Source organism: Chenopodium album, chromosome 19 (assembly GCF_948465745.1).
Source record: "Chenopodium album chromosome 19, dcCheAlbu1.1, whole genome shotgun sequence".
Classification (NCBI taxonomy): domain Eukaryota; kingdom Viridiplantae; phylum Streptophyta; class Magnoliopsida; order Caryophyllales; family Amaranthaceae; genus Chenopodium; species Chenopodium album.
The window spans coordinates 35012877-35076150 of record NC_137852.1 but is presented as its reverse complement, the minus strand read 5'-3'; the positions used below and the strand labels follow the sequence as shown (position 1 = coordinate 35076150).

Below are 63274 nucleotides of genomic sequence, written 5' to 3'. Positions count from 1 at the left end.
TCTCTCTCATCAGAGAACTCCTAATCTCGAAATCCGAAAAGATACCCACCTAAATTTCCGCACTTCTTTATTCTCTTTCAAGTTTCTAACTTGATCTTCGGAGGCGGAGCTCCAAAAATCAGAGTTTTCGTGTTTTTGCAGGTGCAGCTCGAGCCGGATCAGACTTAGTGATGTAACTCTCCCGAGGGAGAAAAACACGCATTCTTGTAGGTTTGCAGAATATGCACATAAACAGACACCTCTAGTTTATCTGATTCTAATCAATATGCATAATTTGATCAACTAGTTGACGAATTTGTCACAAACCACCTACTAACTATGATGCTTTGTCAACCACAACTACAATTCGTGACTGAAATAGAAAGTGTCCAAGAGCTGTGAGGGGATACAGTAGGAGATCGAGACAGGGAAAAGGGGCATATGCAATTATATAACGACTATTTTGCGAATTATCCAGTGTACAACAACAAACAATTTCGGCGTACATTTCGAATGCAATGACCTTTGTTTTATCGGATTATGAACAAGGTGGTTAGGGAGGATCAATTCTTCCAGCAGCATAGCAATGCAGTTAGAAGGCTTGGGTTATCACTGTTATAGAAATTCACCGCTGCGATAGGAATATTGGTGTATGGTACCGCTACGGATGATGTGGATGAATACCTACGCCTTGGTCAAACAACCGCTAAGAAGGCTTTGCAACATTTTTTTCAAGGGGTTATAACACATTTTGAAGCTAATTACCTAAGAAGTCCCATAGATGAAGATTTAAGGAGAATCTTGCATCAAAATAAAATGTGTGGTTTTCCTGACATGATAGGTAGTATTAACTGTATGCATTGGGAGTGGAAAAATTGTCCTTTGGTTTGAAAAGCACAATACGCAGGCCGAAGTAAGAATGCAACCCTCATTTTGGAAACTGTTGCAGATCAAGATTTATGGATTTGGCATACATTCTTTGGAATCCCTGGATCTTGGTACTTAATGATGCTCTGTAAGGTTGGGTTTCTCCAATTAATTTTTCAGTGTACAACCATGAATACCACTTGGGCTATTACTTAGCAGACGGCATTTAATCAAGATAGGCTACCTTCATTCAAGGTATAACACTTCCTCAACTTCGCAAGGACAAATTATTTGTTGATAAACAAGTTGCAGCTCGAAAGGACGTTGAATGAGCTTTCAAAGTTTTACAAGCAAGGTTTACCATACTACGAAAACCCTCACTTACGTTTGACGAAGACCTTTTGTGTGACATAATGAAAGCTTGTATTATTATGCATAACATGATTGTTGAAGATGAACGACTAAATTTCACTTGAGCCGAATTTTTGAGAAGGTACTACGAAGAAAATCAGCCACAAAGTTCAAGACCAAGTACAAGTGCCACAGTGAACAATAACAAGCCTTTTTAATTCAATATTGGCCGACCTCCTAACTTTGAATTTGACACGTATGTTCAGAGAAGAACTTCCCTACGTGATAGAGAAACTCATACTTCTTTAAAGCGGATTTAGTAGAGCACATTTGGAAAAAATATGGTTATAATAATCTAATGATGAGTAAACAATTAGAATGTCATTAAGCTTTATTTGGGTTATGTCGCTGATTAATATAGTTTTTTAAATAAGAAAATATAGTCGTACGATAAAAATTAAAACATAATTTATTTGTAAGACTATAATTTTATGTAGTAGTATAATATCTATCTTTCTTATTTTTTAAAAAAAATTTTAAAAATAAATGAGTGTTTTCCTACATGGTTCATTGATAGGTTAGTTTTTCGTTATAATTTTACTAATTATTATTTACGTAATTAGTTTAATATAATTAGATTGAAATTGTTCAAAAATGTAATATATTTTTTTTACAACGGAAACAAACAAACAAACTAAAAAGAATAACAAAGTAATTCTCTACGGCGAGCCGCCCCGGCTAGAGAATAGGCCTCCTCAACGGTAGTCCTAGGAACCTTCCTAATGTCAAGTTGTAAACGAAGCCACAATGTCTCGGAGCTCCTGAAGAGTCCAAAGGACAGAAATATCAGCATTCCCTTGACCCTGATGAAGATAAGGAATTCTCGAGCAGTCAGTGAAAAGCAGGATGTGAGTAAAACCACGCAAACAAGCCTGCTAGAGACCAAAAAGACAGGCCAAAAGTTCATAATGAAGAGCCGAGCTGGCAATACAGGCTTTGGCACCACCATCGAAAGAGACTAGCGAGTCAGAGTTACAAAAACACCAACCAGTTCCAGCAGTATGAGTATTCAAATCCCAAGCACCATCAAAGAGCATAGAAGTGTCACAAATAATAGTCAACGCACCACGCAGGGCTAAGGTAGTAGGGAAGGATGAAAAACCTGGGGGTCTATCCACAGGACTAACCAACAAAGACCGGGCATCCTGGCTCCTAAGACACCAGTCAGAGGCCAAATCAAAAATGAAATTGGGAGAATAAACCGCCGATCGAAAACGAACATTGTTCCTTGACAACCAAATCGCCCAGCAAAGCGCAAAGAAATAGTCCAGACTATGCCAATCCTTAGAGGACCTAAAACTCGATATAGCACCAGCAAACCAGTCACGAAAAGGCATATCACAATCAGACATAGGCACAGGTCCCCAATCAATAGAGTACTAGTCAACGAACAATCACGAAATAAGTGTTCCACCGATTCAGCGGAAGAATGACAGATTCTACAGGTCAAATCCACATGAATACCTTTCCGTGAAAGCAAATTCATCGTGGGAAGAGCATTATGAATGATCTTTCAAGCTAGCATCTTCCATTTTGGAAGAACAGGTAAGCCCCATAGCTGTTTCCACCAACCAAGAGAAAGCAGGGGAGCAGGTAAGTTCAACTGCTGAGACAAAACATGAAAATAGGCCGATTTGGTAGAGAATACTCCATCTCTAGTATACTTCCAATAGATAAAATCATCCACATTCCGCATAGGACGATCTAAGGCAAGAATATAATTAGCAACAGACTGAGGAGAAGAGATCTAACCAAAGAAGGATTCCAAGCCGTGGAATTATGGAGAAACAACTCCGACACAAATGAAGGGCGAGTATCAATCGGAGCTGATTTCTTAAATTCTATCTTAATCGTAGGAGTCCAACAATCCTCTAAGATGCTAACATTAGTCCCAGAACCAATCTTCCAAGCAGTACCAGTAGAAAGCGCCAACCCGCCCTCTAAAAGACCCCGACTTCCCCAAAAAGGCCGATTACAGGAAATAGCAGGCATGTGCTAAAGAAGAGTAGGATACTTGGCCTTAAAGGCCCGGGAAGCCAAGAGTTGAGGATTCTGCCTCAACCTCCAAGCTTGTTTAGCAAGCAGGGCCACATTAAAAGACTGGAGATGGCGAATTCCCAAACCCACAAACCCTTCGGGAGGTGAACAGCAGCAGCAGGCGCCATGGCAAGTCCTTTGGCGGTATCCCTAGATTTCCACCAAAAACGTAAAAGAAGGGAATTCACTCTATCACAAATTGTCGAAGGCACCTTGAACACAAAAAGCACATGGTTGTAAGAAGCTATTAAAATCGAATTTATAATTACCGGTTTTGCAACAGCCGAAAGCCGAAGCGAAGAGAAGGCCGACAGACGCCGTACCAAATCATCAATCATAAACTGGAAATCCTTGCATTTACTCCGACCCATATCCACTGGAAGACCCAAGTAATCACCTATGTTATGACGGGAAGTCAATCTGAGACTTTTCGATAAGTAATCTCGAAAATCATCAGGAGTGTTGGAACTAAATATAACAAAGGATTTCTGGAGATTAATCATTTGACCAGAAACCGAACAAAACTCATTAATCACTGCCAGCACCTGATCACAGGCAGCAGGAGGAATTGCCGAAGAATAGCAACGCATCATGTGCAAAAAAGAGATGCGAAATGGAAGGAGCTCTACGTGAAATACGAAGTCCCTGAATTAACTCTCTCTGTTAATCCCGACGAAGCATCAAGGAGAAAACCTCCATACATAGAACAAAGAGATAAGGAGAAAGAGGGTCCCCTTGACGTATACCACATCTAGAAAGGAAGGATTTGGAAGGAGAACCATTAAACATGATTTGATACGAAACCGTAGATACACATTGTTGATGATAAGGACCCAATAAGCCGGGAAACCAAACCTGCGAAGAACCTCCCATAGAAAATCCCAGTTAACCCTGTCATAAGCCTTATTCATATCAAGCTTTAAAGTAGCAGAACAGACTTTAGATGTTGTGGTAGACATGTAAGAAAGTAACTCATGGGCCAACAATCCATTGTCCGCCATTAAACGACCCGGAAAAAAGGCATTTTGAGTATTAGAAATCAAGGAAGGTAAAACTCAATGTAGCCGATGAGTAATGCACTTAGCAATGCATTTATATAACACATTACATAAACCTATCGGCCGAAACTGAGTAGGAGTTTCAGGATGATCAACTTTTGGGAGCAGCACTAGAAAAGTACGGTTCCATTCCTTTAATAGATAGCCATGAGCAAAGAAAATTTGGATTGCTTCAATAACTTGTGGTGCCCACCACTACCCAGTGAAGTTTGAAGAAAGCTGACGTGAAACCATCAGCACCAGGAGATTTGTCGCTACCAATATGGAACATAGCTTCCTTAATTTCCGAAACTGAAAAAGGAGTCATAAGATACTGAAAATTCTATTCCGAAAGTGTAGGAATCTACAAATCATCCCATTGATAAGGACTTGGGGAAGGAGAAGAACCCTGGCAATTATAAAGCGTAGCAAAATGTTTTTCAAGTAGAGAAGAAATTCCCTCTTGATCAGAAACCCAAACATCATTGTCATCTTTCAAACTCATAATTTAATTCCTTCGGAACTTGAACTGAACGAAACAAGAGACTAGAATGAGACTCACCTAAAGCATCCCACCGAACTTTACAACGTTGTTTCCAAAAGAGAAAAGTTGTCTGAGCCCGAGATATCTTTTCATCACGTAAAATAAGGAGGTCAAAACGATTCTGAGCATTCTGAAGATGTTGATATCCCGAAGTCACAGAGCCTTGTAAGTCAATACCCCATCTACGCTTATTAGAAACACACCAAGAGAGCATATGCTTTTTCACCTCATCTAATTTCCTGGAAACAAAAAATATGCATGAACCTGGCTGAAATTTCTGCCAGTGAGCCCCAATAAAGTCCGAGACTTCTTTTAACCCCAAACACTAGTTTTCAATCTTATAAGGACTTTTGCGACTGCAAAAGGGCCTTAATTCTCGTAAAATAATGGCAGCATGATCCGAAAAGAGAACTTGTTGATGGATAATAGAAGCTTCTGGATATAAATCAAACCAAGATGAAGTAGCATACCCCTTATCCAGTCTTTCATATGTCGGATTTTGAATTTGGCCATTAGTCCAGGTAAAATAAAGACCCGAGAAAGGAATGTCTATTAACTCATTCTGTAATTTCCATTCCATAAAATGGTGGCGACCAGGAATTACATACGATCCCCCAATTTTATCATCAACATATTCAACCTGATTAAAATCCCCTAAAAGCACGGCATTTTGGAACTGAATATAATATATTGGTGATTTCTTCCCAAACTAAATGTCTATCTGAAATATGAGGCGAACCATACACAAACAGGATATATTATATTGCTTAACTCGGAACTTCAACTTTACAAAAGATTACATGAGCGGAAATAGAGATAGGAGTAACTACAAGTGGAGCAAACCAAAAAACTACCAAGCCTCCACTAAGGCCTAAAGCATCACTACCACAAAACCCATCAAACCTAACTGAATTTAACTTTTGAACAACCACATTAACAGACACTAGAGTTTCCATAAGAAACATTATATCTACATCAAAAGAGCGGACTAGAGAAACCACATACGGAACTTATGGGGAGTCCGCCGAACCTAGGCCCCTACAGTTCCAAGCACCGATGTTCCAAGCCCCTTGAAGGTGAGCCACCGAACCTTGATCAGAAGCAGAAGAAGAGGCTGAGTCTGAAAATATATCGCCCATAGTACCCTTACGATGCTTGATTTATCGAAGGCAAGCAAAACAACCCGGAGATGAAATGGCAGGAGGAGTATCCGGCTCTGAAAGTGATGCAGTACGCATGGAGGGACACGAATTCTTCACCCAATTCCAAAGTTTTCCCTTACCCTTGACCACTTTAAGACGAAGAGGAGCCGGAATCTAGGTCGACTCGACCTCGGGAGAAGTCGAACTGTCTCTGATAATAATAATCGGCCTTACCGGAGATGGTTGAGGGGACTAATCCATTGGCACCGCTCCTTCAGATTTTGTCGGGGAATTGATCGCTGAGTCAACCGCCGTGACATCTGGAGAGTAATTGATTGATGGTGGGGATTGAGAAAACTCAAAATCCCCAGATGGAGAATCGGGTTGATAACCCGAATTACCAGAAACATGGGTTGGAAACGAAGCAGCCAAGGACGGAGATGGTGAGCCCAGCTGAATTCAAGAGTTAGACAGAGAGGCCTGTTGTTCACCTAACCAGTTGCTTAGCCTAGCCCCAAAAGGATCAGGGTAAGCCGGCCCAGTCGGCCCCAAAGGAGGAGGCGAAAATATTGGAATTGGATCCAAATTAGAATGGCCTCGGTCTTGAAACATTATACCACGATAGTTTGGATCTGGTCTAGGCCCAAGTTGTTGAAGATCAAACCTTGAAGCTTCTCGATATGAGTCAGGCCCATTTAAAAGAGATTGAATTGATTCATTTGGAGGCGGATCCGGGGCCGATTCATACCAAAATTCTGCTGTGCTTGAGGACCATGGAATATGTGATGAGGTAGCATAACATTGGCACGTGAAGGAAAAGGGGGATGATTAAAATTACCTTCAGAATTATCACTTTACGCACGTGCCCCTTGTTCCCAATTATCCAGGAAGTGTCAACCATGACGAGGATTGTTTGCATGTGAAACACGTGTAGCATAAGAAGTAGGAGGTGATTGTGCATCATCAATCTTGAAATCTTCCCGGATGCACCAATTGATGCCCAAATCCCTTCGCCAAACTTCATCCTTGGTGTTTCTGAAGCCACTATCCGGTGGTCCGGGGAACAGGCCTGGAATTATAGATTGTGGAGGCGGCCGTGGTGGAGAAGCAACTGAACCCACTGAAAAATTGTTAATAATATCACTCAATTCATCCCAATCTGAAGGGTGAGAGTCCGCGGGATATTCAAAAGGATCATTCTCATCATTATCACTAAACCATAACTCCGTGGTCCAATTAGCCGGAGTTGGAGCAATACCCCGAATCGCATTGGTGTATAGTGATGTATTCGTTGGACCAAATAGAACACGTGCGCCGCTTTCATGTAGCTTACGAAAGCGGCGCTCCAAGAGGAACTTACTCAATTCATATGATTTGGGGCATGTTTCCCGACCGTGCCCGACAAATCCGCACTTTTTACAAAAGCGGAATATTCCCTCATATTTAAATCTGATCCAAGTAACACGATTGCCATAGGTTGGGAAGAAACAACCCGCAATCAATGGTAAAGACAAATCAACCAATGTTTTAACGCGAGGTCTAGGGATAGGAAATTGACAGTTATGATCTTCCTCCATAAGCAAGTCACCTACATGATTGAGCACCGAAGACGGCACCTGTGGGACAGAATAACGGATTGGCAGACCCTGAACTTGAACCCACATCGAAGCAAGATTGCGGTTCATGTTTTCCGGAATTTCATGACCTCGAAGACGTTGTATCCTTTGAAGTGAACCCAGCCGCGTTAGCATCATATGGATTTGAACAGACAAACACGAATTCGTTACCATAAGGATAAACCTTAACTAGACCTCTGAAATGCCAGAACCTTAAGACTAACCGTTGAACCAGAGCAACAGAGAATTTGCGGGCATCCCAAAACTTGCCTATAACAGTACACTCCCAGTCATAGTCACCTTCTTCAAAAGAAGGAGGGGGAAATTCATAAGTTCCTATTATGTGAGGATACACAAAAGTATGAGGAAAGATACGGTTAGACATGACTAAAGAACAGAGCAAGAAATTGAACTTAGGAAAAGTAGAGCAAGATAATTGACTTAGGAAGAACAACGAGTGAACTAGGAAAAAAGAGATCGAGAGTTTCTCTCACTAGAGAATTTTTTTTTTTAAATTGTTTCAAAAATGTAATTTACATTAGTGTAACTTCATTAAACAAATAATAATAATAAATATGAATATAGTGATGTGTATAGAGAGAGATATGTTGGTGTGGTATTGAAAAAAATGGGAGAGAGAATGGTGAGGAAATTTTTCTGATTATTAGTGGGATAAAAATATGGAAAATTTGTAAATTACCACCCAAAAAGAGGTCCAGTTTTGAAATTACCACCCATAAAAAATTTTATTTTAAATAACCACCCATTAAATTAATACAAAATCTTTCAGATTACCACACATTTTGATTTTCCGGTGTAAAATCCGTTTGCTCTATTTCTATATCTAAAAATCATACAAATTATAAGCCAATCTAATTTGATGTAACTGAATGAACCCTTGGTTGTCTCAATTCAAAGCATTGGCAATTATATTAACAATTGTTCTCTTAAAAAAATTTAAATCAACAAATTGTTTCAGACATATCAAGGTAATAACTATTTGACTAATTAGCAGTAACTAAAAATATAATAAGATCCAGAGAGGTTCACATTCTAGAGATTGACAGTTATGTACTTAAATTAATTAGCTGCACATTCTACAGAATTTGTACTCTATAAACAAAATTTTTACCTAATCTTACAAATGCGCATTCTTTCAGGTTTGCAGAATATGCACTTAAACAGACACCTCCAGTATTTTAGGTCTCAGTTTTTGTGCTGCACCCAGGAAATTAGCCAGCTCCGCCTATATCACACCGGCTTTTATCAAGTACTCGTATTGTGCACATTGACATATAATCCATCTGACTCTGAAGCTGATATGCAAGAGTATCAGCATCCAAAAACTAACATATACATAACTACAGAAATGCATATAACCTCAGGCACTTACCTCCAGATGCTTCAGTATAATGTACTTACCTACAAAGTATTGGATTTGAATCAAAGATACAGTTTCCTTATCATCTCTCTCCACTGCTTGACTCAGAGCATCATGGAACCTTATAACTCAGTCAATCTGATGTAACTAGACGAAAATTTTTGATGGCTATCAAACGCTTCTGAATTTGTTTAAGCAACAAGTGAAATGTGTAAAAAAAAACTCTTGGAACTCATTATCAATATTCAATACCATGAATCCACGATTAAAGTTGAGAAAAAGGGGCAAGTGAATTGGAACTCATTATCAATACCATGAACCCGTGATTACAAGTAAGGAAAAGGTTGGAGCGCAAAAAAAATAGATCAAGAGAGCTTCACATTTTAGAGATTGACAAGTTGTCATCAAATACTCCACACATTGACAACTTGACATGTACAATTGTACAATTCATCTGCAACTGATAGTTGATACTTGATACTAACCTAGGTGCATAGTACCTTAAGCATATCTAACTCGTTCAATTTCAAATGTAATACAAAGTACTCTGAATTGAATTGGATTGAATCGAATTAAAGATAGTAAGATACGATTTCATTGACATCTCTCCGTTGCTTAATTTAGAGCATCACAGAATCTTATACTTCATAGCTCTCAAACAATTAAACTCTGATGTAAATAAATGAAAATTTTTCGCTTTCAGACCCTAATGAATCTGTTTATGCAGTAGATAAAATTATACAAAAGTACTCTTGGAACTCATCATCAAATCATAGTCATGCTCAATTCCAAATTCAAATCAGTAAATCAACTCAGCAACCAAACCAAATGTTACAAGCAATCATATCAACTGTAACCATAATCTCACGATTAAAGCACTGACAAATTAATTGATGAATTACTTCAGATTTCACCAAAAATTCTAAATATATAAAAACAATAGTGACAAAAACACATCAATTGGAAAAAAAACTGTAAGAAACTAAAACCGTAATTTCATTCATTATCCCAGAAATAGAGACAATACCATCAAAACATTTACATCAACATTAAATCCTAATTATCATCAATTTAACTCTTAAACTAATCTCTAATCCCCCAAATTCAACCAAACCCAAACCCTAACCCTAACCACCGAAACCGTAGAGAGTACGACCCTGCCTCTTAAGAGCATAAACAACATCCATAGCAGTAACAGTCTTCCTTCTGGCATGCTCAGTGTAAGTAACAGCATCACGAATCACATTCTCTAGAAAGATCTTAAGAACACCACGAGTTTCCTCATAAATAAGCCCACTAATACGCTTCACACCACCTCTTCGAGCCAATCGACGAATGGCGGGCTTAGTGATACCCTGAATGTTATCACGAAGCACCTTTCTGTGACGCTTTGCACCGCCCTTTCCTAGCCCTTTGCCCCCCTTTCCTCGGCCTGACATTGTTGAGCTTCGAAAAGCTTGAAGGTGAAGAAGATGAAAGAGATTGAAGGTTTCAGAGGAGAGAGAAAATGATGGGAGAAGTTGGTGATGATATAGAGAAATGAAGTAGGAATTTATAGGGAGAGAGAAAGAGGGGGGATTTATTTGGACGGTTTGATTTGAGTTGTGATGGACGGGTGAAGATTGTGATCCGTGTGTGTTGTGGAAGGAAGATTTTGACCGTAGATTTTTTATAATCAATGGTTGGGAGTATATGGTGTTTTAGGTGTTGGATTGGAGTTTTCCTCCCAAAAATTTCATCTTACCGCTGTTTTTATTTTACCAATTTCATGCTACCGCTGTTTTAATTCTACTCATTATAGCTAAAGGTGATCAATGGGCGGGCTAGGCCAAAAAATTTTACCCATTTTTCGGGCCGGGTCGGGTCAAGTTACGGGCCAAAAAATGTGTGCCCAAACCCGCCCAAATTATTAGGGTCATGCAGGCTTTTCGGGCTGGGCAAAAAAAAACCAACTAAAAATGCATAAAATCCATTTCCCAAACCCGTCCAAGTTTTTTAAAAAAATCGGGCCGGGGCGGGCCCGAAAAACCGCCCAATATTGGGTCGGGCTGGGCTCATTATGATCAGCTCTAGTTATAGCTAAGCAAAACTATCTGAAAATCTGAATATTTCTCTTAGGTCTTGTTTGCTTAACCTTATTTTTACTAAACTGAAATTATTTTTACTAAATTTAAATTGTTTTTGTTAAACTTAAATTATTTATATTGCTTTTTCAAAAAAAAATATTTATACTGAACTGAAAATATTTATACTAATTTTTCTATTATATTTCTTTTTTAAATTTACCAAATTTTATTGAAATGAACTTATTTTTGCTATATTAAAATTATATTTACTATTTTATTTTTTTTTGTTAAGTGAAGAGAATGGGACCTTAATGTAAATACAAGTAAAGTTCTCAATTACCTCCCATTTTCTAATCCAAATTCAATAATATCAATAATTATAATGACATAATTAATTTCATTACACCAATTAAATTTATCATCACCAAATAAATTATCTGCAGTTATCAGTTGACACAATTTCCATTCTTTATGGACCTTAATTTATTACACTACATTAGCCTACATATATACCATATTAATTGAACAGAAATGTAGACTATTTCACTAAGAAACTGTCATCAAATTGAGCAACAAACACCCACAAATACCAAGCATAAAAATTCCCAATAAAAAACGATTTAACATTAACCCAAAAGACAAAAAACACTGTTAAACATTAACTCAAAAACAAAAACCCAGATAATCAAATGTTGGATGCAACCTTGAACACAAATATAATTGAAAAGAATAGTTTGAGTTATCTGTAATGTTTCACATCATCACATTCAAAATCAGGATGTTTAAATCTAACAAGGGTGCCATTTATCAGTTACTTTAATTTTGATAGTATTTGTTGAAATAACCTTGGTAATTTGTTGTGTTTTTGAATTACCCAGGTAAAAAATTTCTGCATTGCCTGCATTGTACCTTCGCAAATTTGACCAAATTTGTCAAATTTGTGAATATATGCAGCTAGGGTTATGGTGAGAAAACGATGGAGAGAAAAAAGCTAGAGCAAAAGTTTACACAATTGGAACAATATAATTCAATGTGTTATCGCCATTTTTTTGCGCCAAAAATCGTCACATGTTGAGGTTGAGGACTCCATTTGAGGTAATGCACAACAAAAACCTCAATGTTGTAGGGGTTTCTTTTTTGAGAAATCGATTTTTATTTTTCACCTTACAAATAAATGAGATGTCCTTCTCCCCTTCCTTTTGCTTTTTTTTTTTTTTATTTTTTTTTATTTTTTTGCGTTGCCTTTTGTGGATTGACTATTTTACCCTTATTAAAAGTTAAAATCTTAGAATTTCTCATATAATTACATTGATCGCCTCGAGACTAGTAATTGCTTATCGTATGTTATCCAACCCAACCCACGAACCAGTTAAGGGGGCGTTTGGTTCGCAGAGTGGTATAGGTTTGGAATCAGGAATAGGGTTAAGGTGGTATCGGGCTGGAACTTGATACTTAATACCATGTGTTTGGTTAAATTCTGGAATGAAATACCATATAAGGGAATGGAATGAGCCAAACCCATCTCCCTCCAAGGATTCTTAACCCCATACCTCATGGGTTTGAGGCATGGGTTTAAAAATCATATTTTTGACAACCAAACATATGGTATGAGTTTTAGTCATTCTAAACTCATACGTTATAACTATAATCCGCGAACCAAACGCCCCCCTTAATCCGACCCAAACCCAACCATCCTGCCCTTGCAGCCTCTTGGGGGAAAATTCTACGGAGTAGATATACACACAACAGAAAAGCACGTGTAGTAGGACGATAAATACTTAAATAGCGATGAAGTGAATCAAGTGAAGGCGAAAAGTGAGGCAGCAAAAGAATAACGAAATGTCGACCGTTAAAATAACACCAGTCGCGTATTCTCTCTCATCATCAACCTTCAAACGTCAGATAATCTCAAACCCCCATTTTCATCCCCAAAATCGCACCATTTTTACTCAAAATTTCAGGCATTCTACCAGAAGATCTCTTATTTTATCAATGGCTTCTTCGGATCCTCTCCAAATCTGTGTCAAGGAATCTATCACCACTCCCAACAAGCTTGGCGATTGTACTTTTCTCGCTCTCTTACTAATTTTATTGTTTTACTATATAATTTGATTGTTGTATTGCTGAATTTCTTTTTAATGTTTATAATTTTGTTTTTGAAGCATAATTTGGTAATATGGGTACTCTTTTTTTGAATTAAATGTTTTTTGGGGTTTTTTTGGATAAAAATCAGGGTAATTGAGGAAAATGTGATTGTTTGAGGTTTTCTGGTTGAATTTTAAAGTTGAATTTATTGGTTATTAGATTAGAGGATAAAAGGTAAACTGTCTTGTAGTAGGAATTTGGGCTCATAAATAGTCAGCAAACTCCATAAAACAGCTACGCATTATTTGAATTAGTATCGTGACAACTATTTTCTGTCCCGGAGGATATTAGAATATTGTAGTACTTCACTAATGATAGATGGCCACTTCTGAGGGTAATAAATGCAGAAATTTTGGACTTCTATCAATTCAATGTGCAATAATAGATTTTTTATTTTATTTTCCTAGTTTTCATGCTGTATATACCATTTTATTGGAAGATTTGATAATTATCACCAACTATTGTTGCCAAAATTGAAAATGCCACCTCAAGTTTTTGTTTTTTATTTTACCATCTAGTTTTTTAAAAAGGTTTTCAAATTCCCACTTTTTTGCCGCATGACGTCATCATGGGACCCACACTTTCGTTTTCGAATTCCTTTTTTTTAATATGACTTGACATATAATATATTAAGCTAGTCTCAGCGTTGGTTATATGGCTGGTTTGATTATCCACTATTTGTTTAATTTAAGGTTTTATATCTACTTGATTGAACTACAAAGTACATTGTTAAGCTATGTTTGGTTATGAGGTTATTGACATATAAGTGAGAATGGAGTGTAAATTATCCAGTCATTATGCTTGGAGTACAATAACGGAGTAGAAGAGAATTAGATGACTTAGAAGAACAAATGGATATCCCAATGTACTTGTCCCATATCTATGTGAATAAAATTTTATGCAAGTGAATGTAGAGAGAAAATACGGACGGGAGAGTGTAGAACCTAACTCAAGAGATAATGTAGAGAGTAAAATTCCTAATTGAGAAACAGGGTAAGTATAATGGGGCTGAGGTATACAATTCAAACAATTTCCTTCATTTTGAAGTATGTTAAACATTATTTAAGAATAATAAATATGATGTTTAGAACTAGCTGCATGAGGGAGGAAAAAGGACTTGAACTTTCTTTTACTTCATTTAGAGTGCTTGTCATCACCAAAAATAATCGAGGTCAATTAGGGGTAAACAGACTTACATTTTAAACTGTTCTCGTATGTTGCTTTGGTTCTTAATTTTTTACTCAACACTTCAATTTTCATGATATAAACTTTATTTGTTTAGGTCGCATGTTTTTAGGATAAAGTGTAAAAAGAAGAGGGTGGGGGAGGGGGGGGGGGAATTTTGTTAAAAATGTTCACAAACAGACTTGATGTCATAATTATAACAAGACCTAGAATTTACGTTTTCAAAAAAATTCAGAAACATGTTTCATGAATTCCCTTCCCGTGATCAAGTTTAGGATATAATCCATGTCTAAAATTTCAGGCTTTGACGTGCAACACATTTTTTTTGTTTTTACAAATGGCTATTTCTCAGAAATTTTGATGCACTGCTGATAAATATATTCAGCATTGGATTTTTCGGAGTATATGCAAGACAGCTCTCACAAAATTTAAGCTACAATATCAATCATTTTATTTTTCCATTGTAATGCCAGGTCCATTTTGCCAAAGAGTGTTGCTAACTTTGGAAGAAAAGCATCTCCCATATGACATGAAGCTGGTTGACTTAGCTAACAAGCCAGAGTGGTGAATTATTTGCAGCTTCTTCTAGTCATTTTAATTTCTTTTTTCCCTAAAATTTGCAATTTAATAGTTAGTTTTTGAATCATTTTGCTGTCAGGTTTACCAAAATAAATCCAGAGGGTAAAGTACCTGTGGTGAAATTCGATGAAAAATGGGTTGCAGATTCAGATGTCATCACAAAGTCCATAGAAGAGAAATACCCAAATCCACCTTTGGCAACACCTCCCGAGAAGAGTTCAGTGTATGTTCCCCAACCCATTGTTTATGGGTTTTGATTTCGGACATATGCAGTTGATCTTGTTTCAGAAAAAATCTACACAGTATTCAATATTTAACTTTGATCCTATCCCCAAAGAGAGATTTTGCCTTGTAATTGCAATATGTAAGTACGAGAGCTAAGAATTAATGAAAAGTAAGAGATTGAATTGTTACACTAGCACACCACCCTTTTTTTTGGCTTTCCTCCTCTTGTTTCCATTATGTTATTAAGAGGAAGCAATGTCAAAATTGTAATGCCAGCATGGTCACGGATAAGTGAATGTAGCATATTGCTGGTGTTACATTTATATTTTCTGACACGAGTGGATATTCTGTCTTGATTTCTTGAACTTTGTAGATTGTACAAATTAGTATTCTCTTATGGGAAGGAGCAACCTTTTTCTTGTTTGTTCTGTTTTGATGTGAGATTCTGAACAATTTTAATGAGTATAAGAGCTGGAGTCTTGTAGATCTGAGATTTTGCTTATTTATGATATTCAATGAAATTGATAGGCGTAATCAGCTTAGTAGTGGATTTCAATGGCAACTTCGTCAACATAAAAACCTATTGCAAATGCTGCAATGTGATGTTCTGTCCACATTACGTATTGAATATCACTCTACAATAAGTTGAAACATTTATTTGTTTACAATGTGGTGTAGCCATGTATTTAAGTGCCTCTTTCGCTTCAATGAATGAAAGAATAATAGAATAGCATACAATCTTCATAGACAATATATTTGTTAGTCATTCCTTGATATTGAGGTATGAGGTTTATACTTAGCTGAATGACAAATTAAACATCGCGTTCATGTGATTGAATTTTTTAACTGTGTGAAATTGTACCCTTGCTAACTTGGTTTCCTGTATCAATATCGGGCTTCCTGGCAGTGCCATAGTAAAAAAATTACTGTTTACTACTTTACTGTTTGCATTCCTGCACCACTCTTTATTTGGTTGTGTTTTAAGAGATGAGGTTCAGTGCAGAGGCTGTTTAACTTTAAAAGTTCTGATATATGATCTAATTTACACTATTGGCTATGTAGCTAAATTCTTCATAGTATGTCAGTGTCTCAAACTCTGGCTGTTTTTTTGTGCAGTGGTTCAAAGATTTTTCCTGCGTTTGTTGGCTTCCTCAAAAGCAAGGACCCCAGCGATGGAAAAGAGCAGGAATTACTGAATGAGCTCAGTTCCTTCAATGATTACCTGAAAGAAAATGTGAGATCCTTCTTCCCTGGCACAACCTTCCACCCCCACCCCCCCTTCTCCCCACAAACCCAATATGTGCAACTATCTAGTATTAAAATGTAACAAGACTAAATCTATGCATGGTATTAAATCATAACCTGATCTCCTTTCTCATGTTTACCTCTCTCATTTGTAGTTTAAGTTGGTTGAGATTGCTAAGTATATGTACTTATGTAGGCCTTGTTCTTTTGAGCTGATGTGGTCTGCTCTACTGCTTAGTATTAATAGTTTGGTCTACTCTACTGAAATTTGCTTCACTTTGCTCAGAAGCTCAAAAGAAGATCCTAGACATGAATGTGCTGGTGATAGGCGATCACAACAATCTTAAAAAGAAAAACCTAACTTGGTCCATTTAGCTATGTAGTATGGGTAAAGGTTATTCAATAGGGAACCTATTTGCAAGCACTTTTGTCTCAATGGTAAGATAAGTTCAGTTTAGAATTAGAGAATAATGCTCTTTAAGTCTTTAGTTCTTTACTAACATGTAAGTACAAAATTCTATGCTACTTAAAAGTATTAAAAGTCTTAAAATGAACTAGTAAAGCAATTAAACTAAGATAAATAGGATCTTCAAGGTAGGATGAAACTCATTATTGGAATATATATATATATATATATATATATATATATATATATATATATATATATAGGGGAGGGATCCGGTGAGAATAGGTTCATATGTGAGAAAACATATTTATATGAGAACTGATTTTAAATTTAGAACATGTGAGTAAAAATTTAGAACATATGAGTAAGAATTTAGAACATATGATAAAAATTCAGAATACATGATTTAAAATTTCAGAACACATGACTTAAAATTTTGAACACATGAGTAATAATTTAGAACTTCTACGTGAGTAATAATTTAGAACATTTGATTTTGGATTTACATTGCGTGATTAAAAATTTGAAAAGCCTGAGTTGAAATTTAGATAATTTGAATAAATTTTAGAACATCTGATATAAGATTTTGAACATGTGAATAAAAATTAAGAACACCAGATTTCAAACTTAAAACATATGAGTAACATTTAGAACATGTGAGTAAAAGTTTGGAACATACTAGTAATACTTTAGAACATATGATTAAAAAATTTAGAACATACGAAGTATAAAGTTAAAATTTAGAACAAATAATTTAAGATTTAGAACATGTGAGTAATGATTTAAAACATTTGATTTAATTCATTTAAGATTTAGAACACTTATATTAAAATTTAGAACATCTGGTTTAAAATTTAGAACATACGAGTAAAAATTTAGAACATGAGAGTGTTCTCACATATGAAAGATTTCTCACATAAAGAGGAATTCTCATATGAGCCTTACCCTATATATATATATATATATATATATATATATATATATATATATATATATATATATATATATATATATATATATATATATATTTTTCCCTAAGTAGTTTCTTTCACTCCATGCAAAAAGGTAGCCAAGGAAGTATGTCTCTCAACCATTATCATTTAATGTATACCACCAGGTTCATTTGGTTCATTTAGTATCGCTACAGTTTTCTGTTTTTCAAAATCATTTGATAAATGCCAAATCTATAGTAATATATAAAGTGAAAGGGGGTTTTGGGTGATAAATTTTACTTTCCCAAAATACCCCTCTCATCTTTTATTTTTAATTTTTTTAAAAATAAATTACCATCTTTACAAAAATAAAAAATTGTAACTACCATCTTAGTTAAAAAAAAAGCTTCCATCTTTTCTCTTTTAATTTTTTTTATAAGGGAAGTCAAATTTTATTATTACATGACATCATCACATATTTTTATTTTATTATTTTTTTTATCAACTATTCTTAAACCTACAAATACTTTTTTTAATAGGATAATTAAAGAGATACTATTGTGGAAAAAAAAAACAAAGAATCGAGCTTGATAAGTTAATTATATTGCACACGTACGCACGCACGCATTGTGTGCTTCTCTTAGCTTGTAATGAATAAAAAAATTGGTCAAATAATTAAAATCATGATAATTTTGAAAACTAACGTGGCAACACCTTTTTCTTGTTTTTTGTTTTTGATCTTTCGTCTTTTAAAAAAATTGAAAACAAAAATGATGCCAAACAAGCCAACAAAGTACCCCAAATTAATCCACTAACCTATATTTACATGATTGGTTTTTACCATAGCCCTTTAGTCTTAGACTATTCACCACTCATGATTTACAGCAAAACTAAAGCAAAGCATTTTATTTAGATTGAATTAAGTAGGGATTAAGCAAGAGATCAGCTAAAGCATGAAGCCAAATGATGAGAAAGAGCAAGTAAAATTCTCAAGAAGCTTCAAATGATGTAGTTGAATCTTCCTAAATAAGTTTTAAATCTAAGTTCTAAAACTATATTTTCTTTATTTACTTTCTCACACTAGTTAACTTAAGGAATCCTTAACTTTTGGTTAAGTTCTCTAAATTTACAGCTTAGTCTCTTCAATTATGGGGAACAGAAGAACATCCCCTATATATAAGGATAGTGAAATGAAAAAAAAATAAATAAATAACAATCCTATAGAAGTTCCTGTTAGTTATTCTTTGAACAGGGGTCTGGTTTCAGCAGATATAAGGGTCCAGTCATCTTTTTGCTTCCACTGCTTATTTAAGGTGTGTTCTTTCTTAAAAAAAAAAATAGTTTCAGGTGTAATAACTTTAGATAAGTTTCAATTAGGTCTAATTAATTCCAATAAATTTTATAAGTTCAAATCTGGTCTTATAAGTTTCAATCAGGTCAAATTTATCCCCACTCACCCAAAAACCCACCCCAACTACTAATTAGCTACCCCGCCCCTTGAAATCCACCCTGCCTTGTTGAATCCACCCCCAGCCACTTGAAAACCCACCCTCACCCTAGAAAAACAAGATCCAAGAGAGTGCAAATAACAAGTTAATTGGGTGCATATAAGAAAAAGAAGTTAATGCTTGAAATGATAATCAACGTCGGAAAAGTACACGAAGGTTTTTTATGACAAAAAAAAAAAAAAATTGATGCAAATTGGTCGTATTTGTTTGTCAAATAATTTAAAGGATTTTTCTGGCAAATTTTTCTAATTATTATTTAATATTAATAGATGAATCGTATAAAAAATATATTACTTCTAGCTAATTTGTTTATAGTTATTGATTTGTACTTTGTAGTTTTAGTAATGACTTAACAAGTTCAAGTCCAATCATGTGAAGAGAACCCACCCTTGAAAAAGTTCTGTCCATTCCAAAAATGAATGTCGTGTCTGGCAAAGCAAGGTTCTACTCCTGTGCAGATGACTGGCACCCAATGGGTTTAAACATTGTCTCATCTTCAACATTTTAGCTTCATGCTTCCCCCTTACAAGCTCGTGCGCCTGATAGTCAGTTATTTAAGTCTCATGATTGAATAGAGTTGCTTTAGGAGGCGTACTTTGAATGCCTATATAGTAGAGCAATGCAAAGAACTACAGAAGAGTTGAAAAACATTTAAGATTGCCAAAATAAACCTTAACTGAACTCAAGGGGAATAGGAAATAAATCAGAATTGAACTCTTAAGGGGAAAAGCAAAGAATCAACTTAAATCGCAAGGTCTAAGGTGAGTTTAATCTCTTATCGTGATTGATGACCTTGGTTGGGGTTAAAAACCAAATTTCCTAGACTGAACTATACAGTGGGTTTTGTCAGCACATGAAATGATTGTAATTAATACAATTGCTAGGTGGTGTTGCTTTCTTTCTCCTTTTGAGTGAATAATTTCATGTAATACTATCTAATGTAGTCTAGTTTAGTGACTTAAAAGAGACATACAAATGATACAAGGCTTTTTGCTGGAGCTTGTCCATGTTGGCACTCATTCTTTTTTTTTTTTTTTTTTTGAAAGCATGTTGGCACTCATTCTGATGAAGGCAGGTATCGTATGCAATTGTATAGGAAATTATCAACTCAATTATATATTCTGATGTCTTTAAGTTCATAAATTTGGACAGCAATCTGCTTGCCTGCTCTGTTTGCTGACTCCCTGATTCCACCTTTCTTCACTTGATATGAGCCTTGTAATTAGAAGCAGCAGCTCAACTTTGACAATTATGTGGTTTTTTTTTTTTTTTTTTTTTTTTTTTTTTTTTTTGTGTGTGTGTGTGTGTGTGTGTGTGTGTGTGTGTGTAGCATCTGTGTCAACCAATTACAAACAACCTAATCTTTACATATGTTGATACCTGTAGGGGCCTTTTATTAACGGGGAGAAGATCTCTGCAGCGGACCTATCTCTCGGACCAAAGCTTTACCATATGGAGATTGCATTGGGAAATTACAAGAATTGGTCTGTTCCAGAGTCACTTCCTTATGTGAAGTCTTACATGAAGGTATCTCTTATCTGTTTACTCTTTCACCTCCTAATGGCATAGAAGATAACTGCAAAAGAATTCTGCCCGTTTATGAGGGGAATGGAAACTGCATATAAGTCAAAACTATTTATTCTTTATTTGTTTTATTTATTTCTTTGAAATATGAGGATTGAATATACAGAAATTTCACCAAATACCACTGAGTTTAAGCTTAATTCACCGTATACCACTAAAAACTTTGTAATACACCATGTACCACTGAGTTTAACATAAATGTCACAACATGCCTTTAATGACTAACGCCGTTAACTCCGTTAGTCATTAAGGTTAATTGTGCCACGTGGCTGTCATTTATTGGCTCTTATTAATATTATTTAATTAATTACTTAAATAAAAAATTAAAAAACTTTTAAAATAAATAAATAAATAAACCACCACCAACCTAGCCACCGCAGCCCCTTAGCCCAGCCAACAGCCTTGCCCCCACCGGCGCTACCATGTCTACACCGGCGCCACCTCCCCATCGGCAACCACTATAACTCACGACGATCCACCTGAACTCGCCCATCCTTTTCCCCTAAACCACCATCCTCTCAAGTCTCACCCTAAAACTTGAAAAACCCTCTCTCCGACGACCAAACCCACTTATCGGCGCCCAAACCAACCTTCCCCGCGCCGGCGAACCTTAGTCACCTCTCAATCTTCGAACTCCACCCCTTTCCCCCTTCTGAACCACAATTCCAAAACCCTATAACCCCAAAATCAAAATCAAGGGTTTCGATTTTGAGTTTTGGGATTTTGGGTTGGTTGTTTGCAGCTAAATTAAACGGCGGTGACGTGAGGGAGGTGGGTCTGGGCCGTCGGCATTAGGTTTCGACATGGTGGTTTTTGGCTTAGGTGGAAGGGCTACGGGGGAAGGCATTTTAGGTGGGGAAGGAGGGAGAATTTGGGTTGGGTATGGTGGATCAAGGGAGAGATCCGTGCACCAACGTAAAGCTGGGTGAAAGTTGGCGACGACCCGGTGGTGATTCAAGGTTGGGAGCGGGCGGCGAGGGGCTGGCCGGGCTGCTAGGTGGCGATTGTGGGGAGGGGATATGGCTGACAGTTGGTGGTGGTTTTTTTTTTTTAATTATTTAATTGATTAATTATTTAATTAAATAGTTTAAAGAATAGCCAATTAGAGGCTGCCACGTGTCACATTTAACTCTTCATGACTAACGGGGTTAAGAAAAAGGGCATGTTGTGACATTTATGTTAAACTCAGTGGTACATGGTGTATTACAAAGTTTTTGGTGGTATACGGTGAATTAAGCTTAAACTCAGTGGTATTTGGTGAAATTTCCGTTGAATATAGAACATCAGTCAAATTTAAAGTGAAGGGTCTTCATCAACTAGAATAAACTTGTTCAACCACATTCGATCTTATTAATCTTGCCATTGCCTTACTTGAAGAAACAAGTTGGAGCCTCCTTGTGCTTTGAAATTAGAACCAAGTTTCCGCCTAACAAACTAATAACTAGTTAACTACTTGTCCCATGTATACTTGTTTTTTCTTGAACATGTAGGCTGCAATGAGAATAACTTAAAACACTTTTCTATGATGTGACAAGTGCTGAGACTGCTGACTATCAACTTGTAAAGTCAAAGCTGTTGCAGTGATCCATTTCTTACGATATAACCATCCCTGAATACCCTTGAATTTTTAATGGAGACCACATAGTCTGTTAAACTTGGACTCGAGGGAACTACACCTTATACAATTAAAAATCACTACAGGCCCCATCTTTAGTTGTTCATTCCAATCGTGACCATTCCTTTTTCATCCTTCAAAATAGTATATTCCCATGTACAGTTGTACTCCTTTTCTTTTTGTTGTACAACTAAGGAAATTTTTATAGTCAATCATAGACTTAGATTCACTAGTAGATGTTGATATCCTTATATAATCCTCACTCTTGTCTTTTACCCACATCTTATTCATCTCAAGTTCATAGTTAATATCTAATATGGAGTATCAAATTATTCACTTGTTTTAATTACTCATGCTATGGATGTGGCCCATGTTGGTGCATCAACTCCGTTCTTGTGGGCTTTTGAGGAGCGAGAGAAATTGTTGGAATTCTATGAAAGAGTCCCAGTATCCATATTAACATCATCAATGATTTAAGTGGAGGAACTAGAAATTGAAGATTGTGACTCCCTTTTTAACATATAGAGCATTCTCTTCTGTGTCTAATTTTTCTATATATTCTTTCAACTTCAGCTCCAACAATCTGACAAGGTTCTAAAGCTTTGACTGAACTAAAGATCTTTGGAAAGTTTTGCCATTAATCGTCCATCCTTGAAAATTATGGTTGCAAAGAGAGTTTTTTTTTTTTGTCTTTTTACCATGACTTTCAAGCTTTAACATATTGCCACTTATTGAACACTAGAGATAATAGAATTAAAGGACTTCATCTCATCCTCTTCATCTTGTGGCATTGGCAGGTCAAGAACAATTGTCTCCAAAACTTTCTTGCTGACCATATTCACGGTTTTTCTTGCCCCCCTTAACTTGAGGCCTTCCTTGTCCTCCCACTTTAACATACTGATTAATCCCTAAATTGATAATCTGTTTGGTTATCCAAAGGATTCTGCCGTAGCAATAGCTGTGTAATATAACCCAAACATACATGAACACACAAAAAGGAACCAACACAGTGATAATTAAGAGTACATGAACCATAGTCCTTGCTTGAATTTTGAGGCCTTCCTTGTCCTCCCACTTAAACGTTAGCTTCAGCAATAGATGTTTTAAATTACCAGAACATACAAGCAACCAAAGTGCAGAAAGTCGAAATGATTTTAAGATATAGCAAAGTTACAGTATAATACTTGATTGAACAAACCTACTACCTTGTGCAATCGAAGTGAATGATAGTCTTCTACGTGTGTGCAGAATATATTTGCCAGGGATTCATTTGTGAAAACCATTGCATCACCAGAGGATGTCATTGCTGGCTGGGCAAAGCACATAAGCTGAAGCTGTCCAAGATTTACGGTCACTGGTTTCTTGTGCAGAAGATGAGCCTTGGTGTGAATTGTAGTGTCTCGATCAATAAGTGATTTTGGCAGCCTGTAATCGCTTGAATGTAAATTATCTGAAGTATAGTGAAGACTATTTCAACTTTTCTATGAAAAGCGTTTTAACTTCTTGGTCTGAATATAATGGATGGGAAGAAATCAATGCTCACGGATACGAATCCTTGAGAGGGAAAATGGAGGAAGGGAAGGGAAAAGAAAGGGAGGGGGAGGTGAGCTCCATATTCCCTCCAAATCTCTCCAATATTGGAGAGATTATGCTAATTAAAGAGGGGGGAAAATGGATCCCTCCCTCTCCTTCTCCTTCCTTCTCCCAATCTTTTACCCAAACAAGAGAATTTGTCCCCCTCTATTTCTCCTCTTCTTTTCCTTCCATTTCTTCCTATCCAAACAAAGTATGAATGATTTTTTCCATGTTAAAAATCAGGGTACAATTTTTCCAGGTGGTGCAGGTGAGCTATGGCAACCCAAATATCCTGCCTCGTGTTCTCTTGGACTCAATAGGTACAATTTTGTAGGTACACTTCTAAGATAACATTACATTGGTCACATGGCGCTACTGCTACCCTTTTTTTTTTTTTTTAATATTTGTTTAATTGGTTACAAATTTTTTCATAAATCTCTTAAATAATCTAGAGACGGTTGCTCTTTTGGTTTGACCTTTTATTTAAAATGTATTGTTACTGACATTAATGAGAGAATATATTTCCTCAAAAACTAATAAACAAATATCTTTAGCGTATAAATATATTACTTGTAGAAGATATCATAGTTCAAACTTTATATTCATAAAATTATCTCAAACTTTTCTAATGATTTAGATTGATTTCTTTATTGACCATCATAAATTTATAATTATCTCAAACTTTTCTATTGAGTTAGATTGATATTTTTATTGACCATGATTATCATTTGTATTGTGCATATATATTATTATTTCACGTAAATGATAAGTATAAATTGACAAAAAAAAAAAAAAAAAAATTACTATATGAATAGTACAGGAAAAAAATCATTAACAACTAAAAAGCAACAGACTTAATAAACATATACTCTTAAATCATACTAATCTAGGAGAAAAAATTTTCTACCATTTTCTTTGTCATTTCAACCATCGTCGATGTTGATTGTACTAAACTTGTTTCATTACTTTCAACAAAAGACACCTGCTCTTCCATCTGTTGTAACCTTTCCTTCAGTTCGCAGCATTCCCTCTTACTAACAGTCTGTTGTTCCTCCAACTCTACTACCCTTTCCATGATTTTCGAGGTTTTTAATAACTCGAAAACAGTAGAAGAAAGTTGACGTTGAACCATCTGTAGTTCCATCTCCAAATATTTATTATCTTTCTTGGAAGAAATAAGTTGATTTCGAAGATCATTTACCTCTTCTTTATACGACTCAAGCTCGATCTTTTTATCATTCTTGACTTCCTCTATCTGTGCCTGTTTTTTCAATAAATCAGCGACGGCTGAATTCGGTGTTGTCACTCCAAATAGCGACCAGTCAAAGATATCATTATTAATCAGTCGATAATATTTTTTCAACTTGTGTGAATAGAAGTAGCATGCTCCATTACAGTTAACAAAAAGAGTTCCTTCACCTCCCCTCAAAATGAGAGAGTTATGAAGCTTTTCTCGATTCGATTCGTTTATTTCAGTTCCATATACGAATAACTTATCTTTCCTAAGGTCTATGTCGCCGAGGTATCTGTCATTAGACTCTCCATCGATGCGAGTCCTTCTGAAAATATAGGACCCTTCATAGATTACGCCTGATAGAAAGGTATCAGGAGTTTCGTCAAGCCTGTACGTGCTCATTCTGTGTTTAATAGCTAATTCTAATAGAGTTATGCAATAGAGAATGTTGAAAAGCTATTATAATTAATGAAAGGACAACCATTTATAGTGTTAAAAAGGAATATTAATAAAATCAGTAAGATAAACATGAAATTATAAAGATATTAAAAAGATTCAATCAATCAATCAATCAATCAATCAAAGCCTTAATCCCAAAAGTGGGGTCGGCTAACATGAACCAAATTTGATTATTCCGTGTAGTCATCAACATAAATCTTTCTCCTCCATCCCTTACGATCCAAAACTTCATCCTCACGTAAATCCATGCACTTCATATCCTTCCTCACTCCTTCCAACCAAGTCATCTTTGGTCTCCCTCTTCCTCGTTTAATCCCTCCATGGTCCCACTCTTCCACTCTTCGCACCGGTGCACCCTCGGGTCTCCGTCTTACATGTCCAAACCAACGCAGACGATTTTCCCTTAATTTATCTACAATGCCCGCCACACCTACTTTCTTGCGAATAACCTCACAAATGATAAAATCAAATCAAACAAATTGATAATAAGATATGATATATTAATTAATAATAATACATTAATATGTACCAAAAGATATTCTATGTCTATTGATATTTGGCTCTAATATATTACGAGTATTTATCTAGGCTTCAACTAATTAGGATCGAAATAAGCTTCATATTAATATACATATATACACATGTTCGTAGATTTATTGTCTCCATTTCATAATGTTAGTCTCATTTACGTTTATCAAAGAAATCATGCAAATCTTGGATTTCAAATATCTTTAATCTTACACCAGCAAAAAAATATAAAAATTGGATAATAATAACGTAATCATCGAGATGAAAAAACTAGATCTTAGGTGACAATGTTTGTTGTTATATATACAGAAATTTCGAAGTTCTCTCTTATTAATAATAGTAAAAAAATTTCTAATTTTAATATAACTAACATTATGAAACAAAGAGAATATTATTTACCGAGACCAAAAGTTATACTTTCTTGAAAGTTCGAGCTAAGTAAAATTTTTAAATAATTGATATTTGAAAAATCATATCATATCTGCCAAATATAAGTATTTAATCATTTGAATAATTAATTGTTTTTGGATTTCTAAATTAATAATATAGGTTTAATTATCTTTTAAAGGTCGGTCCATATTTTAGTACACTAACTATCTCAAGAGAAATATCTAATATACATTATGTATTTAACTAAATTTGATATTATATAAAATATTTATTTATTCAACTATTTTATTATTATTTTCGTTTTTATTTAAAAAAATAAATAAAATAAAGTAAAATTGTGAAACGTGAGCTGATGGTTTTACTTCTAGGAAATCTACGACTACAAAGAAGAAGAATAACAAAGATATAATTGCTTTTCAATATGGAGTTTGCGATAAGGAAGGTTTCAGGGCAACAAAAAAACCTATTGCTCAACAAACCGTTGATGAGGAAGGAAAAGTTCGTATTACTAGGAAACGTTTAGTCACTCGTGTAGGATGCAATGCTCACATATGTATGAGATATGATGCTGGAAAGTATGTTGTTAGTCATTTCAAAGAAGAACATAATCATTGTTTATATACTCCAAGTTGTGCAAAATTTCAAAAGGATAATAGGAATATGTATATTATGCATAAAAAATTGATTGTTTATAATTCAAAGGTAATTTATTTTTATGTGTCAAATATTGTTTTAATTGTTATGATTTATTATGTTCTAAAGTTGATCCTTAATCGTAGTATTTTTTTTTTTTTGTACACGGGTAAATGTTGGTCCCGTAAGGTCTTATATTATGATGAAAGAATTAGCTGGATCACATGATAATGTTGGTGCATCTAAACAAGATTTCAAAAACTTTTATAGAGATTTGAAGGCTTATATTGCCGGATCAGATGCCCAAATGTTTGTGGATAACTTTCAAAATAAGAAATTGCTTTGGAGTGCATTTTTTTTTATACTATGATGTTGATGAAGAAGATAGACTTTGTAGAGCTTTATGGGCTGATCCTATTTGTCGAAAAAATTATGCACTTTTTGGCGATATGGTTTCCTTTGATACCACATTCCAAACAAACAGGTGATGTTCTAAATGTAGAATTTTTTATGTTCTTATATTACTATCTATCATGTTTTGATGTTCTAAACATATATTCCTTATGTTCTAAATATATTGATGTTCTGAACATATATATATGCCTTATGTTCTAAATATACTGATGTTTTGAACATATATGCCTTATGTTCTACAATATATATATTATGTTTTTATGTAATAAACATTATGCTTTTGTGTTTTACACTTTATGCCTTGTTTTCTAAACTAATATCCATCATGTTCTAAACATTATGTCTATAGTTTATTGTTTAAGTTTTAGATAATTCATTATGTTTTTAAACAAGTATAATATTGACAAGTCTAATAATTAAAATAAATTATTGTGCTCTATGTTTATTTTTAATGTTCTAAAGTATACCTTTATGTTCCACAATTTACCTTTATGTTCTAAAGTTTACCCTTATGTTCTAATATTTTCTGCATATATAATTTGTGTATGTAACAGATATAATATGATCTTTGGTCCATTTACTGGAGTTGATCATCATAAGAAATGTGTTACTTTTGCGGCTTCTTTTGTAGCTCATGAAGATATATCATCTTTTGAATGGGTTTTCAAAACTTTTCTTAAAGCAATGGGAAATAATGAGCCTGTGTGTTTGATTACCGATCAAGATCCTGCAATGAAAGTTTCTGTTCGTAATGTTTTTCAAACTACAGAACATAGGTTTAGTATGTGGCATATTATGAAAAAGGTGCCTGAAAAAGTAGGTCGGGCAATTACCCAAGAAACTAATTTTTTGAAAAAACTTTGTGCATGTGTTTGACATTTAGAGATTGAGCCGGCAGAATTTGAAGAAAAGTGGAACAAAGTTATTTCAGAATTCAATTTGAACAATCATGGATGGTTGGCAAATATGTACGACATACGTGATATGTGGATTCCAGCGTATTTCAGAGATTTAATTTTAGGTGGCATCATGAGGACCACATCTAGATCAGAAAGTGAAAATAACTTTTTCACTATGTTCACAAATCCCCATCTCACTTTGATTGAGTTCTACATGAGGTAATATGTAAATGTCTAAATATGTTCTAAAGTTAATCTTTTATGTTCAAAAGTTTTTCTTCAATGCTCTAAAGTTTTCTATTTATGTTTTATAGTTTTATTTTTATTTTATAACTCTCTTTTATGTTCTAAATTTTTTCTTACATGTTGAAAATTTTTAGTTTAATGTTTTAATAGTATTTAGATCATAATAATTATTTCATGTGTATTATTTTAATATGTTCTAATGTAGTTCACTTTATGTTCTAAAGTTATCTTCTATTTTCTAAAGTTAATTTATATTTTCTATAGGTTTGAATATGCATTGGATGCTCAAAGGCACACTCAAAATAAAATGGATAATGATTCGAAGAATAAGCGTCCAGAGTGTAAGACGCCAATTCCTTTAGAAAAAGATGCTTCCGAGTTGTTTACAACAACAATTTTCTATGATTTTCAATATGAGCTTGAAATTGGATGTTTTAATTGTGGTGTTGAGGAGATGAAGAAGGACAATGAGATTTACATTTTCAAATTAAGGGAAGGATCTAGGAGGAGGACTTTTGATGTTGTTTTTGATCCAACTACCTTAGATACCAAGTGTTTTTGTAAAAAATTTGAACGTGATGGTGTGCCTTGTAGGCATATGATTTGGGTGTGGAAGGCAAGGATGTTAGAGAAAATTCCCAAGACCTATGTTCTAAATAGATGGTGTACAATGGCTTATAAGAAGCCCATTTTTTATTTAGAGGGTAATGTGTTGGAGGAATGTCTTAATGCAGTAGATAAGAAGATGCTATTAAATGATTTGTGGACTGAAATTCATGCTTGTGTGAGTTTAGTGCAAAACAATGAAGATGAACTAAGTGATCTTGTCAAAAAACTTCGAGCCATGAAAATAGATTTGGAACATAAGAAAACCACAAATGGAAGCAACAATCTTTCTAGCAAAGTTAAAGACATTGAAATGCTTATTGGAGCTAGTTTACCTTCTGAAGTTTTGATCAAACCTCCTAAAATTTTAAAAAAACAAAGGTACGGGGGTTCATGTTCCAAATCAGGTTAATGTTCCAAATGATATCAATGTTCCAAATGATACACATGTTCCAAATGATACCAATTTTCCAAATGATACCCATGTTCCAAATGATACCCATGTTCCAAATAGTGACAAGAGAATGAAGAGTGACATAGAAAAAGCTGTTGAACAAAGTCAAAAGAAGAAAAGATTATGTAGAGCATGTGGAGAGCTTGGTCATCATGATAGTCGTAATTGTCCAGGGAAAGTCAAGTGATATGTAAGTAAACATTTTTAATTTTCTTATGTTTTAATTATTGATAAATTAAAATTATTATATGTTCTAAAATTCATCAAATATGTTCTAACATGTTTCATATATTTTAATGTGTTTATGTTCTAATTTTTTTTAAATTTTTTTTTTCACAGGTTGATGAATATGCTATAAGTACAACCACCTCAGACACTTTATTTATAGAAATAATCACATTTACTTGTACATGAAAAAAATTTTGTGTAATTTTTTTATATATTTATTTTGTATTCTTTTCAATTTATTAACATAATATCATATTATTTTTTTGTCCAATTATTCTTTAAAAATTGTATGCCGCAATCCATAGATTGATCCACAAACCACCAATTTGAACCCACTGATTTCAACCCACCAACCTACCATTGACGAACACCGCAATGTGAACATATCACCTACGAGGCTACAACTTAAAATCATGACGAATTAACATTCCACACCGAAAGAACGAAATTCACCATGAGAATGAATTGGATGAGTAAAAAAGAACAATTTTTTGCGAGTTGAATTAATTTTTTTTTTTGGCGAATTGTACTACCTCCGGTCCACTTTAGTAGCAACTTTGGGAGGATTTGCGAAGGCCGAGGAAAAATTTCTTAAGCATGTTTAATGAAAGATAAGGGTATAAAATTAAGTATTAATCAAGGAATAAAAAAAAACAAATTCAACCCAATTAATCAACCACCACAATCCAGCCATGACTACCAACCCACCACCACCAACCCAGTTACGACCACCAAACCACCGACCCCAGAAACCCAACGACCCCAACCCACCAATTCCACCAGCCACGACCACCAGAAACTAGGGGTGAAAGTTCGGTTTTCGGTTTGGTTTATTGCCCAAACCGAAACCGAACCACTATAATTCGGTTTTTGAATTTTGCAAACCACACCGCACCATATTATTCTTGAAACCAAACCAAACCAAACCATATTAATTTCGGTTTTCAAAACAAAAACCGAACCACACCGTTTTTACCCATCTAAGGCATCGTAGCATAAAATATTGCACATGAACCAAACCAAACCGAATCAAACCAAACCAAACACAAACCATATCATATAAACAAATCTGTAATTGTATCATATAATAAGCAAACATTAAACATAAATAAGATCTAACTTCAAGTTACAAGGCCTATAAATTTGCTAATATATTAAATACTTCGGCAATGTAAAAAAATAATAAAAAAAAAGTTTAACAACAATCTGTAAACAACAAAGTTGTATCGTAGGCGAGCAAGCAGTTAGCAGCAGCAACAAATTTGGTGAGCAGCAGCAGCAATACATCAACAACCTACAATATGTAAATTGAACATTTAAATAGAATATAAGCAATTGAATTAGTAAAATTTCAAGCAATTAAACATTTGAATTTAGCGAAGATCGGTAAAGATTAATTGCAACATCCAACAGGATGCATACCTTTGGGCTTTTGATTTGAGAGGACGGACGACGGTGGACGGTGGACGGTGGACGGTGGACAGTGGACGGTGGACAGTGAAGGAGTGAGAGTGAGTATTGAATTGAGAGAGTGAGAGAGGCGGAGAGGAGTGACAGATTAGGGTTTGTTTTTGTTTTACTTTATATACTTAGGTAAAAACAGAATTGGGCTAGCTTATGTTTGGGGTATGGGCCGAAATTTCGGTTTGGATTTCGGTTTTTCGGTTTTTCAAAACTTGAAACCGAAACCAAACCGAAAACCGAAATCTTCTTTTTTTTGAAACCAAACCAAACCATATTAGAAAAAAAACCGCACCGTATTTCTAATTCGGTTTGGTTTGTGGTTCGGTTCGGTTTTAAACCGAATTTGTTTCACCCCTACCAGAAACCCACCGACCCTCGAAACCAATGACCCTAGAAACCCAATTACCCTCGAAACCACCGACACCGAAACCACCAACCCAACACACCGGAACCACCAAAACCAAAACACCAACCCCGAAACCCACCGATTTGAAACCCATCAGTTTTGTAATTAGGGTGTTTAAAAAAAAGTAAGGTTAAAATGGTAATTTTATCACTAAAAAGTTACTAAAAAAGGAAAGAAATGGGAAAGTTGCAAGTAATGTGGACCAGCCCAAAAATGAAATAGTTGCAACTAAAGTGGACCGGAGGTAGTATAATGTATTTATATATATATATATATATATATATATATATATATATATATATATATATATATATATATATATATATATATATATATATATATATATATCAAAAAAAAAAAGTTGGTGAGAACGACAACTAATTGAAGCTTAGAGTGGAAATATCTTTGTGTCGTTTTTGGAGGAGTTTGTGTCTTTAGTGTGACCTCATTCCTTTCCTCTTCCTTCTTCATTGTACAAAAGAAAAACTTCAACTTATTCCAAATTAGAAATACTTTAGAACATTATAAAAATAATGTTTCAAATTAGGTTAATGTTTCAAATGATATTAATATTCCTAATGATACCCATGTTCAAAATAGTCATCTCCATATTTGTACAAAAAATGTACTATATATTGTTTTAAATATATGTCTAAAGATATAAACTTAAGATTTACATAATCATATATCAATTTTTGTTCAACTTTGACCACTTTCTAACCATCTTCATCACTCTTTTCCGTTTTTCATTTACTTCTGATGTTATAATCTTCCCACAATACTCCACTCGTAACCTTTTCATTTGCTCAAACTGCAAACAAAAAAGTACAAAGGCATTAAACTTAAAATACACATGTAATTCAGAATATAATAAAAAATATTTTAGAACATTTCCATGTAATTTAGAACATAATCAGATTAACTTTAGAACATAGACATCTAACTTATAACATAATCAGAATTACTTTAGAACATAATCAAGTAATTTAGAACTAAATTCAAAAAAAAAAACATCACAATTAACAAATTCACATAATTAATTTAGAACATAACAAAACAAAATTTAGAACATTAAAACAATTTTTGACATTATAAAAAATTACAAATATACAAATTAATATTATAAATATCCAATATACATATAAGAAAAAAAAATTTAAATAAGTTGAAATTACCAACTATTGGCGAGGGCGACAACAAATTGAAGTTTGGAGGAGAAATATCTTTGCATGTCTTTTTTGGAGGAATTGGTGTCTTTGGTGTGTCCTCATTCCTTTTCTCTTTCTTCTTCGTTGTACGCAAGAAAATTTTAAGCTTATTCTTTTGTCTAAACATAATCAAAATTACTTTATAACATGGACAAGTAATTTAGAACATAATCAGAAATAATTTAGAACATAATCTTAAATAGTTTAGAACATAATCAGAAATACTTTAAAACATTATAAAAATAAAAATAATTAATATAAGTTAAACATCAAAACCTTCATAACCAAATAATTATGTATTTGTTATTCTATTCCTAGTTCTTAACCAAAGTTGTAAAAAACACATCAAACCACACCAAACAAACTTGTAACACACAAACAAATATATATAACTAGAACACACAAACCATTAATTCTATATTAAAGTTTTACTAAATTATCCAACATATGTTCTAAACCAAAACCATTGTTTAAATATTCCTATTACTAAGTTACATTGATTACCCTTCCTTTGCTTCAACTTTCTTGTTCATCATTTTTTCCTCTTTTTCTTTTTCTTTGGGTTCATCTTGCTTCTCCTCTTGTTTTTTTTCTTGCTTCTCATCTTGTTGTTCTTCTTTCTTCTCTTCTTTTTGTTCTTCTTTCTTCTTTTCTTGTTCTTCTTGGTTTTTCTCCTTCTCTTCTTGTTGCTTCTCTTTGTGATCACTTTCGGGGTTTAGAAAATCACAATTAAGAACATCTTCAACCATTTGATAATCTAGAGCAACTGTGAATGAAAAAGAATATAAGAAATACATGAAACATAAGAACTTTGAAAAATAAGTATAAAATACTTTATAACTAAGACATGTAATTTAAATAAATGACAATTTACCAATTTGTGGAGAGGGCAACAAGCTATTCTCTTCATTCTCCTTGCTTTTTTCTTCTTTGTTGTTCTCTTCTTTTTCTCCTTCATTTGATGTTAAGTCTTCAAAATAATTATAAAACACAATATTAGAACATGATAATATCATAAGGATTTGATTTGGAACATAAACATAAACTTTAGAACATAAAGTATAAACTTTAGAACATATAGCATAAACTTTAGAACATATAACGTAAACTTTAGAACATATAGCTTAAACTTTAGAACATAATCATATACGAATATTCTATTCATTCTTTTTAGTACTTTTTCTTATCCAAATCAATATATTCAAAGAACATTAATAAGAAATGAGCTTGAAAATAATGTGAAATTACCAACAATAGGTGAGGAGATACTATCATCTTTCTTGTCATTGCTTTTCCTTTCATTGTTGTTCTTTTCTCTTTCTCCTTCATTTGATGTCAAATCTTCATTATAATTATAAGACACAATTTTAGAACATAACTATATAATATAGATTTGATTTGGAACATAAACACTTGATCTAAGAACATCATTTAGAACATACGTATAATTTAGAAATTAAGCATATAATTGCCATGTCCCAATGTCTTTTCATCATTGAATTTCTTCTATGCTATGTTCATCAACATATCCAATTCTTCTATGAATGCCGGCTCATCGAAGAAATGTTGATCTTGACTAAATATAGAAGGACTTTTCTTCGGTTGGTTTTTTTCATCTTGATTTTCCAATGGCTATATATATAAGAATACATAAGTTAGAGTCCAATATGACATTTATATATAAAAATTACACTTTAGAACATAGGCTGAAAATAGTTTAGAACATAAGTAATTTAGATCATAAGTAATTTAGAACATGATTATAATACCTTTGTGGTATACTTGCCCCAAATGTTGTCTATAAGATGATGCATTTTCCCACTTGTTTATTCCTCAACAAAGAAATCTTTTGCTTGGTCCAACATGCTATACATCTCTTTCACGTTCGATGCAAGACTCTTTGCCAAATCTCCAAATTTGCTTAAAAAGCCCTAACAATTTAAAGCATTAAGTAATGAGTATTTAAAACATTATAGAACTAAGTAATTAAATAAATATGAAAAAAATATTAAAACATTATACCATCATGTCATTTGGAGATGTGATACAATTACAAGGCATGGATTGTTTTTCCATAACTTTCTCCTTTCCTTTGTCTTTTCCTTGCTTCTTTGACAATGGCATGGATTTTTTTTTTCATTACTTTCTTCTCCCCTTGATTTTCTCTAATTGTCAAGGGTTGCTCTTTCTTGTCGCCTTTGTCTTTCCCTTGCTTTTCTTCAATTGTCAAAGGTTGCACTTTCTTCTTGCCTTTGTCTTTCCCTTGCCTTTTTTCCAATTCCTTTTTAAATATAACTTGCAAATTTTAGAATACATACATAAACATAATGATAGATAAATATAAAACGGTAATTACCATTGATGGACCTTCACTTTCTCTCTTATCCTTATCCTCCGATTGTTTCTTCTTGATTCGACCCTACAAATCATAATATGAATAGATTACAAACTTTAGAACATCCATAATAAACTTTAGAACATATATAATAAACTTTAGAACATAAAATAAACATGCATAATACTCTTAAAAACACATGTACAATAAACTTTAGAATATATATTTTAAAGTTTAGAACATATAGTACAAACTTTAAAACATAAGTATATACAAAAATCATATCAAATTCAATTTCATTCTTTCTAGTACTTTTCCCTTTCCAAATCCTAGGTCTTTCTCAAACTTCAATCTTGTATAAAACCTTTCATTGAAAGTAGTGGAACACCACGTGGTATCTCTAACCCCTTTCTTTGTACCCGATCAAAATAGGATACCTATAAGAACATCATTAGAATTACTTTAGAACATTGATATATAAATTAGAACATAGATATATAATTTAGAACATCATTAGAAATACTTTAGAACATAGACATGTAACTTAGAACATAATCAGAATTACTTTAGAACATAGACAAGTAATTTAGAACATAGATATGTACATTACAACATAATCAAAATATTAGTAACATATATAATGAATGTTAAAAAAAAAATTAAAAATTACCATAAGAAAGATTAAAGGCCCCACGAAGTATGATTCTCCATCTTGCCATTTTTTACAAGTTTCCATCAAGTGCTCCTTCACAAATTTACACCAATCCAACTTCACTATATTCTTTATATCCTTGCAACTATACAAATACTTTACGTATAGTTGGTTGCTATTCGTTGAACGAATGCAACTATTAACTACACATACAATGAAGTTGTAAATAAATTCATCAGAAACTTGATCTCTTTCTTTATCTACCGCTTTCACCTTTTCGATCCTACTAATCAATTTTCCATTTGTTGGAGCACCCAGTAAGTAATTTAGAACATGGACAAGTAATTTAGAACATGGACAAGTACTTTAGAACATGAACTTATATACTTTAGAACATAATCAGAAATACTTTAGAACATGAACTTATATACTTTAGAACATAATCAGAAATACTTTAGAACATGAACTTATATACTTTAGAACATAATCAGAAATACTTTAGAAGATCATAAAAGTAAATTAGAACATGATTAGAAATACTTTAGAACATTGACATGTAATTTAGAACATAAATATATACATTAGAACATCATTAGAAATACTTTAGAACTTAAAACATAATAAGAATTACTTTTAGAACATATTCGGAATTACTTTATAACATACACAAGTAATTTAGAACATAAATATAATTTAGAACATAAGCCAAATAACAAGTTTAGGATACAAGCACACATAAAAATATTCATACCACTTTAAGGTCAAAGTTTTTTCTCCATTTTTGCATAAAATTTGCACATTCCACATTCTTCTTATTTTCTAAGGTATCAACAATTGGAATATCTCCCATTGGCAATCCATATGCCATGTGAACATCAATTTCATCAAAGAATATTTTTTCTTCTCTCCCCGGTAGCATCAAGCAACATCTTTTGGGATCAAAATTCGTAAGAAGTTGTTTTGTCAACCTAGATTCAAATTAAAGGTTTAGAATACAAAATACATATAAATTAGAATAGAAATAAAAATAAAAATAAACAATATATTTTAATTTTAGAACATAAGAGTCAATCTTAAAATCATAAAAATAAAACTTAGTGCTAGTGCTTACCAAGAATCGGCATGATGTGGTGCATTCAATTTCAAAAAAGCTCCAAATCCAATGTTCTTAATTGCTTGCTTATGCTTTTTAGAAAGATTTACCAACACTTGTTTCATCAATTCCTTAGTTGTAACTCTTTGATAAGCTGTTTGCTTTTTTTTTTCCTCTTTGATTACTTTGACATCCTCACCATCATTTTCTTTTTCAATCTTGCTTTTCACATTTTTTTTCTAAACCACCTGAATAAAGTAGAACATTAGAAAGAATTTTAACATAATAAAAACATGAACTTTAGAACATTAGCATAAAGTATAGAACATTAACATATAATTTAGAATACAAGTACTTGTTAAAAGCATATACTTTAGAACATAATCACATAGTTTAGAACATAATTCAAATTAGGAGAAAAAAGATTTAAATTAGAACATGAACTTTAGAACATAAGTTCATTGTTTAGAACACATGTATATACTTTAAAACATAGACTTGGAAATGAAAGCATGTAACTTACAAAAATAAAGTTACATATTATTTACTTTAGAACATAAGTATGAATATAGAATATAAACATGCAATTTATAACATTAGCATATAATTTAGAACACCAACAAATAATTTAGAACCTTTTTCTTATCATCTTTCACATCCTCTTTTGAATCATCTTTTTCCTCTAACTTTGGTCCATCCATCTCTTCATTAGTATCATCTTTTTCCTCCAACTTTTGTCCATCATCATTCTCATCCTCGTCATCATCTCCTTCTTCCTTTTTTTGCATTTTTCTAGGTGGTTGAATCCTTGATGGAAGCTTGTTACCTCTTTTTCGTTTTAGACTTTGCACATGTTTCTCAAATTCATCTTTGTCAATTACTTCCGCTTCATTTTCAACAACTTTCCTTTAAAATCAAATACAAATGATTTAGAACATATATGATAATTTTTAGAACATAATAGAAAACTTTAGATCATAATAGAAATACTTTAGAACATAGTAGAAAACCTTAGAACATAATAAAAATACTTTAATTACCTTTTTCTTCCATAAGTAATTTTTTCATCTGGTATAATAGTAAGTTCTTCTGAATTTTCTTCATTTTGGCCTTGCATTTTGCTGCAATTTTAAAAAATAAAAAAAATATTAGTAACATTCCAACATTAGTAATATATTTTAAACATAAGAATAGTTTAGAACATGCTGAAAAATAGTTTAGAACATGTTATCATAATTATATCACTAACAATTAAGAACACAACAAGAGTAGTTTCAAAAAAGAACACAACAAGAGTAAGAGAATGCAGCTACAAGCCTCATTAGTGGAACACCATAGCTAAGACACCATACATATTCGGACTCTCTTACACATGTTAGCGGATCAAAAGATTAAAAGCCAGAAACTGCATTGGGAAGGAGGGTGTTCAATCAAAATCAATTTAGCGGACACCATAAAAAGACTATCAAAAAAGCATGTCCTCTACAAAAAGTGATAGAATCACACCATCACTATAGATATAACCAACAGATTCAGATACAAAATTGGCAGAAGTACACCATTACTACAGATAAAATCAAACAAATTCAGTTGGGCAATTGGGCATACGTTCAAATTAAAATGGCATACTAACCACATGAAGACTCCATAAACAAATTAAAGCTCATAAATGCACCAACATGATTAAAACCATACAAAAAAGCCCCACTCTATCCTCCCCAAAAAAGTAAGAAGTTGCCTTGCCCTTCAGTTACTTTTAAAACCATGCAAGCTTTTCGCCAAGAAAGATTCATACACAGAAGCTAACCTTGACAGGAAGCTCAGTTCCAAATTGATCAATGTAACCAATCACTTGTCCCTCCTTGATAATATCACCCTGCATTTCATTGGCAGTAATATGAGAAGGGTTTGTCCGATTAAAAAATATTTAGCCACATTTCACTCACACGAAAAACACAAATCAAAATTGTATATTCAACATGTTACTACCTCAGCAGTAAAGCATTAATCAAGTTCTCATCTTATGAATGTCAACAGGTGCATGAATATTAAGCAAAGCCCATTGCTTCAGGCCTTCAGTTCAGAGATAAATAATCTACTTCGTCAGTTTCAATACTTTTTATACTCTGTGTGAGACATAATAGCTTATCTAGGGTCTCTATGGACTATGACTGACTGAGCCCACTGAGGCAATTAAATAGTCATTCAATTGGAGAAGTTTGAAGAAACTGGCATGATCTGTAATCTGAAACATTGATTAAGGACAGTCTGTCCTCTTTCTGAATAATCAATTTTCATCTATTAATGTATTATATTTCTTATAACCAAAGAAGGTCTTATGAGTTCAAACAAGTACTAATAAGCTTAATAAAGTTAAATAACTTCAGAAAAAAATTCTGACGCGATCTAATAAGTTAATCAAATTTTGTCATTGGAATAAGTTCAAACAAGTTTGATTGTTTGCATGAGTTCAGGCTAAATAAGTTTTCATCAGAATTAATAAGTTCACTAAACAGAATAGCAGCGAGAAGAATGGAAAATACCATTTACCCAAGTAACTTTCTCAAGCTCACTTTTGGTAGCTCAAAGATGGCTGGTTCAGCAGTTATATTTTTAGTTTTTAAGAACGGACTCGCAAGCTAAAGTTAGAAGAATTGCGAAGCTAATCTTCACTTAGTAAACAATTTCTGCATTAAAATAAAGTTATTTTTCATAAATTCCAAGTATGTGTAATTCCTAATCCTAGAAATGCAACACTGAAGTTTCACTCTAAACTAATAAACGGCAAAAATTAGACAATGAAACATATTATTTATACATAAATAATCTACTTCGTCAGTTTCAACAAAGATGTTCTCAAAAGATCAGTTGGATAATCATATTATTTATACATATACAGCCTACTCCATATTCAACTGTTACCTGTTTACAGTTATTAGGCTGCCTTTTGCCCTTTACTGTTCTTCCTCTCCGGACGAGCCCACCTGAACAAAGGAAAAAAGATTTAGTGATACGCTAGTCTCTTAGTTGTTATGTAGAGATGAAAATTTAAATGCATACTGTTGGTGATGATACTAATTTAAACCCACTGGCTCCAGAAGAGGCTTCTAAAGAAGCCAATTTTATGAATTATTCACTAAAATAGCTAAATTCAAACATTAAAAAAAGTAATCGACAGATCTAATTTTTTGAACATAATTATTCACAAAAATCGAACAAAAATAATTCTCAAAAGTTGAACAAAATAATGAACAATAATCGAACGAAATAATGAACAAAAATCGAACAAAAATCGATCGAAATAATGAACAAAAATTGAACAAAAATCATTCGCAAAAATCAAACAAAATAATTCGCAAAAATTGAACAAAATAATTCACAAAGATCCGAACCCTAAATTTGCTAAACCGAACTCAAAATAATCAAACTCCATACGAAAAATCCAACTCAAAATCGCACAAAATAAACTGCAAAAATCGACTCATAAAATCGCAAAAATAGAACCCTAAATCCGAACCCTAAAAATTGCAAAAATCACCAATTAAAACTTCAAATTCACTTGAACATCATGCTAATTTCATTAAAATTTGAACAAAATCGAAAACAAAATCATAAAAAAATAAAAAATGGAACAAATATTGCACATAAATTCGGAAAAAATCACACAGAAATGGAACAAAATCGACTTGAGCTTCATGCGAAATTTGAACAAAATCTAAAAAAAACGTACCTAATTTGAACAATTTAGGTTGTTTATGCGAAATTCATGTGAAATTTGAACGAAAAGACTCCAATTAGTAGCAATTTGTTAGATCTTGGGATTTGAGGAGAGAGAAAGTAAAAAGGAGTGAAAGTTTTAGGAGAGAGAAAATTTGGTCGATTGGGGGAGGGTTTTGGGTGGGTATCTGTTTTAATCCTGACCGTTAATCTTAATCTAATCCAATGGATGAGATTGGTTCTTATATAACTAAGGTTCTTATATAAGGTAGGGTTCTTACCGGATCCCTCCCCTATATATATATATATATATATATATATATATATATATATATATATATATAGAGGAAGACTCATGTAAGAACCCTCCTCTATATAAGAACCCAATCTCAGCCCTTTATTAGTTTTGATCTAACCATCTAAAATGATCCTTTAGTAATGACATTTCGGTAATTTTGAAGAGTTTATATTTAAAATTTATAAAAAATTTTAGAACATAGGAAAAATTTTAGAACATAAGCTGAAAAAATTTAGAGCATAAGCAGAAAAAATTTAGAACATAAGCAAACAAAAATTTAGAACATAAGAAAAATAATTTAGAACATAAGTTGAAAAAATAATTTGATTTATTTTCATGTTTTACTATTAAGTTATTATCTTTACTTTCAAAAGATTTTTTTATAGAGATAACCTATGTAGGAATCGAACCTACATCCTCTATGCATTTGCATAGTCCTCTATCAATTGAGCTAATAGGTTTTAGCATATGTTCATTTTTTTTCATTTACCTACGCCTTTTTATATGTTCTAAATTATTTTCCTATCATCTAAACTTTTTCATCCATTACTTAAAATTTTCAATCTATGCTCTGAATTTTTCGTATATTTCTGAAAATTTTCACCCTATGTTCTAAATTTTTTCTATCTAAAATCTTAAAATTTCTCACTTCTAAATATTTTCACCCTATGTTCTAAACTTTTTTCTATATACTGTACTAAATTTTTTTACCCTATCTTCCATAAGTAATTTTTTCATTTAGTATAATAGTAATTTCTTCTTCTGATTTTTCTTCCATAAGAGAAAAATAATACATAAACTTTCCTTTTATAAAATATTTCCAAAATTATTTAAAATAAATAATTAAAATACCATAAATAAAACATTTTAAATTATTTAAATTCTTTTCAAACATATTTTTAGATTAAGTACATATAAAAATACGGGGTATTATAAGCATCCTATTTTTATAGGATATCAACCAATTTTTGGAGGATATCATTGTGTTTTCATTGGATGTAAATTTATCAGAATTTTATATTGATTAATGATTATAGTAGTTTTATGAGGATATCATCAAAACAACGAATATGTAACTAAAATTCATGAAAAATTGAACAAATATTTAGCTAACTAATATTTGAAATTTATTAATTTGATAACATTATTCAGAAAAAAAAACAACATCAATTAAAAAGCAAAATTCCAATCCGTTTAATCGTCACAATTTAATTGTAAATAAACATAAAAAACAATAGAATTCCCCTACAGAAGCTCAAGTACAACAGCTTCATCAACTTGAAATTCATAATCATCAATCAATGTATCAACACCATTCTTGATAAAGCATTGAATGATCTTATTCTTAGAAATTTTTATCTTCAATTGCACTTCAAATTTAGTATCATAAAGTCGTAACTTAACATCAGTTTATTTTCCAAGCGTGCTGAAATGCGTTTTAGCAAAATCTAAAGGGAACATTATTATGCATCAATAAAACAAAAGTTTTCAATATATTACATAAAAAAATAAAATTTAATATACAAACAAGCCTTATTATAATTCCTTCCGAATGATAAGAGTCAGAAAAAATGAAATTAAAACAATCCACTTCACAGCTAGCTATTATATTATCTTCCCAAGCTTTTGCCTCTACCATATTTGATGAAGATCTTTGTATTAAAGGCTTTCTTCCACGATTTTTCTGAAATTGCTACGGTTATTAGCCATTTTTACGATATATCTCCTTAACAAGTCACTCAAAGTATTGATTTTTTATTTTTATTTTATTTTATTTTAACAAGCAACTAGAGGAACTCATAAAATTGTTGTTTATATATACAATAGTTATTAAACCTAAGTCAAACATACATTTAATAGTCATAAACCCTTTACATAAATGCTTTGACTTAAATATTCTTAAAAGTATCTGATTGGTAAGTGAAGGCATAAAAAACGGAAGTTTGTTTAAGATGTGGATTAACATGAAATTTAATGTAAACTCTTGTTATGATATTTACTAGTTTTGTGAGGATATTATCAAATCAATTGAAATGTATTATTATATTAGTAACAGGTTGGTTGATAAAATATAGTCATTTAAGGAAATGATTTTTCGTTATGAGGATATCAGCTATTATTTAACCTTCAGCGGATATCAACCAGTCGTTATAGGATAGTCCAGTGTTTGGTTAAGTTAAGTTAGGAGGGTAAAGAGAAGTATTTAGAGTTTTGAGGATATCATATAGTTAATAAAGGATAGAGTTCTGTGATTGAAGATTAATAGTAATATGTTGAATGATTTAGTATTTCCTTTTAAGGATATCATATAAAAATTATTGTTTTGAGGATACCATCAAATCATTTGAGGATATCAGCTTATATTTAGTCTTTAGAGAATATTTCTATGGATTATATTAGCAACAGGTTGCATAAGTAAATGTAGTGTTTACACTAGTAGAAAAAACTAAATGGGAAGCCCCAATTGGCAAGCGGTTTTTCAAATCCGCTTCGAAAGACCCAATTTAAAAAAAAAACTCTTTTTTACAATGGCAAGCGGCTTCAACTTTGGTATGTCATGCAATTGACTGGCGGTGTGCTATGCATGGGATTGACAAGAAAACAAGCAAGTATGTCATGCATCCGGATACAAAAGCAGTAGCAGATGCACTTGTAAGCAACCTAAGCTACTTTTGCTATTATTACACCCTTATTATTAAATATTTTCATATAAAACTACTTCTTACTTGTAATTTTTAACTTCTTGTTTTGTTACAGCTCGATCATACATCGGAAGTGATTGAAGGCAAGCTCACTCCAAGCTTTGAAAAAGATCCTTTTACCTTGGCTTTGGGAAAGCCATACCACCCCGGGCGAGTTATTAGTTCCGGAGGGAAACAACTAGGGTAGGAAAAGGTGATGGGTTTAGAATACACTAGATCAGGAAGAAGTTGATCAAGTGTTAATTCACCATATCGTATGGATGAAGAGGAAAAGGAATCACTTAAGGCGGAGATGCACGCAGAGATGCAAGAACAAATGCAAAGTCAATTCAATGCCATTTTGAAGCACATGAACTTGTCAAACTTGCCGTTACCCTCGATTACCCCGGTGGACTCATGTAGTCACCTAGACCGCGCCGAGGACGACCCTGACCGTGCCAAACTACTTGCCATTCTATGTGCCTTCCTAACCTGTATATGTGTTGATATGCAGGTTAGGAAGGCACAACGCAAAGCGAGAAGGAAAAGGAAGATAGATCCGAAGGTGTTTGTGGTGAGTTGGTTTGTTTATATGACTGCAGGCATCGTATTTCCTATAGTTGTGGGGGTATTTATGTTTTTTTCTGCTGTAGGACAATTCCAAAACCTTAGGAGGAAAGGTGAAGGAGCCTGGGATTGTCATTGCTTCTTTTAAGAGCAAGAAAAGGTATTAAATCCAATCCCTTGGTGTTTTGAGAATAGTATCATAGATATTGGGAACAGTAATAATTTTTTTTTTCATTTATTTGATTTTTTTGCAATCAATGAATGTCAACTGCCCCGTGGAGACATTGGGTAGGATTTTAGGCAGTTTTGATGAAAGCAAGCAGCGTGTCGTTAGAGAAATGGGTTTTGGTGGCTTGTTTTATCTCAAAGGGCTACCACGACAGTTGGCCTTTTGGCTTTGTACAAGAGTTGATGTGAGTAGAAAATGCATGTTAACTATTGATGGACAAGTGTTACCATTGGACCCAATTCAGGTCCATTGGGTGTTGGGCCTTCCATATGATCCTAAAGTAGTACCGAAGAAGGTGGTGAACTAGGAGTTGGAGGATAGACTCTGGAACACATATAGCACAAAAACAACATGCGAGACTAGAGGCGTAACTAGGAAGACACTTGTGCAATATCTGGAGGGTCCTTGTGTGGATGAAGATGATTTCAAGAAGGTGTTTCTAATGTATGTATTGAGTGTACTCTGTTCATCGACATGCCATCGTATGAAGAAGCAATTTCTTCATGGTGTATTAGTGGCAAACAATGCTCCTCTGTATAATTGGTGTGAGTTTGTGCTTTATGAGCTAATGAAAGCTCTAGGGCAGTTTAGCAAAAGGTTTTATGGTGATGATCTTAATTTTAATGCAAGTAGTGGTGGATGTACTTTGTTCTTGACGGTAAGTTTAATTCAAATTGCAATGATAGATATGATGCTAATATGAATGAGTGTTTAACAACAGGCTATGTAAATTTGTAGGTGTTTTATTTGGACCGGCTTAATCGCTCACCCCTTAAATGGGGTGAGTTTTCGAGGATCAAAGTGTGGTCGAGGCAGGAGATGAACAAGGTTTCATCTGCTGATCAGTTTGATAGTGGTGATTATAGAGCCCTTGGTGTGAGTGTTTACAAACTTTATACATACACATATGTTGTAATTACAAATATCTTTACCATTTGTGTTAATTTTTTGCTAGTGTGTTAATATAAATTATGGGCGGGATCACCCCTTAAAGGCAGGAGACATCTTGCCTTGTAGGAGTAAAAGATCAAAAGATTGTGTTGAAGTTTATCTTTCTTCATAACTGTTTAGTGTTTGTGATTGAGGGTTGTGTGTTGATGATAATCTAATTTTGTGATTTATTAATCTGTTTACTTAGGTTCTAAATGCTTTGAAGAGTGTATTGAATGTTGAAGTGGATGTTGAATCGGATGAAGAAGAAGTGGATTGTAATCCCAAATTTGTGAAGAGGAGAAGGATGGCAACCACCGATCGGCCGTTTGGTCGTGCTCCAAATTTAGGAGAAGGTTATTACAGCTTTTCCTAAATCAATGTAGTAGTTAGTTGTTTTAAATAAGTATAAATTTTACAAGAAGCAATCTGATTTTGTGATCATTTTGATCATATGCAGCCAATCCAAAAGTCATGGATAATTTGGCTCAGGTGGAGAATGTGCAGATTACTGATGCAGACCCGGCAGGTGATTTGCAGAAGCCGATTAATGAGGTAAGGAATGTTGTGAAGGAGTTCGATTCTAACTCACTTGATAAAGATTTTTATCAAGTACAGAGTGAAGAGATTTTGTCAAACTCAGACGTAGATGTTGGATCGTTAGTGTGGACTACTACGCAATCTAGTCCATTTAATGGTGATGCATTTGCTCCCAATCAACAGTACATATTGATTGAGAATCCAATCAACAAGTAAAGGGGACCTAAGTATACTTTGGGTAATGACTGCTCAAACTTTGCTGAAACCAATGTGTTTGATGGTATGTTCTCAAACATTAGGTTGGATAGCCCCCCAATTTGTGGTCAAGAGCAGGGAGTGGATAGGGAACAGGGAGAGCGTAAGGAGAAGAAGGAGATAAATGAAGATAGTTTATCTAACGACAAGGGAGAGAAGAAGGAGATTTGGCAGCAGACATTGGAGAAGGAGGAGATAAAGAGAAGGAGATAGAGAAGGAGAATGAGATGGAGAAGGAGAAGGAGAATGAGAAGGAGAAAGAGAAGGAGAAAGAGAAAGAGAAGGAGAATGAGGAGAAAAATGAGGAGAAGGAGAATGAGAAGGGGAATGATTCTGAGAAGAAGATTGAGAATATGAATGAAAAGGTGATTGAGAAGGAGAATGAACATGTGAATGAGGTGAATGAGAACGAGAAAGAGGCTGAGAAAGCTAATGAGAATGTGGAGGAGAAAGAGAATGAGAAGGGGAAGGGGAATGAGAAGGAGAAGGAGAAAGAAAATGAGAAGGAGGATGACAAGCAGACTGATAAGGTGAATGACAAAGAGACTGATAAGGTGAATGACATGAAGAATGATAAGGACAAGGATCAGAGTGGTAAGGCACTACTATTGGAAGGACAGGAGAAGAGATTGGAGAATGGGAATGGTCTTGAACTATCTGATGATGGGGGGTTGCAGGAGATTACATTTGAATCTGAAGATGAACCGGTAACCCCGATAAAGCTCCGAACCGCTGCACAGAAGGAGATGTTGAGGAGGAAAACTGAGCGTAGTAGGAGGCAAAGGAATATGGTTGAGGTTCAAACACTGCCAATTGACTATGTTACACACTGGAGGCCAAAGTATATTTGTAGGTTCCGGGAACCATTACTCCAGTATGTTATTGATAATTCATCCGGACGACTACGGAGCTTGGAGTGAGTCCCTAGTTAACCAATTACTATCTTAGCCTCTTTCATGTCTCTATTCTAATTTTATGCTAATGTACTACTTTTTTGTTGTAATACTGAGCCAACTATGCTACGCATTGATGGGCATATGGTGAAGTTGAATTTATGTGGAATGCTTGCTAGCTTTGTGGGAGAGATTTGCAATCAGGTAATTATTTTAATTCTTACTTTAAAGCTCTAAACTTACTAATGTTTGTCTCATTTTGAAATTTGCTATGGTTTTATGTAATCTAGTATGTTAGGGTTGCCAGCAAAATTTATGAAAAGGTCTGGGATAAGCAATTTGCCGGTAAAAGCAGGCGTTTCATGCTAGATCCATCATTTGGAGTAAGTTGCATAACCCAACTTCATATTTTCCTATAAGCTAGAATGTGGGTTATGTCTTTTTGATTTTTTTGTATTGTCCTGCAGACTATGGTACTGAACGCTAAAGGAGTGACTCAAAAAATTCAAAGGACTATCAAGGCTTATTGCAAACATATGATGGAAACCCCCACTAACAGAGTCAATGTGGTAAAATGCTTTAGATAATAAGTAGGCTTTAGAAGTTATATTTGAGCTGTGTGGTTTTGTAAGGTTTGGATAGATATTGAACTGCATCTCTTGGTATATAATCACTAGGTTTTTGTTCCTATATGTCGAGATGGCCATTGGTGGTGTGTTGCATTTTCAATGAACAGGGAAGAGGTTATTGTAATCGACTCCTTAGAGACAAAAAATTCATGTGACACTAGGAGTCTGGAGGTTCATCAGCTGTTGAAGCATTTGAACTTTCATGGTGATTTGTTATGTAGATAAATTGCAATGTAATTACATGAAGTTACATCCAACTATCTTAATTTTTGTAGGTTGTTGCAATGGATCTAGTATTTCAGAGCATGGACCCTAGTTGGCAAACTGGAACCGCTACGGATTGGCGAAGGTCATATTTAGAAATGGAGCAACAAGGAGATATGTATGATGTTGATATCACTGTCTCAAATTTAAATAATGATATATATTTTGCTAATTGTTCAAAGCTTGACATAATTCACTTGGCAAACAGACATAGCTGTGGAGTGCACATGATAATAGCGGTCAACCGTAATGCTCACAAATTCCTTAAAATTATGCCTCGCCTAAGTATTTTTAATCTAATTTTGGCAATATTACTCCTTTTATACTTAGTACACTCTTTACTGTTGTGTGTTCACTTTTCAATTGATTGCACTTTGGTCTGAAGGTTGAAGACATGTTGTTGGAGAGGTCTTGGATCCTTTGTGCAGATCTGCTATCGGAATTCAATGAATCGTGCGAAGCTGTCTTTGACATTATCAAGCCCCTGGTTTTGTAAAGCTCATTCCCCCTTATTTTTTGATGTCAATATTATGCATCCCTTTTTATAATCACAGTTGGAAGTTATATTTTTTGGGTACAAGTTGTGGTTTTGTTATGATTTATCCACTGTCCTTTTTATGTTGCAAATCAGTGTCCTTTTTTTGCTGGAAACTGAATTTTGTCATAGTGATTAGGGATCACAATTTTTGCTCCAATTAGGGCTGACAAGCTATGCTCCTTATTGTGGTAGTATAATAATTGTTGTTCATGTTATGTTAGTGCTTAATACTTGGACAGTTGATTTGTTGGGAAATATTCAACTATCAATACTATATCACTTGTTGATTTGATACGGTGTTCAATGTTACTTGTAGGAAGCAAGACTATATTGATATTGGTTAATTACATGTGTTCATAGTTTTTTTTGTTGTTTAAACCATGAAAGAGTCATCTTGGCGGGGTTTATTTGCTAAGGTTCCTAACTTCTAAGGAATTTTTGGCCCCTTTTTTTGGTGGTATATTTAAATACACTTTGTGTTGTCAATTTTATTGAAATCAAAGTTTTAAGAAGTCAAAGTTTTAAGTTTTTGATAGGGGTTTGGCCTTAGTGCTCAATTTGGGCTACGTGATCCATTTAAGAACTTGATAGGTATTTGGGCTTAGTGTTCCATTTGTGCTTTTTGTTCAAATTAGGTTTTTTTTAAGTATTTGGGCTTAGTGTTCATTTGGCTCAATCTTAGTTTAATATTAGTGGTCATGGCATGAAATAGTATCCAATAAGACTTTACAATATTAACTCTCAAAGTTTGAGTTATATCTACCTATCTATATAAACAACAAGAAAAAGAAAAAAACATACAAGCAACTAGGCAATTTCCAAAGTAGCAGAAAATCAGATCACAATCTACACATTATATCAAACAAAATACAATCCCTGCAAATACTAATGACATCATTCTCTAATTGTCTGACACAATTGTGATCAGGTTGTTTAAAAATGGATATTAAGGGCAAATCCCCATTGCTTCCTTGGTTTTATTAATTCAAATTCAATGTAGGAGAACATACAATCTTATACTTTACTAGATATGATTTGTTTGGATTTTCTTTGCACTAATTTTACAAGCCTCGGAGTTTCCTGTGGCCAGCAAAATAATGCCAAGCCTCACTAATAATTACCAAAGCAAAATGAAGGGTAGCTTGTATAATATGAATTATCATTAAAAAATAGTATTCAAACTCTTGAACAAGTTGAAGAGCAAGGAGACAAAGTTTAATATCATTTGTCATATGTTATTAGTGTTCATTCGGCCCAATCTTAGTTTAATATTAGTGGCTCTAACTTCCAGTTAATGTGTGTTTTTATCTTACCTCAAATCAGACTTATGTATTTACGTACGTTGCAAAAATTTTGTTTTCTTAAATTTTTTATTTGTTTTTAAATTGTTTGAAAAATGTATACATTTCTATCCTATTTTATAATTTATTAAGATTTAATGATGTGACTTGTTTTTATTTTAAGTCATATCTTCCACTTGTGTGTATCTATTTTACTATTAGAATCATCATCTATTTTCTATCTTAATCGTCTACAATATCAAGATACTATGTCTATTACTATTCCAAATTTCACCTATCTTTTTCTTAATTTTTTTCTTGTATTTTTTTTTTAAATTTAATTATTGGGATGATCAACTTCACTTGAACTGTTTGCATAGGTATTAGTGGACCATTTTATGCCTAATAAATGACAAAGTCATATCATCTTTATTTACAATTTTATATCATCATTATGCCTAATAAAAGCATCATTATTTACAATTTCATATCATCAGAATCATCTATCATATCTTTATCTTTCTTTTTTTTTTTAAAAAAAAAAAACTTGTTCTTATATAATTTGATGAACTGATTTCTTAGCATATTGTTGTGACTGGGCCATTTTTGATTCATACTTTATTCTGATCAAATTTAATGAATTAAAATTATATACTTCTAATGAAATGATGAATTTATATTAATCATCAATTTGATGATTTCTGATCAAATTTTTAATCTAGTAAGCATCTAAGTAATGAATATGTGTGTTGCATTTTTTTATGTTCTTTTCATCTTTTTAAGAGATTCATTTTCATCTATTATATCTTCTTAATCTACCTTTTTACTAAATTACTAGTAAGATACTTTGTAGTGTTTCATCTATGATATCATCATCTATTATCTCATCTATTATATCATCATTAAAATCTACCTTTTTACTAAATTACTAGTACAATTCTTTACATTATATCATCTATTATTTCATTATCATCTATTATATCATCATCTAAATCTACCTTTTTACTTAATTAATTACTAGTTTAAAACCTTACATTAATAAGTTCATACACCTTCAACATAATTACATCATCCTTTATTATAGGATAACTACCAACACTACTAACAATATAAGAACTACTTAGGTACATAATTTTAGGTACATAATTTTAGATCCAAAATAGAACTTAGAAATTAGAAAAAAAATCACTTCGTTAGGACTGCCTACTTAGGCTATCTAAGACTACTATATTGTCATAGCTACATTAACTTTAGAACTTGAACACCATCACCTCCTTGAACACCATCTTGAACACCATCACCTTGAACCTTGAACTTGATCACCTGTAGTAATCTGAATTAAATGCTATGTTGTCTCCTCTTTTGAATCCTTGTGGTTCAATGTGAGCCCACACCACTGCACCATCTATGAGTCCCTCTTCTGCAATAGTTTTCTGGTCGTTTAAGTCTTCTCCATTGTACCAAAGTCGTACCCGCTGCTCATCAACATTGTGCTTGATCCCCCATTTGACGTAAATGTCTTTGACTTTTGTTTCATTTCTCATCACAAACCGATTGGATTCAAGGCCTCCGGAAGAAACAGTTAAATGGTGATATGCTTCTGATTATGGGTTGGAACGTTGCTGGGGGGTTCGACCGCTAGTGGATTCCCGTGATGTACATGTGAAAGCAAAAATTAGAATAGAGTTTAATTAAAGCTTAATGCTTAGACATGAAATACAAACTCTTGCACCGATTACCTTATCATATGCTAGCACAGTTTCACGCCGATACATCCCTACTTGGAACGGAGTTTCATAAGGTGCGAGCAGACTTTTTCTCCAGTACAAACGCAAGTCCTTAGGCCTCACACCAACTTGTTTCGCGTACTCGTAGTAAATGCTATGGAAACGGTTGTCCACACTCATCACCATTGGTTGCCCAGCATCATCGGCATCACCTCCCTTGATTAACAGATCACACTTCAGAGTTGGTGGCTGAGCTTGTATCACAACATCATCATCTCGTTCGTCAGTTAAGTCTAGTGACTCATCAGAATCACTATCCCACTCATTTGCCATGGATTCGTTTTTGTGGTGATGAAAATAAAATGAAGAGCAAAGGAAAAAAAAAGGAAATGATAGGGAAATGGTGTAAAAATAACTTCACCTTTATTTATACTAGTGGAAAGGAAGAGTGATATATATATATATATATTTTTACGGTAGGAATTAGAGTTTTTTAGGGGTTGGTGGGAGGGTAATTAATTGCTTCTACACATTTATTAACTTTGCTTCTATGAGTGTTCTAGTATAATTACATCCTCTTTTTAGATAAGTGTCTACTCAGAATTAACATGTGATGTAACATTCCATATTTATAGACTATTATTAAACATTGATTTCATACATTGGTTTCTTTACATTACAGTTAAGCCATACTACTCAAATATAACAATTTTAGTTTTTAACTCCGTATTACTATTTCATGAAGATTTTTAAAGATTACTACTTGTATTAAACATTAATTTAGATTAAATTTCACTAGTAGCCATACTCTAATATTGTTAATTTAATACTACGATTATTTAACACTACCATACTTAAAAACATCGATACAACTTTCCATAAAAAAAACATCGATACACTACAACAACTTCATTTCCATTAAAACACTACAATAATCCATGCTACCACTCATCTCCACTATCGGAGTTCTTGTACTCGTTAGATTCACGTCCGGAATCCGAGCTACCCCATTCCCGCTCTAACAACTTCATCCCCAAATGTTCAAAAGCATCCTGAATATTCTCAACATAACCTTGGGGGAAATCTATGGTTTTTATAGGTAAATTATTTACAATTCCATTTGCAATCGTAGGGTCTATATCATTCAAATTGCACATGTAGAGTATAAATTCCTTATACTCCTCCTCATTTTCGTTGAATAGCTTGCAAAAGTCTTCATCCCCACAACGAACCCAATTCACAATCCCCTTGGGTTTTTTTTTCTCTTCTTCTCCATGATCAGCCTGCTCCTGTTCTCTGACTTCTTGTTCATCTCCTTCCGCTTTCCCTTTTGCAGCATCCAAGGCAATGTTGAGAATTCCCTCCTAAAAGTCACTAAAGCCCACGCGCAACCACCATATCTTCCTTGTAAATCGTTTAATTCACTTTCCCATTTGTCAAGGTTCTTAAACATATGTAAAAATGCTGACAAGTGCCTAAATCTATGCTCAATATAGTAACATTTGTAAACATAGTATCTCAACACAAATAATTGAATAGAAAAGCTAATAGTGTACAAATCAAGCATGTAAAAAAGCATACAATAAGCCTCCTTGCGAAATTTAAGCGGGTTTTTAATTTTTAATGGTTTCAAAAATGGGTACTCTGGGTGAAACTGAATGTCGGACACATTATTTCCACTTCGAGCTATCGGGGCAAGTTGGTGACTAAACATGAGACTTCTATTTCTGCCCTTCAACGCAAGGTAGCCCATGTCCACTTGTAAAACCTCAGGTCCTTGTTGTAGTCTTTCAGTTATTTGGACTACATCCGGTTCGGTTTCGTATTTTGGCTGTGAAGAAGGAGGCGAGTAAAACTGAAAGGAAATTTTTGTAGGGGTTATCAATCGTGGAGGAAGAAGATTGAATGGGGTTGTCTATCGTGGAGGAAGTAGAGTGAATGGGATTGTCCATTAGAGAAGATTTTGTAGTGTATTTGTAGTGTTGTTCAATTATAAGTTTGGTTTGCCGCCAAACTGAAAAACAAGCATTTTGTTAGCGGGAATCTTAATTTTTTTTTTTAAAAAAAAACATATTTGGTTAGCGTGAAGTTTGGCATTTTGTTAGGGTATTTTATAGTGTATGTGTAGGGTTGTTCAATTATATTCTCATAAATCACAGTATAACTTTAGCTATTGATAACATACATTAAACAGTTGATAACATACAATAATCAGCTAAAAAGGTCATAAAAATTATATTCTCAACATTGACAGTTTAAATTTAGCTATTGATAGCATACATTAATCAGGTGAAAGGTCACAATATAACGTAGTGTAGTTGATAAAATAAAAACGATAAATGACAGTATAAAATTCAAAATATATAACCCAAAAACAAAACAACTTTTGGAGGAACTAACCACATATAATATTACATAATATAGGATTCCATTCATTAAGTACCTAATAAGAAAGGACATACTAAATACAAAGGACTTCAACAAACTTTAGAAATAACCTAGGTGATCCAAACACCTTTTAATAGATACCCTAAGTTGACGTACATAAAGCCGCTTAATAATTTGTCCACAAAATTTAAAATAGCCGATCATCACAACATCTGACTTCTTCTTGTTTGTTGTTTCTTACACAAATTGGACAGCAAATGCATAAGGGGTGTTGTTATCGTATTTGACTAACACACCTTGGCCTGGAAAAAGTTTTATAGCCTTATACATTTCACGTGGACCATTAGTAATTTTCGCCATAACAATCTTGAGCTCCCCTTTAACATCACCTTTCACCACATGAAGCTCGGCATCCCAACTCTTGCTCTTGTAGGTCATAGTGATTAGGTTCATTTCACCCAAACCAACAAAATTCTCCCTTGCAAATTTCACAGGAACATTCTACAAATATACAAAACGAGTATTGATAAATAATAAATTTGGTTCATTTAAATTGGTATTTACTATACGTAGTTCGAAAGTGTATTTACTATCACACCCCCCTCAATGTAAGCCTTTGTGAGCGTGACACCGAACGCATTCTGGCCAGATTCGTTTATCAACCTAGTCAACTTCCTCCGGATGGTTTGTTTCCTTAACTCAAATTGGACTGCCTGGGTCCTCCAAACACTGATGTTGGCGGGATTCGGGTCTAGATTTTCATCATAGCTAGTGATGTCAAAAATACGGCAAAAAACTTACCATTAAAACCATAAGACAGTGTCAACTGGTCATCATTCTGGATGTCATTGTCGGTAACAAAATCTTTCCAACCGCGATAAGGAAAGGAATCATATTTGACTGATCATCTTCTACAAACATTAGGAAAACTTCCCACGATTGTGTTGTGTCTAGACCCCTATGAACACGTCCGATTCAACCCATATCAGTCAACAACCCTAGAAACTGATAAGGAACCCGCTGTTGAGCATTAAAATTCAATTAATCACATTTGAAAACTATGTAAATAAAACAATATGACATTTGACAAAACAAATACATTAATCTTCTAAATTGATTGTATGATGTCTTCTAACCAACATTACTATTATTTCTCATCCATAAAGCCACTTGGATGATCACATTATTAACTAAAATGAGAGTATAATCTGTTAACCATTACTATGTTACTTTATTAGGCATGGATCACATTATTAAATCACGTATTAATGTGATCCATGCGTAATGTTTATAGGAATATTACAATATATTACAATTAAGGTAGAAAAATTATCATACCACACGTTCATTGTTGTTGTCATCGTACTCAACGTTGAAATTAGGTAAGGAATTATAAACCTACATGCAATATTATAGAACACAAGTTTTGCTATTAATGTACGATTGGAATAAGAGGGATTATGACAACACAATATTAACATAATCAAATATAAGGGAGAATACTATCACCTCAGCCATGTTACGAATTATAATAAGTTGAATATGGAAGGCTAACAATTGCGTTAAAACTAATCATATATATAGAGCGACGGGTGACAAGATAATAAAGGCGAGGAGACACTTTAAAACATTGTCACTATGTTGTTTATCTTAAAAGATTATACAATTGTGTTTTTATTTAATCAAATAATTTATATAAATAATCACTTATTTTATATATATGATTATATCTTTCAATAAAATGACAACATAAATATATTACTTTAGACTATTAAAATTCACAAATATTCAATAGTTGTGTGAATGACAGCATAAGTATAACATTATTAGTAAAACATCTGTATAATGACATTATTTGTTGTTGTAATTTAATTAACCGGAAACACATATTTATAACTAAGTAGCATTTTATGACATATTAATTACGTACAACGACATATATTTAAAGTAGTATGACATATAAGTATCTTTTTAAATAGTTTATCTTTAAAATAATAATACTTTCATATTAGAATCTTTTTTACAGTGTGTTGTCTCATCGCTGTGTATGGTCAGTTAAGATTCGTATGTATAATCCTCGCGTGAAGCATGCACCCCGTATGCAGGGCATAAATCATTTCCATAAGAATATTATATATTATGGTAGTTATCGTGTTTATGTAAGGAATGACAGTATAAATATTTCATATGAGCAAATAAGAATTACGATATTGAAAGTTGTACAATCACGTCTTTTAAGAGAATCATTTCATTGCATAGTCACTTCTTTACGTCAGATGTAATAACTTGATTCTTTGATTGTCATTTACGAGGAATAAAGTAACAATGTATGTAAGAACACATTATTTCTTAGAAGAAACTTGATAGATATCGAATATGACAGCAATATAATAAAACAATTCAATTGTAGTCATGATTCAAACTGAAGGAGTGTTGTTTAAAAAAAAATGAAATAATTAGATGGAACAAAACAAAATAATTATGATCGAAACGGAACAAAATAATAATGATTTAATGGAACGAAATAACATATTGTACTCCACGACAATTCGTTATTATGCTATGATACAGTCCCTGTTGTAGTCCCCTTGATACATGTGATGTTACGATCTTATTTAAACTGTTCTTGAATTAAAGCTAATAATGTTATACCCCTTGAAAAATTAGTGAATACAACAATAAATTTATCTTATTGTTGGATTAACCTTCATGACAAGTAATTATATTGTTATGGTCTCCTATTTTGTGTCTTTATATTACTATTTCAACTATCTATATAGTCATTTGTGTAAAATAATACTGTCATTTCATAAAAATTTACTTAGTGATTATTCACTTTGCTAAGTAAGTATTCATATTACGTCAAAAATGTATGTTGTTTATGCATGTAATTATACTGTCATTCTGAATAATTTTGTTGTTAATAGTTATGCTACAAATGTAGTACGTACTGTACTTTTTTGTGTCTTAATATTATTATTTGAACTACTATATTGTCATTTGTTGGAATAATAATGTCATTTTAGAAATTTTTACTAAATGATTAGTCTCTTTACTAAGTAAATTTTCATATTCTTACAAAAATGTTTGCTGTTTATACATCTGATTATTTTATCATTCTGATAAATTTTGTTGTTAATAGTTATGCTACAAATGTAGTACGTATTGTACTATATTTACACTGTATATCTTGTTAATTATCTTGTCATAATTGGATTTTTTGTTATTAAAACTTTTTTGTCAAAAGTAATTATAATGACTAGTAAATAATACTATAGATATTGCCATGTATGTTGTCTTTATATATTTTGACTTTACTACTTTACTACAAAACAATTGCCATTCCCCTTCTTCTTGCCTTTACCTCTTAGCCTTCTAACCACACACAAATGGCAAATCGCTACTCTCTGAAAAAGCCTAAGTATCCAAGGAGCTTGGCTCAGCCTAGCAAAGTGTTGGACCATCACAGGGGCATATTTGGTATTTCAGGGTTAATGAATGTAGAAAATACAATGAGATTGTACACTATATGTATAGGTATACACATATAAAAGGCTTTCACTCCCACTTTCTGTTTTTCTTATTTCATTTTTGGAAGCTTTGATTTGCTTTTGGCGGCACTTGGTATAAGCTGTTCTTCGTTCTGTAAACCATCAAAGCTGCTCTTTGATCTCAAGATATCTACAATGGAGCAGCGACAAGGTTAGTTCTTATCTTTGAATTTAGAAATTGCACACTTTTGTTTAAGAAATTAAAGAAATTTGTGCGAATTATAGTGTGAATGTTGGTTTGGATTTCTAGGGTTAACTGTACATCAAGGTTATTTGCGTTTTGCTTGCGAATTTCTGGATTAAAGTTGATGAATTTTTGCTTAGGGTTCTCAGTGGGTTTCGATTAGATTGCATGCAAGCTAATAGATTTGTATTATACTTTTAATTAGTTGATTTTGATTTACGTGAATAAATATACTCCAATTTTAGGTAGTCGAGTATACTCGAACTACTTTAGTACTCGAATTTTGGTGCTCTTGTTTTGGGGGATATCGTTTGGGAAGGTGAAATGGGGGGGTATAAGAGCGGCCTGCTCTTTTTTTTTAGGCTGCAGGGGGATGATTTGGGGGTGATTGATTGGTGAGTGAGAAAGAAGAAGAGGGTGCGGTGTAGGATAATAATTTGTGTGTGGTGAAGTTTAAGGGGTGGGGACCTGCTCTGTTTTTGAGGTGCAGGGGGGCAGATTTGGCCGATTGAAGAGTTAAAAAGAAGAAGAGGGAGGTGCAGTGTAGGATAATGAATTGGTGTGGTGAAGTTTTAGTGTACGATAAATGGTGAGAATGTGAGAGCAATTGTAGGAGTTGACTTTGAGCGATCAGTTGAGATGGAGTTTGAAGAAACCTGGGATTTCTATGAGGTTTTTCAGACTTGCATACACATTTGAATCGAGATTGAGATTTAAAGGTAATTGTGATTGGATTATTATGGTATGGTTATTTCTATGGGAATGTTTTTGGATGCCATATAATTGAAGTTAATGATTGATTTCTTGGTTGTTTTTTGGATTGAAGATATTGGATTGAAGCAACTGGAGTGGATATTTTTTTTATACAAATTTAATTCTTGGGGTCCAAAGCTTTTGTTTGAAAATTTATCTGTTGGGTTGGCTATAATTTTATACACTTGGATCATGATTCATGAATGACTTGCGGTTTAAGCATCCAACTAATTGGTAATAATTTGAAAAAATAAAATTGCATTATTAATCTAATACTAGTATTTGTTAGTTGGTTGAAAATTGATCTGTTGGGTATGGTTAGCTGTATGAGTATCTGATTGTATAATTCGCGTTGAAGGGACCAGCTTTACTCTGTACATGGATGCACAAGAATTGAATCCCCAAGTAATGAAAGCATCTGGACATGTTGTCATTTCAATTTTCAGTTACTTGGCTGCCAATTTCAATTTCAATTTTATGATTTGATTTCTGCCAATGTAGTTGCTGATTGTCAAATTGCTTTTCACATGTCATAAATTGCTTAAGTGTAGGCGATTAGATATGTCTTATGTATTCCTAAATCCTATTCTCATGGAAAACTAAGTTCTTTTTGCCTCTTATTTTGGATTTACTTAGGGAGGGAAGCAAAGTTTATGAGTTTGTCTAATGTCTGACCTTCTTGTCTAGGTTATGTGTGTTTCTAGGTTATGTGTGTACAAGTCTTAGGTTCCTAAATTGTGGCTTGTACTTATTTTATTGTGCTAAAGATCATATCTATGCACATGCATGCAGGGAGAACAAAATCAAAAAAGCCACCAGAACCTTCTATGCAAGACAAGGAACCTTCAACATCTGAATCTGATGCTGACTTCAGTCCCAAGTCAGGTTCAGAATCGGAATCTTCTTGGAGTGCAGATTCAGAAAGCATGATGACTAAAGTTGCTGCCCTTCGCAAAAAGGAAAAGGAAAAGGAACAGGCAAAGGAAAAGGAGTTAAAGCAGAAGGCGAAGGCAAAAAAAAAGGAAAAGGAAAAAGGGTTGGAGAAGCAAAAGTTAAAGGGAAAACTGGCCGACAAAGACGATGAAAGTGTATGGATAATTTGTACTTTAATATTGTAATTTGCTTGTTGTACTTTATAATGCAACATTATACAATGCAACATTACATGGTTGATATGTGTAGGAAGCAAGCCTGAATTCCAATAGTCGGATAGTTGGAAAGAAATCCAAGAAATCCTATCTTGGTACAAAGACACTTGATCCTTCTGTGTATGTGGTGAGTAGAAGTTTTATTTGGAAGGTTTTTTATATAGGCATATATTCTGATGGACGCTAACTCTTTCTTACACTTTTGTTTATTCTAATAGGATAATTCAAAAAGTGTTGGAGGACAAGTAAAAGAGGCCGACAAAGTAATAGCAACCTTTTACGAGCACAAGAAGGTGAATTGAAGTTAATTTATTGTATTAAAGTTTAATTTCCTTTATAGAAGGTTCCGAGCAGGGATCTTTTTTTTTTAATTTATTTGTAGTAATCTGTACTACATATGCACTACTAGAGGCATGATGTTTTATCATATTACCTTCTAGATGGATAAATAATCTTTGTTCCTTATGCCTTTTTACTATGATAATTTTTTTAATTATAGCTAATTGAATGTTACTAATTTTATAAAGCTATATATGTTAGCCTTGCTTAAAGAATAAATGGTAACATTGTAACAAATTGAACGAGTAAATCCTATGATGTTTGCCTGTTTTATAATAAAGTTTGATAGAGTTGGTTAAAAATATATTGTTGTTTTTTCTATTGATAGAGTACTCTGATAGAGTGTTGTTATGAAGTTATAGGACTCTTATTAATCAACATTAAGAGCTTTGCTTTTCTTGAGTGTTGTCTATTTATGGTTCGTAATTAGTGAAGCACAAATCTGTTTCACCTGTTTCTATAAGGTTTTTTTTAAACTGAGATACCTTCAGTGTTAGTGACTTGAGAGGGGGAAGGGGGTTTGATGCTTATACTGTTCTTGTATGGTTAATTATACAACTTTTATGTTTATAGATAATTCTGTTCTTGGCTATTATGTAAATAAACAAAGGACACGGAATATCATTTATAAAAGTCATTGATTAATCAACATTAGCTAATAAAGTTTGATTTAGTAAACTTGTTTTTTGTATACATCAGTTCTAATTAAATAAAAATATAATAGTCATGATACATGCATCCTAGTTTCCTAGGTATACATAAATTTTGTTGACATTATATGCTCATATGCTCTCTCCATTTAGTAAATTTATGTCTTGTTTGTCTTTTTAATCCTTTAAGTTGCTGATTTTGTTTTGTTTTTCCATTTTGAAGACCATGTCGAATGTGAATTGTGCTATGGAGACTTTGGGGAGGGTTTTTGCTTCCTTTGACCCTAAGAAGAGGCGCATTGTCACTAAAATGGGGTTTGGAAAGCTGTTGTATTGTGCCGGGAAAACTCTCCCTCGACACTTGTCATATTGGATTGCCACCAGAATAGATGTGAAGAATCAAACTTTGGTGACCGTCGATGGAAAAGAAATTCGGTTGAACCCAGTCCAAGTGCGGTGGGTTCTTGGCCTTCCAATGGGGAAAAAGCCTCTTCCAAGGAAATGTGTCGATAAGGCTTTAGAAGACTATTTGTACGACAAGTACGGCACAGCTATGGGGCAAGGCACTTCTGGAATTTATAGGTCAACTCTACTTAAAGCAGTTGAGGCCCCTTTAGTAGATGATGATGTGGAAGAGTTCAAGCAGGTTTTTGTGGTGTTGTTGCTTAACATTCTCTGTGCAACATCCTGTCATAGAGTGAGCAAGAAGCATATGCACCCAGTTGCCGTAGCTACTCTGAAACCGAAGAAGTATGACTGGTGTTCTATAGTGTTGGATGAGTTGGTCCACGCTCTACGTTGTTTCAGTAAGAGGTTCTACGCAGAAGGGTGGGCTCCTTGTCTTGGAGGATGTACATATTTTTTGGTGGTAAGTTTTAGCTTTGGAAAATTTTTTATTTTTGACCCTAAATTTTTTAAATCAATGATCCTGATCTATACATGGTGATTTTGATGCATGTTTTACAAATGCACTACAGATTTTGTACTTGGATAGACTTCAAAGGGTTCCAGTACAATGGGATGTGTTCCCACGCATTAAAGTGTGGACCACTGATGAGCTGAAGAAAGCGGAAAAGGAAGATCGGTTGACATGTCGTGATTATGGCAAACTCGGGGTAAGTAATCTTGTCTTTATGGTTTAGCATTTTTTTTTTGGGTTTTTTTGTTTTTCTTTTGTTCATTATGGTTTAGCAACAGAGACATTAAGGAGTAATAAACGAACCATTTGTACTTGCCTTCATTCCTCAATTTACCTTTTCTTATCTTATCATGTATACTTTTGCATGCTTACCTGAAATCTTACTGTAAAAAAAATTCTCTTGAAAGAAGACAGAAGTAAACAATCCTCTTATTTCAAAATGGTTTTCAAACTTACAATTTAGGTTTGTCTCAATTTTTACTACTATAAAAGGCCAAAGCTAATTTAAACTCACAGTCAGTTTGTAACTTAACACTCTAGCCAAGTGTGACAGATAATACATAGTGACATAGCCCCTCCAATTTACGGTAAGATTTTACACTAGCATCTTTCTAATTGACAGTCTAGATACTATGGGGATCCATTATCTGCTCAACTAAAGATAATTTTCAGTGGTTCCCACTTTTCTTTCAAGTACGTAACTTAGACTTAGGTGCTCAAGTTACATAGATTTTGAATTAGGGAAAAGATAGATAGGATAATTAAAATATTTCTGTTGCACATCATAATTAAATACTCTATAGAATATCATAGTTGTCTTAGATGTACATGCAATGTAGCACCTCAAAAAAGATTAAATACCTTGCTATGGCAGAAAGCTGTGTTTGATCTTCCTTTAAATTCATTAGTTCTACTAGAGAAAAAACTGCAAACACACACACAGACACACACACACATTCACACACACAGAGACAGAGACACACACAGAGACACACACACACACACAGAGTCACACACAGACAAACACACTCACACACACAGACACACACACACACACACAGACAGACACCAGACACACATAGAGACACAGACACACACACAGACAGACACCAGACACACACACACATAGACACAGACACACACACACACACATACACAGACACACAAACACACACACACACCTTGATTGTATTTGAATCTTACGATGTGTATTATACTAATAATTTGTCATGTACTGTAGTGCTTTACTGCGGATGAGGTGTCATACGGTATACTTAACCATCCAAAGCGAGAAATGGACACTCTCCCAACTCGAAGGCATTTGAAAAGGAGAAGGAATGATGAGGTGTCTGAGTCTTCTTCTGACTCTGAGGACATCGAGGTTGAGTTGGATAAGCTATGTGCAAATGTGAAACGAAGAAGGACACATAAGAGAGGAAAGCTAAAGAAGAAAAAAGGTAAATATT

At 33.5% G+C, this 63274-nt stretch overlaps 4 protein-coding genes and 1 long non-coding RNA gene across 5 annotated transcripts; 2 read left to right on the top strand and 3 right to left on the bottom strand.

The window, feature by feature from the left end:
• Positions 1-3314: 3314 nt before the first annotated feature.
• On the bottom strand, positions 3315-4295 carry LOC145594273 (uncharacterized). Its single transcript, XM_081650609.1, has 4 exons — positions 4150-4295; positions 3988-4045; positions 3618-3839; positions 3315-3506 (listed from the first exon to the last, which is right to left on the bottom strand). Exons 1-4 carry the CDS (start codon positions 4293-4295, stop codon positions 3315-3317), a joined length of 618 nt encoding a protein of 205 aa, XP_081506735.1.
• A 5692-nt stretch (positions 4296-9987) lies between these two features.
• Positions 9988-10537, bottom strand: LOC145595262 (histone H4). Its single transcript, XM_081651648.1, has one exon. The coding sequence runs from the start codon at positions 10451-10453 to the stop codon at positions 10142-10144; it is 312 nt and encodes a 103-aa protein (XP_081507774.1). The 5' UTR covers positions 10454-10537; the 3' UTR covers positions 9988-10141.
• A 2341-nt stretch (positions 10538-12878) lies between these two features.
• On the top strand, positions 12879-24046 carry LOC145593591 (glutathione S-transferase DHAR3, chloroplastic-like). Its single transcript, XM_081649863.1, has 6 exons — positions 12879-13142; positions 14884-14974; positions 15069-15212; positions 16331-16448; positions 20692-20832; positions 23753-24046. The coding sequence occupies exons 1-6, from the start codon at positions 12920-12922 to the stop codon at positions 23834-23836; spliced, it is 801 nt and encodes a 266-aa protein (XP_081505989.1). The 5' UTR covers positions 12879-12919; the 3' UTR covers positions 23837-24046.
• Positions 24047-27522: 3476 nt separating this feature from the next.
• Positions 27523-30129, top strand: LOC145594272 (protein FAR1-RELATED SEQUENCE 5-like). Its single transcript, XM_081650608.1, has 5 exons — positions 27523-27632; positions 28292-28518; positions 28621-28855; positions 29147-29831; positions 29896-30129. Exons 1-5 carry the CDS (start codon positions 27523-27525, stop codon positions 30127-30129), a joined length of 1491 nt encoding a protein of 496 aa, XP_081506734.1.
• Positions 30130-31245: 1116 nt separating this feature from the next.
• LOC145593818 (uncharacterized) lies at positions 31246-31710 on the bottom strand. The gene is made up of 2 exons (XR_014102804.1): positions 31593-31710; positions 31246-31464 (listed from the first exon to the last, which is right to left on the bottom strand). It is a non-coding gene; the product is annotated as an uncharacterized LOC145593818 (long non-coding RNA).
• Positions 31711-63274: the final 31564 nt, after the last annotated feature.

What these genes read in the sequence shown, in the direction of transcription:
- LOC145594272 (XM_081650608.1), top strand. Translation starts at nt 27,523, where the DNA reads ATGATGAAAGAATTAGCTGGATCACATGATAATGTTGGTGCATCTAAA. An exon ending in GCCGGATCAGATGCCCAAAT is followed by an intron (nt 27,633 to 28,291) that starts GTTTGTGGATAA and finishes TGTATGTAACAG; the next exon opens with ATATAATATGATCTTTGGTC. An exon ending in TTGATTGAGTTCTACATGAG is followed by an intron (nt 28,856 to 29,146) that starts GTAATATGTAAA and finishes TATTTTCTATAG; the next exon opens with GTTTGAATATGCATTGGATG.
- LOC145595262 (XM_081651648.1), bottom strand. Translation starts at nt 10,453, where the DNA reads ATGTCAGGCCGAGGAAAGGGGGGCAAAGGGCTAGGAAAGGGCGGTGCA.
- LOC145594273 (XM_081650609.1), bottom strand. Translation starts at nt 4,295, where the DNA reads ATGGCGGACAATGGATTGTTGGCCCATGAGTTACTTTCTTACATGTCT. An exon ending in CTATGGGAGGTTCTTCGCAG is followed by an intron (nt 4,046 to 4,149) that starts GTTTGGTTTCCC and finishes CTTCCTTTCTAG; the next exon opens with ATGTGGTATACGTCAAGGGG. An exon ending in TCTTTGTTCTATGTATGGAG is followed by an intron (nt 3,840 to 3,987) that starts GTTTTCTCCTTG and finishes GCCTGTGATCAG; the next exon opens with GTGCTGGCAGTGATTAATGA.
- LOC145593591 (XM_081649863.1), top strand. Translation starts at nt 12,920, where the DNA reads ATGTCGACCGTTAAAATAACACCAGTCGCGTATTCTCTCTCATCATCA. An exon ending in TCCCAACAAGCTTGGCGATT is followed by an intron (nt 13,143 to 14,883) that starts GTACTTTTCTCG and finishes TTGTAATGCCAG; the next exon opens with GTCCATTTTGCCAAAGAGTG. An exon ending in ATGATTACCTGAAAGAAAAT is followed by an intron (nt 16,449 to 20,691) that starts GTGAGATCCTTC and finishes TGATACCTGTAG; the next exon opens with GGGCCTTTTATTAACGGGGA.